At 48.1% G+C, this 66530-nt stretch overlaps 1 protein-coding gene and 1 long non-coding RNA gene across 5 annotated transcripts; one reads left to right on the top strand and one right to left on the bottom strand.

Moving 5' to 3' along the window:
- Positions 1 to 30484: 30484 nt before the first annotated feature.
- Positions 30485 to 46927, bottom strand: COMMD9 (COMM domain containing 9). Of its 4 annotated transcripts, XR_012727222.1 has the most exons (7): positions 38100 to 38519; positions 37977 to 38021; positions 37811 to 37884; positions 37653 to 37727; positions 37439 to 37570; positions 35392 to 35426; positions 34858 to 34910 (listed from the first exon to the last, which is right to left on the bottom strand). XR_012727222.1 is itself a non-coding variant. In XM_075325474.1 (6 exons), the coding sequence occupies exons 1-6, from the start codon at positions 46891 to 46893 to the stop codon at positions 30839 to 30841; spliced, it is 609 nt and encodes a 202-aa protein (XP_075181589.1). In that variant the 5' UTR covers positions 46894 to 46927; the 3' UTR covers positions 30485 to 30838. The 4 variants fall into 4 exon arrangements, 1 of the variants encoding a protein (XP_075181589.1); XM_075325474.1 differs by lacking the exons at positions 37439 to 37570; positions 37653 to 37727; positions 37811 to 37884; positions 37977 to 38021; positions 38100 to 38519 and adding exons at positions 30485 to 30979; positions 40016 to 40155; positions 42034 to 42159; positions 46831 to 46927 and having other exon boundaries at positions 34807 to 34910; XR_012727224.1 differs by lacking the exon at positions 37811 to 37884.
- On the top strand, positions 38543 to 39202 carry LOC142254429 (uncharacterized). Its single transcript, XR_012727225.1, has 2 exons — positions 38543 to 38658; positions 38741 to 39202. It is a non-coding gene; the product is annotated as an uncharacterized LOC142254429 (long non-coding RNA).
- Positions 46928 to 66530: the final 19603 nt, after the last annotated feature.

Genomic DNA, 66530 nt, shown 5'->3' on the forward strand with positions numbered 1-66530 from the left:
GAGACTGGGAAGATCAATTGTGACCCCACTGGGGTCAGGGATTGCTGTGAGCGGTGATACGAGGGCGCTATATAAATAACAGAAAATATAGAAAGGTTACAGTGTATTTATACTGTGACAGGTTACAGTCAAGGGCTCTTTAATTCCTGCCTGAACCAAATGACCCCAAAAGAGGGGAAAAGCAAACTTCATCATCTGCGCGCCTGTGCGGGGGTGGAGGATGGGGGTCGTTGTTATGCAGAGCACAGGAGAGGCTGTCACACTCTTCACAGATCTGGAGAGGAGGTACATGTACTAAGCAAATAGCTACCGAGCCTTGGGGGATCGTAGCGGTTTTATTCTGTCGTCTTTAGTGTTGTAAAGCAACAGTGCAGGAAATAAGCTGACACCGGCGCGCCGAACAGAACCGGCTGAGCGCAGAGACAATTACCGTCCCCATCCCACCGCTCATCCCGGTACTGCCACAGCCAAAACTGCACACACAATGGAAACACGCCGGGCACAGATCCGATATACACAGGCCAAGAGCGCAGATGCCATTCAGAAAATCAAAAACAGCAGGAAAGTGGAAACCATCAACAAGCAGGTTATTGTCAAGTCTCCCTCCGACAGACCACATAGATCAGTGTTAGCCAATGGACCAGACTAGTGCATGTAAATAGCAGGTAGCGCCCGCATCCTTCACAAAGTTCAGTACTTGTCTAAATTAACGGAATTTGTTGCTCCCCCATCTGAGAACAGCATGAGATAGGAACAGAGACCATGATTCCAGCAATGTGTCACTTACTGGGCTGCTTGCTGTAGTTTCGATAATATTGCTGTTTTCGCTAGTGGTTCGTGGAATGCAGAGCCCTATATAGCCCCGCCCACACCACTGATTGTCAACTGTGTACTCTGTGCATAGGCAGAAAGCTGTTGATCAGTGGTGGCGTTATACAAAGCTCAGGAATATAAAGGATGACATGGCAGCAGGTTTACTAGTTTTATCAGTAGGAAAATCTGCAGCAAGAGACATTGCTGGAACCACGTCCTCTGCATCATGCGGCTCTCAGATTAGGGGGCAAAAACCTGCTGACAAGAGTCACTTTAAAAGGGTTTTCCAGTCTTTTAGCTAAATAAAGCTTAAAAATGGTGTTAAAAAAAAAAAAATAACTCTGCATTGAGCGTCAATTTCTCACCATTTTTATGCTTACAGTTAGTGAATTGAAAATGTCCAACCAGTACAACATGCGGCTTGAAAAAAAGAGCTGTGCATAGCTACCAGGCACAAAGCCGTTCCGGACTGTAGAAAAAAACCTGACGTCTGAAGGGTTTTGTTTTGTTTTTAAATACAGGAAGAAAAATTAACCATTTTCAATCTGTGCGTTGGACGCGATTTGTATCCGTTTTATGCGTCTGCTTTTACCATCAGTCGGGCAGCTGTTTTTCTGATAAACAAAAATGTCAAGCTTCTCCTATCCATTAAAGAGTAAAAACGGGTAGCACATGGATGACACGCAGGCAGGGTAGCACTTGGATGACACGCAGGCAGGGTAGCACTTGGATGACACGCAGGCAGGGTAGCACTTGGATGGCACAGTGGCATGGTAGCACTTGGATGGCACAGTGGCAGGGTAGCACGTGGATGGCACGCAGGCAGGGTAGCACTTGGATGACACGCAGGCAGGGTAGCACTTGGATGACACGCAGGCAGGGTAGCACTCGGATGACACGCAGGCAGGGTAGCATTTGGATGACACAGTCAGGGTAGCACTTGGATGACACAGGCAGGGTAGCACTTGGATGACACACAGGCAGGGTAGCACTCGGATGACACGCAGGCAGGGTAGCACTCGGATGACACGCAGGCAGGGTAGCATTTGGATGACACAGGCAGGGTAGCACTTGGATGACACACAGGCAGGGTAGCACTTGGATGACACACAGGCAGGGTAGCACTTGGATGACACACAGGCAGGGTAGCACTTGGATGACACACAGGCAGGGTAGCACTTGGATGACACACAGGCAGGGTAGCACTTGGATGACACACAGGCAGGGTAGCACTTGGATGACACACAGGCAGGGTAGCACTTGGATGACACACAGGCAGGGTAGCACTTGGATGACACACAGGCAGGGTAGCACTTGGATGACACACAGGCAGGGTAGCACTTGGATGACACACAGGCAGGGTAGCACTTGGATGACACAGTGGTAGCATCGGACAGCTGTGGTTTTTTGACAGTGGCAAATGTATCACATGGCACATATTTATCACAATTTTTGCAGACAATGAGAGGGTGCAGATTTGAAACAAATCATTTCTCAAGCTTCATGGCCTCACCTAGTCCACCTACTTTTTCACTTCACATTCGCTTTTTAGTAAATCAAGACAAAACAAAAAAAAACCCTGATATTTTTGCACAATTTTGTCGCACGTCATGAATTGGCTCATCATTACACTGATCACTGCTTTCTATATTATAGAAAGGTGCAAATCTATTCACTAGAGATGGAATAGAAAACTGCTACTGCCTGAAGTGTCTGATAACAGAGAACAATAGATTACATTCTCCTGTTCAGCCTGTGATAGATATTAGGTTGAAGTCCTCTTGACATAATAAATCTGCCCTGAGCATCTGCAGGATGGTATAGGAGGGCGATTACACAGGTAGCACTAGCACTCCGGTAATACATATGGCTGTGCCAGTTACCGCAGCGGCGTCTGATTGGCGCACTGAACAGATGAACATAAATTACTCCTCTACTGGGAATAGAAAAAGACAGAATCTGCACGATGAAAAGAACAAAAAAAAATACAGAGTAAGATAAAAACAGAGTGGGTGCTCGTAATACAAAGCACTTACCAGCTCCGAGGACGACTCGCTCCATAACACATGAAATCTTCTCCATCGCCGTCACTTCATCTGTAATGTACGGTAATAACTCTGCAGGGATCGTACTGGAGACTTTCAGTCCTCAGATGACCCCCCCCCAAAAAAGCCACCTCCCTGGCAGCCCCCTTCCCTACAAAATCCCAAGTAAATAGAAGACTAAGGACACGTCATAATATAATTTGTATTTCAATGCCTTCCCATTTTCAAGATCTCTGCTTGCTGTAGGAAGCACTAAATGTTTCTCGCAGTGAAGTGTTTGCTACATTTGTATCACGTTTAGAAATCTGTTCTGAGGGTTTCGTACAATGTGTCAATGTACAGCTTAGGTAGAGGTAGAAATAGCACCCGGGCCGTGAAGTGGCCAAAATGTTAGGCGGCTTTCACACTACGTTTTTTTTAACATGCGTCATGAATGTTTTTTTGCTGTAAAAGTGGATCCTGTTTTTACAAAGAAAAACGCATGCAAAACGCATGTGTTATTTTGCAGGATCCTGTCACTTGAATTTTATGGGTGGGCATTGAAGTCATGTGATCGGGAGCGAGGGGAACTGAACGTGATAGACTGGGAGCCGGCATCTGACAGCTGCATACGCTGGTAACCAAGGTAAACACTGGGTAACTAAGCGAAGTGCTTTGCTTGGATACCAGATATTTACCTTGGTTACGAGCGTCCGTAGCTGCTAGGAGCCAGGCTGCCTGCTCCCTGCACACATAACCAAGGTAAACATCGGGTAACTAAGCGAAGCGCTTTACTTGGATACCCGATATTTACCTTGGTTACGAGCGTCTGCCGCTCTCAGGCAGGGGAGAAAGAGGGAGGGGGAGAGAGACTGATCATGCCAGGCTGGTTTCTGGGAATGCTCAGTAGAGCAAGCAGGATCCTGTCTATCAGCATGCCAGCGTTCACATGCGTTTGTGTGCAGTATAGTCAGGATCCAGCGAAAAACAGTATTTTGACGCAGCTCAAAAACGCTACAAGTAGCGTTTTTGAAAAAAAGTTAAAAAACTGCAAGTCGCTGGATTTTCACTATATCGCACGCAAACGCATGCGAACGCATGTTGACGCGAGTCCATTGCAAATGCATTGAAATGAAAACGCATTTGCACTGGATCCGTTTTTGCGTTAAAAAAAAAACAAAACGTTCATGACGCATGTTAAAAAAACGTAGTGTGAAAGCCGCCTTACTGTGCCACATGAGAAGTCCCTCGAAATCATACAAGACAGATCCAATATGGGAGCTGGTTATAAATACCGTATTAGCCCCAGATTTCTGGGTGCAGTTCCCAATATTTCTGTGGGTGTCTAAACCCTATCACTCCTGATAACAGCCCTGCCAGCCCCAAAATACACACTATTGGTCAGGGATTAAAATAAAGCTCCATATGGCCGAAGACTCCCAAGAAATCTGGAACACTTGGCAACTATGTGCACTAATGTATCCAGAAACTGTAGGGTCCAGACGTAGCTTTTTTTTTTTTTTTTTTTTAAAGGTCTTTTACTATCCCTTGTTTATTGTCTGAAGTAGTAAATTTTGCTCTCTCCATGTCTATTTGGTTCTTGGATTATTGGTGTCTTCTCAGCCATCAGAGTTCCCTCATCTCACTGCCCCATTACAAATGAAACTGCAGCTGCATCCCCCTCCTCCCTGTTTAGAATACAATTTTTTTTTTATTTTTTTTTTTACACTGGATTTTTTTATTTATGAGTTTTAAGATATGTTGGATTTTCTTTTCCTAAAAAATTTTTTTTTTTTAAGACTATAAGTGTCAAATTCTGTATGGATTTCAGGAGACGTCAACCTCAAACAAGGCATTCAAAAAACACCCCCCCAAAAAAAAAAATCTGTACATAACAATAGCAAAGTGGATTACCCTGGAAATGAATAGGACGACCCTTTCAAGAATTTTTAAGTAAATTTTAACTTTTTTGAGCAGCTTCGCTCCAATGTACTCCTAAAAAAACCTCAATAGTCTTAGGAGACGTCTAAACATTTATGCAGAGCTTGAAAGTAGCAAATCTGGTGAAAGGTGATGAAATTGCTTCCTCCCATAAGATAGATTAAAAAAAAATAAATAAATAAAATGTAATATAGTCATATGGATTTATGGAAAAAAATTCACTTAGGGCTAGGGTCACATGGCCATTTTCATCAGCCAAAAAAAAAACAAAAAAAAAAAAAAACACAACAGTTCGATTATGCTACCCAAACATTGATCCAAGTTTGGTTTGTTTTTCTTGCATGTGAAAAAGAATAATAAAAAAAAAAATATTTATCCACTCTTCTTTAGTCTGTGAAAATTTGACTGCACTCGGATGTCATCTGAAGTCATCAGAAGCCGCACCCTCCCCCCTCCCAGACGTTGTACGAGTAAATGACTCCCTGCAAGGACAATAAGGGAGCGGCCAAGCATTCCCCATCACTTCCACGCGGCCTCCATTCTTCCTGCTCCCGCCACATTTGTATTACATCTGTTCGATTTTTTGGGCCAGAATCAGACAGATCCTGTGAAATCAGATGATGAGAAGCGTGAGCTGTAACAAGTATCAGTCCGGCTCCCCTCCCAGGCTGCGCGATTTCTCAGGAAAGGCTCCAATGATTCTTCATATTTACCAATTTCACAGGTCAGTAACGGCAACGACTTCTCAGTCCTGCGAGATTGAAGAGAAGCCATTGAATTACACGCACCCGTATACAGGTACGAGCGAGCTAACAAATCCTGAGCACCGGATTATGGCCATGACATGTACACAAGGTATACAGCACCGCACACCCGATACACAGACACAGGGATATCTTCATCCTTCAAAGAACGTCTTATAAAAGGGACGCAATTATACCTCAGGAATGGAGAAAAGCATTCGGGTCCTAATCTTGTGCCCCTGATGAGGTTATAGACCAGTTTCTACAGATTATATGCGGCATCCGTCTGTGAGTGGCAGAGGATAACAGGGGACCGGGGCTCCTAAACTTGTGCTCAGGCTGTCCCTGATCTCAAAGATACGTGTGATGGTGACAATGTCTGGGCCACCTTCTTACCCCTGCTCCTGACCAGCCCTGATCCTGTACCTCCTTCCTTCCTACCACATAAACACCAACAGTGATAGACAAACAGAGGAAACCAAAATTCTATCACAAAGCACACTCATAAAGCGTGATCAGACAACAAGTAAGGAGGAAATAACCGGACGGAAGGGGGTAAGCCACAGCACACCAAGCAACATGCAGTAAAATCACCAGCCAGGTAAACAACAGAACAGGGACCAGTATAGCAGAAAGCTATAGTCAGCATGGGAAGACAAATTCCTCCATCTTAAAAAGGCAGGCAGTACCTGTGATCGGTCTCCCGCAACATGTGATCCAAAAGGTAACCAGCAGGCTAAAAAAAATTAACTCACTGTTCACTAATGAGCACACAACTGGTCGACACCTGAGCAACTCAGAAGCACCAGAGAAAGTATAGTCAGTGTGTGGTCTGAACAATGTCTGATGCCACCATGACACTCGGCGAGTTTAGAGCAAAACACTGTGACGGGATCCAACCACTGGGACCACCACAGTTCATAAAAACAGGGGCTATTTCTCCATCGAGTGGACAGTGCAGTACTGCACGTGTCTGTGCACCGTGGTCATGAATGCAGAAGTGCTCTCCATTAACACAGGAGACCTCATTTTTGTGCACAGTGGGGGTCTCAGAATGAATCCCCAATGATCATGCATTGATTTAGTGGGGACACAAAATGGGGGGGGGGGGGGGGAAGGGGAGGAAAAAAAATCACATGTCCCTTTGTGAATGGATTGGTGAGAGTGACCATCGCTCCTACATTGACTGGAGTGGTGATGCGCCCTGACGCTCTGCACACAAGGGACATGGGATCCCTATTCATGATTGGGGGATAATATAATAATAATGATAATTTATTCATGTATATAGCGCTATTAATTCTACAGCCCTTTACATACATTGTGAGCCCCAATGGGGACAGTGCTGCCAATCTAGAGTGCCTCTCACTATGTTTTTGGAGTATGGGCGGAAACTGGAGAACCTGGAGGAAATCCACGCAAAGACGGGGAGAACATACGAACTCCTTGCAGATGTTGTCCTTGGTGGGATTTGAACCCAGGACCCCAGCGCTGCAAGACTGCAGTGCTAACCACTGAGTCACCGTGCCGCCCCGTAGTTGCACCCCCACCAATCACATATATACCCATCGTTGCTCACCTTTCCTGGTGTCCGCACAGAGAAATGTATCCTCTTTCCATCTTGACCCTGGTTCTCTGTTCCACTGAATGTCAGCTCCAGTGGCATCATCTCCTTGGGACATTTCACCAGTTTCAGGCAGCAGAGCTCCACCGGAGTATTCAGGTAGTTGTTGTTCCTGCCACTACATTGTACCACTGCTGCATAACCCGCTACTACAGCTCTGCTCTTCTGGTCATTATTCTTAGACCACTGCTAAATCATTCACTGCTGCTTCCACAATTCTGCTCCACCAGTCACTGTCTCAGCTCTGCTACACCAATTTGACAACTCCTCGATGACTGGTTTAAACTTCAAAACCGCTTCGCCCAATCTCTTCCATCATAATACGCCGGCGCCACCTGTCCAAGTTGTTCAGAACCTGCTCATCTGGACAAGAGGCTTCAAGGATCCACCTCATAAGGTGAGACACACCACTTGTTTATGGCTGATAAATGTTGAACCCTTTTAACACCCAATATCTAGGGTTGATGTAATAAGGGGACTAACAATGATATCCATTATCTAGGCTGGATATAGGTTCAAATCTAGTCTTTTAGATGGTTTAGGGGGGTGTCACGAACCACCGGGGGGGTCACTCAGAAATCCCCCGCGCTGGCTACCAGTACGTCACAATCGGGGGGTAACAAGTGGGGGTCACCCCTCCTTTATACCTCCCGACCGACAGACAGAGCACGTGATGCGCTCTCTAGCGCCCCTCTTATAGTCAGGCCAATTATGGAATTGCCCGACAATAAGCAAGGAGGCCGCTATACTACTTATGCCGATTATTGAAGGGTCCCCGGTGAGAGTAGGGTATATATTCCCCCGACCTCCGCGGGCGGAATATATAAAACCTCCCCGAATCTCACTGGCCTCCCCACAATAATCCTTGGCACAACTCGCTGCCACCAACCGCTTCACGGTAACTATTAGCCGAACACACAGACGTGGGATTCAAGATCGAGATAACAGAACAGCCCAAGATTAATTATATAATTTAATCAGCCTAAAGCACACTAGAAACTACAATATATACAATAGGGAATCTACAGAATATACATATGTCAGAGTACAGTTACAGATAAAGCATGATTTACAAACAGGCATACACAGTTCCAGCAGTTACCTTGTGCGTCTGGCCACAGGGGGGCGCCGTGGACCAGGTTTCTAGGATCCTTCCCACAGATGTTTCCTACACGTGACCCCCAGCGAAAGAACACTGGAAAATTGCCGAAGTAGGGTTATCAACCTGGGCAAATCCAGGTCCCCTCCTACCTTAGTGACCTCAAAGGGAGCACTGCTCCACCCCTGGCTGGAGTTATGGACAATATCCACAACATGGAATATGGGCCATAACTTTGCCTGGGAGCGTCGTAGGCGGACGCCAACGCTCTCATTGTGACAGTTATGAATTTAGCTACAGAACGAGAGGACTCATGACTTGTCTACTAGTTCCCCATTGGCTGATATCACGCCTGGGGTACTTCCCAATGTCCTACTCCCATAAAAAAGGTGTGCCAGCATCGTCCGCATGCAGAGACACCATTTTTATGGTTGCCATATTTATCGGAAATATGGCTTGCGAGATATGAACCATATTTTACTGGAGTCGTTCTGTCTGGATACTTCCAAGCTTGCTAATTAGATAGCAGCCCCTACCACAGGGTCACGGCAGGGAGTCATCCTGTGTCCATTGTTCCCACATCATCTAATCTCCATATCACAGGAGATGGCCATGGGATGTGTTGCTAGGATGTGACACCTTCCAAGATGTTGGACATTGAGAACAAGAAGGGAGGGGGCACGGCCATGGAGTGATGAGAGCGATTATGACTGGAAATCATAATTCCTCTTCATATCCCAGGATTTGCCTCACACCTCCCCCCTTTTGAGGGCGCTAGGGGGCAGCACACTCCGGTGTTCCCCCGTGCGCCCGTCTGCGACCTCTCCTTGTCGGGACAGCCCGTCTGCGTTACCGTGGTCCCGGCCCCTTTTGTGGCGAATGGTGAAGTTGTATTGCTGGAGCGCAAGGCTCCATCGCAACAATCGCCCATTCGTCCCAGAGACGGTGTGCAACCAGCTGAGGGGATTGTGGTCCGTCTCCACGATGAAGTGGCGCCCGTATAGATAGGGTTGCAGACGCTGCAGGGCCCACACTATGGCCAGGCACTCCTTTTCCATCGTGGAATAGGCCACTTCCCTTGGTAACAGCTTCCTGCTCAGGTACAAGACTGGGTGCTCTTGGCTCGCAGAGTCCACCTGGCTGAGCACCGCACCGAGGCCGAAGTCACTGGCGTCGGTCTGTACTACAAACGGCCGCGTGAAGTCGGCTGCCTGTAGCACGGGCGGGCTGGACAGGGCGTCCTTTAGGGCCCGGAAGGCTGTCTCGCAGTCCATTGTCCAATCGACTGCAGAGGGCAGCTTCTTCTTGGTGAGGTCCGTCAAGGGCTTTGCCAGGCTACTATAGCATGGAACAAACCTCCTATAGTACCCAGCGGTCCCCAAGAAGGACATCACCTGCTTCTTGGTCCTGGGGGTGGGCCAGGACGCGATGGCCTCCACTTTCTCAGGCTCGGGCTTCAGTGTTCTCCCGCCTACCCGGTGACCGAGGTACTGGACCTCGCTCATGGCCAGCTGACACTTTCCCGGCTTGATGGTCAAACCTGCCTGGTGGATCCGCCTGAGCACCTGTGCTAGATGCTCTAGGTGGTCCTCCCAGGTGGGACTGAAGACGGCAATGTCATCCAGGTACGCGGCCGCGTACCCTTCAAGTCCCTTGAGCAGGGTGTTGACCATCCGCTGGAAAGTGGCAGGGGCATTCCTCATCCCGAATGGCATCACCGTGGACTCGTACAGTCCAAATGGGGTAATAAAGGCAGAGCGTTCCCTGGCCTTGCGAGTCAGGGGGATCTGCCAATATCCCCGGCTCAGGTCCATGATGGTCAGGTACTGAGCCCCGGCCAACTGATCGAGCAGGTCATCGATGCGTGGCATTGGGTACGCATCGGCGACCGTGACAGCATTGAGCCCCCTGTAGTCCACGCAGAACCAAGTGGTTCGGTCCTTCTTAGGGACGAGGACTACAGGCGAGGCCCAAGCGCTGTTGGATGCCTGGATCACCCCCAGCTTCAGCATCTCGTCAATCTCCTGGCGCATGTGTTGCTGCACCTCCAGGGAAACCCGATATGCTGAACGCCGGATCGGGGGATGATCCCCAGTGTCCACGTGATGGACAGCCAAGTCAGTCCTTCCGGGCTGGTTGGTAAACAACCCCCGGAAGGGGTGTAGGGTGGCCCACAGCTGGGACCGTTGGTCCTCCAAGAGCTGGTGGCCAACCTCCACATCCTCAATGGATCCGCCTGCCCTAACCTGGGCTAGCATATCCAAGAGGGTTTCCGCTTCTCCCTCCTCGGGCAGGTTGCACACGGGGAGCGCACATGCCTCCCGCTCATGATGTGCCTTCATCATGTTCACATGGAAGGGCTTCCGCCTTCCACGGGCAGGGTCCAGGGTGACCAGGTACGTCACAGGGTTGAGCTGCTGGTACACGAGGTATGGGCCTTCCCAGGCTGCCTGAAGCTTGTCCTGTGGTACGGGGACCAGTACCCACACCTTTTGACCCACTTGGTAGGTCCTCTCACAAGCGTTCTGGTCGTACCAACGCTTCTGATCGGCCTGGGCTTGAGCCATATTGTCGTGTACCAGTTGCGTCAAGGCCTGCATTTTGTCCCGGAAGCGCATGACATACTCGATAACCGACACTCCAGGGGTGGCCAAATCCCCTTCCCAAGCCTCTTTCACCAGAGCCAGGGGGCCCCGCACACGTCGCCCGTACAGGAGCTCAAACGGTGAGAATCCTGTTGAGGCCTGTGGAACCTCCCGGTAAGCAAATAACAGGTGTGGGAGATACCGCTCCCAGTCACGCCCATGGGAGTCGACCAACATCTTAAGCATCTGCTTTAAGGTGCCATTAAACCGCTCGCACAGGCCATTAGTCTGTGGATGGTACGGGCTGGCCACCAGATGTCGCACCTGGACTTGCTTACAGAGGGCCTCCATCAGCTGGGACATGAATTGGGTCCCCCGGTCAGTGAGCATTTCCTGGGGAAAACCCACTCGGGAGAAAATCTCCAGCAATGCGGTGGCCACCTTGTCAGCCCGAATGGACGACAAGGCCACTGCTTCTGGGTACCGGGTGGCATAGTCCACTACCGTCAGTATGAAGCGTTTCCCGGAGCTGCTGGGGATGGCCAGCGGGCCGACCAGATCCACAGCCACCCTCCTGAAAGGCTCATCGATGATGGGCAGAGATACCAGTGGGGCTTTGGGGTGTGGCCCCGCCTTCCCCACTCTCTGACAGGTTTCACACGAACGGCAGTAGGCAGCCACATCGGCCCCCATTTTTGGCCAGTAGAAATGCTGGTTTAACCTGGCCTTGGTCTTAGCGATCCCTAGGTGTCCGGCCATCGGAATCTCATGTGCGATCCGCAACAACTCCGTCCGGAACGGATAGGGTACCACTAACTGTCGGTCCCTGGGCCACGCCTCCGGTGAACCCTGCTGGACCGTGACCCGGTACAGCCGTCCTTGGTCCCAGACCACTCGCTCCGGGTCCGAGGGAGGCTGTGCCGCCTGCACCTTTAGAGCTTTCAGGCTGTCGTCAGCTTCTAACGCTGCCTGAAACCCCTGACTAGATGTGGCCAGAATCGACGAGACTGTCACATCTTCGGTCAGTACCCCGGGACCTGTGTCCTGGCCTCCACCTGACTCGGCTGCCACTTGGTCAGAAGGGGAAGAGCTATCGGACCTCCGGGAGGCCCCTTGGCTTCCAGCACTCCCACTGCGGGTGACAGCGGCCACAGCCGCTGCGACCGTGGGTCGTGCCTGCTCCTCCTCCGTTCCTGACCAAGTCGCCGGTTCAGGCAGACCTACCTGGCTTCCTGACACCCCGGTTGTGGGGGAACCATGTACCGAGATCTTACCTGGGAGCACTTCCGCTCCGGGACCGGCCCCAATCTCACCTGCCTGTTCCCCTCCTGCAGCAACAGAACCCCGCTGTGAAATCTCTGGGGACCCCACATTTGCTGTGGTAGCCCCCACCCCACACACTGGTCCTCCCCCTGCAGCACCCTGCTCTCTGCTTATCCCTGCAGAGGGCAACAGATCCCAGCTCACTGGCTGATCACTTGTAGAGGCATGGTCACACCTTTCTCTGACCCCCTCCCCTGTCACAGCTGCAGCTGTGTGTGTGTCTATGGTGTCTATGCAAGCAGAAGTATCAGAGTTCACTCCCTCCTCCCTTACATCATTCATAGATAACACATTAACATTGTCCGGAGGCCTGTCAGTACTGGCTGAAGGTTCAGCCCTTGGGGGGGGCCCAAACTGGGAGGTTATCTGCCCCAAATCTGTCCCAAGTAGCACGTTTGCAGGGATCCGATCAGTTACCCCCACCTCTCTCACCCCTCGCCCTGCGCCCCAGTCCACATAAATGCCAGCAACAGGCAGCGCCGGGTCAATGCCTCCAATCCCGGAGACAGCGAGGGTTTTTCCAGGTATCAAGTCTTGGGGGGACACCATCTCAGGCCGCACCAGAGTCACCTCCGAGGCGCTGTCTCGCAGTCCTATGGTCACAGACCGGCCGACTGTGACAGGTTGGAAGCTGTCCAGGGACCTACCACCACCCCCACCCACACAATACACCTTGGGCGGCCCTTGGGACGGGGACGGAGCCGGGGCCTTGGGACGCTGAGGGCACATGGCCTTGAAGTGTCCAGGTAGGTTGCACTGGTGGCACCGTCTTGGCTCTGCCACGGGCCTGGAGAGGGGAGTTGAGGGGGACACCCCCTGCAGTCTAGGGGCAGGTGGGGCAGTCGTAGAATTCATCTTACCCCCTCTCCAGGTGCTGCTGGTGGCTGCTCTCCTGGCCTCAGGAGCCCGATTGTTGGTGTAGTCATCGGCCAGGGCAGCTGTAGCCGTGGACCCCTTTGGCTTCTGGTCTCGGATGAACTGGCGGAGATCCTCAGGGCAGTTCCACAAGAGTTGCTCCGTGATGAACAAGTCCAGGATCTCCGGTCCGGTGGAAAGCTGCAGGCCTTGGGTCCAGTGGTCGGCAGCTCGGGCAAGTGCCCGCCGGTGGTCAGCCCAGGAGTCCTTTGGTCCCTTTTGCAGGGTCCGGAACTTCTTGCGGTAGGACTCCGGAGTGAGGTTGTACTGTTGGATCAGGGCCCGCTTGATTGTGTCGTAGCCCTGATCTGCCTCAGCAGGCAAGTCCCCAAGGATATCCAGGGCCTTACCCCTTAGACGGGGGGTCAGGTATTTGGCCCACTGATCCTTGTCCAGATGGTGCTGCAGGCAAGTCCGTTCAAAAGCAGTCAGGAAAGAGTCCAAGTCTCCATCCTTCTCCAGCACTGGGAAGTCCTCAACACGGACCTTTGGAAGTTTGGTGTCTTGAAGGTCACGTGTGGCTGATGAGGGCTGGAGCTTGGCTAGATGCAGCTGGTGGTCACGGTCTGCCTGTCGCTCTCGCTCTTCACGCGCTGCCTGCCGCTCCGCAGCCTCACGCGCTGCTTGCCGCTCCGCAGCCTCAGCGTCACGCGCTGCCTGTCGCTCACGCTCGGCCATGAGTATCTCGTAGGTATCCCGGTCTCCAGCCATAAGCCTGGCCAAGGCAGCTTGAAGGAGGGCCTCTGCACCTCTCAGGCCGGAGGGATTGGCAAGTGGTGATCTGCGGCACGCTGCAGAGCCAGGTGATTCACTGTCCATTTCAGAGCGGAGGACTGGCATCTGGCTCGTTGAGGACCCTTGGGCGAGCTCCTCCTCATTTTGTCCAGCAGTGCCAGGTTGTGCGATGTCCTCTGCAGAGCTGTTCTCTGGCGTCGGGCTCCTGGAGGACTCGTGGACAACCTCCTCATCGTCTCTGGCCTGAGCATCGGCCATTCCTGTGGCTTTGCTCCTGGTGCTCTCAGCCATTGTTGCAGACTTTGGTCACTGACACAGAACTGACACCTGATGTGCCCACACACCTTACAGTATCTGCACTCTGACACTCTAGTGTTGAGCTAGTCTGAAGACCCCAGCAGCCACAGCTGCTGCAGGCAGTCTTTAGTGTCTGGGAGTATGGGTCTTACACTCACACACACTATTATCTCGATCCCACCGCTTGCCACCAATATGTCACGAACCACCGGGGATGGTCACTCAGAAATCCCCCGCGCTGGCTACCAGTACGTCACAATCGGGGGGTAACAAGTGGGGGTCACCCCTCCTTTATACCTCCCGACCGACAGACAGAGCACGTGATGCGCTCTCTAGCGCCCCTCTTATAGTCAGGCCAATTATGGAATTGCCCGACAATAAGCAAGGAGGCCGCTATACTACTTATGCCGATTATTGAAGGGTCCCCGGTGAGAGTAGGGTATATATTCCCCCGACCTCCGCGGGCGGAATATATAAAACCTCCCCGAATCTCACTGGCCTCCCCACAATAATCCTTGGCACAACTCGCTGCCACCAACCGCTTCACGGTAACTATTAGCCGAACACACAGACGTGGGATTCAAGATCGAGATAACAGAACAGCCCAAGATTAATTATATAATTTAATCAGCCTAAAGCACACTAGAAACTACAATATATACAATAGGGAATCTACAGAATATACATATGTCAGAGTACAGTTACAGATAAAGCATGGTTTACAAACAGGCATACACAGTTCCAGCAGTTACCTTGTGCGTCTGGCCACAGGGGGGCGCCGTGGACCAGGTTTCTAGGATCCTTCCCACAGATGTTTCCTACACGTGACCCCCAGCGAAAGAACACTGGAAAATGGCCGAAGTAGGGTTATCAACCTGGGCAAATCCAGGTCCCCTCCTACCTTAGTGACCTCAGAGGGAGCACTGCTCCACCCCTGGCTGGAGTTATGGACAATATCCACAACATGGAATATGGGCCATAACTTTGCCTGGGAGCGTCATAGGCAGACGCCAACGCTCTCATTGTGACAGTTATGAATTTAGCTACAGAACGAGAGGACTCATGACTTGTCTACTAGTTCCCCATTGGCTGATATCACGCCTGGGGTACTTCCCAATGTCCTACTTCCATAAAAAAGGTGTGCCAGCATCGTCCGCATGCAGAGACACCATTTTTATGGTTGCCATATTTATCGGAAGTATGGCTTGCGAGATATGAACCATATTTTACTGGAGTCGTTCTGTCTGGATACTTCCAAGCTTGCTAATTAGATAGCAGCCCCTACCACAGGGTCACGGCAGGGAGTCATCCTGTGTCCATTGTTCCCACATCATCTAATCTCCATATCACAGGAGATGGCCATGGGATGTGTTGCTAGGATGTGACACCTTCCAAGATGTTGGACATTGAGAACAAGAAGGGAGGGGGCACGGCCATGGAGTGATGAGAGCGATTATGACTGGAAATCATAATTCCTCTTCATATCCCAGGATTTGCCTCACAGGGGGTATAAATGATATTTATTTTTTCTGGTGGTTAGGGGGTGATGGGGAAAGTTTAGTGTATTAAACATAAATCCTTCCTAATTTTCTGACGTTTCAGAATCCTTTATTTCTCTTCACATAAACATCAAGATAAATGATACAATTCTGTCCGCCTGAAGTCACCACTAGGGGGAGCTCACCTCACTGCACAGGGATTTATACAACTCCGGTCGAACACAGTAAACCAATCCTTAGATCTCAGCACTTTCTATAGTGGCAGGAAAGAAAATATATATAAACTGTTTCTACAGAATGGGGTAGAGAGGGTTAATAACATATACCATAACTGGCCTTCTTTGTAAAATCCCTTTAAAAACCTTGGAAATGTCTATGTCTATAAAATCCAGAAATGGGTCACTGCCTTCCACATCCAATCTGCTTCCAAGACTAAATGTTCCCAAATGAGAAAAACATGACGCTTTACATGTTACATTATGGAATTACCTTATAAGCAATTGCCCCATTTACGTTATTATATCAAGTTCTCACTTGATTGGTGTCGATCTAACCAGATTGTAAATGGTAAGTATCGGGCAATTTCTTATAATACAATTTCTAAGTCTAAATTTCACAGCATCTTCTCGTGGGAATTTTGCTTTTGGAGCCGATTACTGCCACATAATTAGGGGCACAATACAATACAGGTTGTAGCCCGCCGGGTCAGGACCTTTCTGGGTATAAAAGGTCTCCAGCGTTCCTTTAAAAATAAGAAGCTGGCGCCGAGGACTGGAGAAAATGGCCATTAAGCAAGAAGCTGAGAGCAGACCCGACACCCGAGGTTGGATACATGAAAGGGATCCTGATAATCCTCCGTAACGTGTTTAGACACTGGATGCTGCCGACATCCCAATGATCTAATCTCATGAAGGCCACCGGTGACCCCGCAAGGTCAAAGACATCAATCTGCCGGCTGTCACCAGGGAAGATCCACCATCAAAAGGCCCCATTTCCTGCTCAGGATGTGAGCACATTTTAAGCCAAGGCCTTGGCTTGGCGCAGACGGCGGCCATTGTGTCGGTGTCTGCAGGTTAACGCTCCGCGTGCAGGTCAGTGCTTTGAATAAGTTCCCTGCACAAAACTAATGTATTTACTGCCAATTATTTTGAGTTTCCTGCAGAATCTCCAGCGACCAAGAATAATGTCCGAGATCTACATTTTTCTTTTGAGACAAAACTGTAAGTTCTTGATTTCAGCCTCAAAGACCTAAGGCCAAAAATTGTGACCGGCGCTAAACCAGGTGCCAATGGCGGTAACTCAGGAGCCCAGATTCCTCCCCTCCTCCCTCTCCTAGTTCTTCCTGGCAGTCGATCTCTCCAAGAAACCCCACCCGATCTGTATCATTGTAGAGCTGCGATTCTCCAACTTATTCCTGTGGGGGACCCCTGAACAACTGATCCATTTCCGGGCAACCCCTACTCCTAGAACCACCAGGTGCCGGCTGTGCAGATGACACCAACCTTCACCTGCCAATGGCAACTAGCGGCAATCACCATCCAACCTCGGATGCCGTGGTCTGTACTGCCTGAAGCAACTTCCCTCCGGCCCCCCAATAAGTAAAGCTCCACTACTGGATCTGACCACGGCATCTTCCCTCCGGCCCCCCCATTAGGTAAGGCTCCACTACTGGACCCGACCATGGCATCTTCCCTCCGGGCCCCCATTAAGTAAAGCTCCACTACTAGATCCGACCGTGGCATCTTCCCTCCGGCCCCTCGGTAAGTAAAGCTCCACTACTGGTCACGACCCTGGCATCTTCCCTCCGGCCCCCCAGTAAGTAAAGCTCCATTACTGTATCCGACCACAGCATTTTCCCTCCGGCCCCCCAGTAAGTAAAGCTCCACTACTAGATCCGATCGTGGCATCTTCCCTCCGGCCCCTCGAGTAAAGCTCCACTACTGGACCCGACCATGGCATCTTCCCTCCGGCCCCTCGGTAAGTAAAGCTCCACTACTGGTCACGACCTCGGCATCTTCCCTCCGGCCCCCCATTAAGTAAAGCTCCACTACTAGATCCGACCGTGGCATCTTCCCTCCGGCCCCTCGGTAAGTAAAGCTCCACTACTGGTCACGACCTCGGCATCTTCCCTCCGGCCCCCCATTAAGTAAAGCTCCACTACTGGACCTGACCTCGGCATCTTCCCTCCGGCCCCCCATTAAGTAAAGCTCCACTACTGAATCCGACCGTGGCATCTTCCCTCCGGCCCCTCGGTAAGTAAAGCTCCACTACTGGTCACGACCTCGGCATCTTCCCTCCGGCCCCCCATTAAAGTAAAGCTCCACTACTGGACCCGACCGCGGCGTCTGTTTCCTGTTTGTGGCCAACACTGGAAAGTTTCTGACAGAACATTATTTCTGTTGGACAGAGGGGGCCGGTGTATTTGTTGTAATGCGTAGACAGTCTCGTTCACATCCGACATTGGTCAAGGGCAACTTTCTCCTCTGTGACCTCAGACCGGAGCTGTCAGGACCCCGACCCGGGGGTGAGACTACAGACCTCAGCTCTGCGAATATGAGCGGATCAGTGAGTGTAGATGTTATATCAGAGAGTGGACGCCCCCTTTAAGCATTCTGCACCAGAGCCTATATACTGCTCATTACTGGAGACATCAACAGAACCGCTGTATGTTTCTGTGAATGATCCTCGGTCTCCACCATCACAAGCCGCCATATTGTACTCACAAAGAACACAACTGCAGGAGGGAGACGACGGCCGCAGTCACTCCTCTCACTGCTGAGGTAAAGTGAAAGACAAGCTGTGGTCCATTCCTGAGGTAAAAAGAAAGCTGAGCTGCAATTGGTTGCTGTGGTAAAATGAAATCTAAGCTCTGATTGGTTGCTATCGTAAAGAAAGCTGAGCTGCAATTGGTTGCTGTGGTAAAATGAAGCAGAGCTCTGATTGGATACTGTGGTAAAAAGAAAGGAGAGCTGTAATTGGTTGCTGCAGTAAGATGAAAGCTGAGGTCTGATTGGTTGCCAAGGTAAAAAGAATTCTGAGCTATCATTAGTTGCAGTGGTAAAATTAAAGCTGAGCTCTGATTGGTTACTGCAGTAAAATGAAAGCTTAGATCTGATTGGTTGCTATGACAAAATGAATGCTGATCTCTGATTGGTTGCTATGGTAAAATGAAAGCTGATGGGCCACCACAACAGTTTCACTGTGGGACAATTTTGATCAATAAAGCCCGATAAGCTTTGTCCGGCAGAAGCCACACACATGTACTGGGGGCCGGTGTTTGGTCCCCGCCCGGTAATAGGCAAACAGCAAAAGCCTCCTAAGGGGTGACAACCTCTCAGGACAGTTGTCACCTCCCTTCCTCCACTCTTCACAGCAGCCCATAGACATTGTGGTACTGATCATAGAAAAAACTCCCCCAAACTGGAGTGTGAAATCTGAGGCACGCGGACGGCATGGTGTCATCAGCGCCATCTACTGCACCGCTGATGTAAGGCCCTGTGCGCACTAGAAAGGAATTTTCTTAAGAAAATTCCGGAGGCTCAGTAAGATTTCCGCACCTGCGGGAAAATACTGCACCGAAATCCGCATCCAAATCCGCATAAAGTTTGTTGCGTTTTGCTGCGGATTTGGTTCGGTTATGCTGCAGCCAGCGTCGGACTGGCTACTGGAGGATTCTCCAGTAATACCAGGCCTGGCCACGGTTACCTGCACTGAACTCCGGAGCTGTCACCTGAGCTCCGGAGTGCAGCCTGGACTGAACAGCGAGCCCCGAGTGATTGATTCCCCGGCGATTGCAGTTTAGTTCAGGCCGGACTGATCTCCGGAGCTCAGGTGAAAGCTCCGGAGTGCAGCCCGGCCTCTCTACAGCTGTCACCTGAGCTCCGGAGATCAGCCCAGCCTGAACTAAACTGCAATCGCCGGGGAATCAATCACTCGGCGCTCGCAGTTTAGTCTACGCTGCACTTCGTAGCTCAGGTGGCAGCTCCGGAGTTCAGTGCAGGTAACCGCGGCCAGGCCTGGTATTACTGGAGATTCCTCCAGTAGCCAGTCCCGCAGCTACCTGCGAAAAACAACTGACATGCAACGGTTTTTGAGGCGTGAATCCCGCAGCAAAACATGCAGCTGTCAAAATCCACATAGTGCGCACAGCTTTTTTTTCCCCCATAGGATTTGCTGGTGAATCACTGCAGAGATGTTATGAACATTTTCTGCAGCAAAACATGCCGCAAATCCGCAGGTAATCCGAAAGAAAATACAGCTAGTGCGCACAGGGCCTAAAGGTCTCATGTAACAGAAGCAGCCATTTAAAAGAGGTTATCAATTCTATAAAATCGGAGAACCCATCAGCAGGCTGGCTCTTTGACACATAACCAATCAGCTGTGAGGGGCTGCAGCGCTCCTGTAAACGCCCTCTACTCCATGTCTTCACAATGAAAGGGGCATGACTCTCACAGAAGCCCCCCGCCCCCGGCCCCTTAGAACCGCTGATCTGTAGAGATGTGCAAAGTCAGACCAGCATTGATATACTGATGTTGTCCTCTTACATGCACACCAGTAGATTTCTAGAACTGGACAATTCCTTTAAATCCAGCTCATTGCAGTCGTGCAGCAGTGCCGGATCACCCTGCATTCCTCTGCTATATTTGATCCGGTCACAGATGCCACCTGTGTCCCCCCGCGCAGATCACATACACAAAAACACAGACAAGGAATTAGGAAAGGATCAGTGAGCAGCTGACAGCCTCCGCCCTGCACCCCCCCACCTCTAGGAGGGTAACACTATCCAGCCGGGGCTTGTTCTGCAGCTGGATCCAGCGCGCACCCCTTCCCCCTCCTCACATTGTTTGTGACACCTTTTATAAAGCAGACCATCAATGCCCGGATATAATCTGCCGCAGCCGCACACTACAAAGCTGCTCCTTTTCCGGATTTGCATTTTTAACACTGAAATATAAATCAGAGAGAAGAAAGAAAAGACAATAAGGAAACAAAGCGCCTATTTATAGCACGGCTTTGAAGTTCGGAAATTATTCTGCAGTAACTCCGATGGCGTCAGAGCTTCGGTATAAACACGGGGAGCCGGAGATCTCCTTTATAATGGAGCGGCGCGGGCAGGAGTCCACACCGGCAGGGTCAAATATCAAGAGGCACGGGAGCGCGACACCGGCAGGGTCAAATATCAAGAGGCACGGGAAAGCGACACCGGCAGGGTCAAATATCAAGAGGCACGGGAAAGCGACACCGGCAGGGTCAAATATCAAGAGGCACGGGAACGCGACACCGGCAGGATCAAATATCAAGAGGGACGGGAAATCATCATCGGCAGGGTCAAATATCAAGAGGGACGGGAAATCATCATCGGCAGGGTCAAATATCAAGAGGGACGGGAAATCGAAATGTATCAATATTTAGTACATCAGTCAGAAATGTGTCTGTGAATGATGGGGTCTGGCTGCAGGGAACACACCCTTAGACTTAGAATGAGGAGTCCTAGCCCTCCTTTAAATGGAAAGCTGACCCGGATCAGTGACAAAAAGGGAGCATGTATTGTGATCCGCTAGCACAGGGGTCTCCAAACTGTGGATGCTGCAAAATGCTGGGATTTGTAGTTCTGCATCAGCTGGGGACCACAGAGAGACGGTACCAGAAGTTCTACCCCAACGATCACAAATTTGTGGCCTAGCAAAGGGGTTCTCCACCGGTATTTCCCAAACTCCAGTCCTCATGGCTCCCAACAAGTCATGTTTTCAGGATTTCCTTAGCATTGAACAGGTGATGGAATTATGCTCAAGGCATCACCTGTGCAATATTAAGGAAATCCTGACAACATGACCTGCTGGGGTCCGTGAGGACCGGAGTTTGGGAACCACTGGTCCACACTGTTAGAGGGCTACTGCGAACAGCCACCTATCAGCAGAGGAGAAAGCTGCTGAAAACAGTAACTCTTAAAAGGGCCAGATAACCTTTTATTATGGCTTCAATCCTGGACTGCTGATTTCAACGACAGTCCTGTTGCACTCCCCCCCCCATACTTTCTGTAGTAATGTGTATGAATACGGCTAGGTTGTTTAGTGCAATAGCTAAGTAAGCCCCCCATCAGTCAAGGCTTATGCATTAGGCAAAAGGGGGCTGGCTTAGCCAATGGTCCAAGCCATTCAGCCTTTATACACATCACCTGTGACTTGCTGGCTCTAGTTTTCATGGGGTGGGTAAATTAGTTTTTCACAACTTGTAAAATTGTGTGCACAGCACCACCCCTGTGCACAGGTTGTGTCTGGTATTGCAGCTCTGCAGTAGTCACTTCACCAGAGCTGAGCAGCAATATAATTAATAATAATAATTGTATTCATTTATATAGCGCTATTAATTCCACAGCACTTTACATACATACGCAACACTGTCCCCATTGGGGCTCACAATCTAGAGTCCCTATCTGTATGTCTTTCGAGTGTGGGAAGAAACCGGAGAACCCGGAGGAAACCCACGCAAACACGGTGGGGGAACATACAAAGTCCTTGCAGATGGTGTCTTTGGTGGGATTTGAACCCAGGACCCCAGCGCTGCAAGCCTGCAGTGCTAACCACTAAGCCACCGTGCAGTGCTAACCACTGAGCCACCACAAGACTGCAGTGCTAACCACTGAACCACCATAAGACTGCAGTGCTAACCGCTGAGCCACCACAAGACTGCAGTGCTAACCGCTGAGCCACCACAAGACTGCAGCGCTAACCACTGAGCCACCGTGCCGCCATCAGACAACCTGTGGCAACGTGTATTGTAGCTTAATTAATGATCATTTATTTTCATGGGATCCCTACGCCACTGTAGGATGTCATCCACCCAACGCTTTTGCAGATAGACTCCCTGCCACAATACTGAGAGGGTACAATATAGCAATATGGCTCCAGCATTAAAATATGGAGGGATCGGAGAGCTTCTAATCGTTACCCTAGTCCAAATCTTCTGTCGGTCACCTTGCAGGTAATGATCCATCACTTCATAGCTGCCAGGGAGTCAGATCGCAGCCAAGATCCGATGCTACACGCTGCGCCCCGCAGACAGGCTCTCTACAAGTGAAATCTGCTCTCGTTAGGAGCGTCTTGTTAGAAGTCCGAGCTCGGCTCTTAAGTTTCACAAGTGCGAAAATGATGTGGACGACGTGTCGACAAGAAGCAGCGACACTCCACCAGCAGCTATAACCAGGGCTCTGAAGCTCAGAACTCTGGAGCTGGGATACATGGCATTAAAGAAGCGTTCACAGCTGGACGGATCGGTAACGCTGCACAAAGCACTTCCCCCGACCCCATTGTCCCCGGAGACTGAACTCTTCCATTGAGAGAATGACACCAGCTGTCACCGCCGCGGCACTGGAAGACTAACAGCACCACCTGCTGGAGAAGCCCAGAACTGCACATCCTGCACAATGATACAGTGTAACGGGGAGTCCTTATACATCTGGAATCATTTTTAGACTATCAAAGTCAGAAAATGAAACCTATATCTCCTACAATCTATTGCAGATTTGCTTAAGAAATTGGGTAAAAAAAAAAAAAAATTGTCTAAGGCTATGTGCGCACTAGACCGTTTTTCCCGCGGATTTACCCGCGGATTTGCCCCGGAAATTTCTTGAGAAATGTCTGCAATCTTTGTGCAGACATTTCCCATGAAATTCAATGAGAAAAAAAAATAGCTGTGCGCACTGTGCGGATTTTTCTCAAGAAAATTTCTTGAGAAAATTTTCTCGAGAAACTTTCTTGAGAAAATGTGCATGTCCATTAATTTCCGCAGGTACCGGGGGTATTCCGGGGGTATTCCGCAGGTAGCAATGATGTGCGGTATACCACCGGAATAGCCGCGATTTACCTGCGGTAATGCCCATCGCTGCCTGCGGTTTTGCAGGAAGCGATGTCATTATGCCAGGAAGAGGAGCAGAGGAAACACACGTCGCACTCCCTGGACGCCGCACAGAAGCGCTTCCGTGCGACCTCCAGGTGTCTGTGCAGTGTGTGTCCTGCTCCGGCCTCGCGGCTGCCTGCACTGCAGGGTGTCAGTGTCTGCCCGCAGTGTCAGCAGCCTGTCACGCTGCAGCGCAGGCAGACACGGACATCCTGCAGTGCTGGGAGCCGCGGGAATGACGATCGCTGCTGTCAGGAGGTGAGATCATTACCTGCTGTGACGATCTCCTGCCTCCTGACGTCAGCGCGGTCACTGCTGTCTAGGGCCGACTCGCGAGCGGCCCGAGACTGTCACTAGCGGTGACGTCACGGGCTCTCGCGATAAGTCAGTGACAGCGCTGACGTCAGCAGTACAGGAGATGATCACAGAAGGTAATGATCTCATCTATGCTCCTGATGGCAGCGCTCGTCATCCCCTGCAGTGACCTGAGCTGACCTATTGATGTTAGCTCAGGTCACTGCATTGCTCTCCCAGCCAATGGGGAACATTCTGTTTTTCATTGACTGGGACAGCGACTATGGTATGGATCGCCGTGCCCCCCCCCCCTTATTGGATTACGCCGGACGTGGAATTGATTGTGCTCTTTTCAATAAATTGGTTAAAGAGGGAATGTTTTGGGGAGTGTTTTTTCAAATAAAACTTTTTTTGTTGTCTATTTTTTAATTATTACTGACTGGGTTGGTGATGTCGGGTATCTGATAGACGCCTGACCTCACCAACCCCAGGGCTTGATGCCAGGTGACATTACACATCTGGCATCAACCCCATATATTACCCCGTTTGCCAACGCACCAGGGCGCGGGATGAGCTGGGGCAAAGCGCCAGGATTGGCGCGTCTAATGGATGCGCCACTTCTGGGGCGGCTGCGGCCTGCTATTTTTAGGCTGGGGAGTGTCCAATAACAGTGGACCTCCCTAGTCTGAGAATATCAGACCCCAGCTGTCCGCTTTACCTTGGCTGGTGATCCAATATGGGGGGGACCCCACGTTTTTTGTTTTAAATTATTTATATAATTTAAAATAACAGCGTGGGGTGCCCACTGTTTTGGATTATCAGCCAAGGTGAAGCTGCCAGCGGTGGTCTGCAGGCTGCAGCCGTCTGCTTTACCCTAGCTGGCTACAAAAAATGGGGGGACCTCACGTCATTTTTTTTTAATTATTTATTTATTTTATGGCTAAATACAAGGCTAAGCACCCTTTAGGCTACTTTCACACATCCGGCTTGAGCTCTGCGGCTCAATCCGGCTGTGCAAGCTATGCAACGGATTCGGTGAAAACACCGCATCCTTTGCATAGGTTTTTCCTTTGCGGCCAGTCCGTTTTTTGCCGCTTGCGGCATGCTACTGAGCATGCGCAGTGGCAAAAACCGCATGCGGCGGCCGGATGCGGTTATTGCCGCATCGCGCCGCATCCGGCCGCCATAGGCATGTATTGAAAAATGTGCCGCATCGGCCGAATGCGGCGCGATGCGGTTTTTTTTGCCGCACGAAAAAACGTGCCAGGCAACGTTCCATCCGGCCGCCGCATCGGCTACATCTGCCGCATGCGGCAAAAAACGGACGGAACGCAAGGCCATGCGGCACAATGCGGCACTAATTAAAGTCTATGCAGGAAAATCGCAACCGGCAGCAAAAAAAAACCGGTTGCGATTTTCATGCAAAGTGCCGGATTGTGCCGCATAGCAAAAACCGGAGGTGTGAAAGTAGCCTAAGTGCCACATGAAAGTCACTAAAGGGTGCCAGCTTAGAAAATGCAGGGAGGTGGAACATTATATAGGTTTTTCTCATCTATCTATCCATCTATCCATCTATCTATCCATCTATCTATCTATCCCTCTATCCATCTATCTATCCCTCTATCCATCTATCTATCCCTCTATCTATCTATCTATCCATCTATCCCTCTATCTATCTATTCATCTATCTATCTATCCCTCTATCTATCCCTCTATCTATCGATCTATCTATCCCTCTATCTATCTATCTATCTATCCATCTATCCCTCTATCTATCCCTCTATCTATCCCTCTATCTATCTATCTATCTATCTATCTATCCCTCTATCCATCTATCTATCCCTCTATCCATCTATCTATCCCTCTATCTATCTATCTATCCATCTATCCCTCTATCTATCTATTCATCTATCTATCTATCCCTCTATCTATCCCTCTATCTATCGATCTATCTATCCCTCTATCTATCTATCTATCTATCCATCTATCCCTCTATCTATCCCTCTATCTATCCCTCTATCTATCTATCTATCTATCTATCTATCCCTCTATCTATCTATTCATCTATCTATCTATCCCTCTATCTATCTATCTATTCATCTATCTATCCCTCTATCTATCTATCTATTCATCTATCCATCTTTCCCTCTATCCATTATCTGTCTATCGATTATCTTTATTATTTATTGCAGGGACAAACCTGCGGTAAATCCGCGGTAAATCCGCGGCAAATTCGCGGCAAATCCGCGGCAAATCCGCGGCAAATCCGCGGCAAATCCGCATGCGGATTTGGTGCGGATTTTTTCCGCAGGTCCGGAAATCTTTCACTGGCAGAAGTTTCTCAAGAAATTTTCTTGAGAAACTTCACATTTCTAGTGCGCACATAGCCTAAAAGTGATTAGTTCACCACATCAACTTACTGGGAGAGACACACAGATCTCACATCCAGCCTATATTACTGGAGAGACACACAGACCTCACATCCAGCCTATATTACTGGGAGAGACACACAGACCTCACATCCAGCCTATATTACTGGGAGACACAGACCTCACATCCAGTCTATATTACTGGGAGACACACAGACCTCCCATCCAGCCTATATTACTGGGAGACACACAGACCTCCCATCCAGCCTATATTACTGGGAGACACACAGACCTCCCATCCAGCCTATATTACTGGGAGACACACAGACCTCCCATCCAGCCTATATTACTGGGAGACACACAGACCTCCCATCCAGCCTATATTACTGGGAGAGACACACAGACCTCCCATCCAGCCTATATTACTGGGAGACACACAGACCTCCCATCCAGCCTATATTACTGGGAGAGACACACAGAGCTCACCTCCAGCCTATATTACTGGGAGAGACACACAGACCTCACATCCAGCCTATATTACTGGGAGAGACACACAGACCTCACATCCAGCCTATATTACTGGGAGAGACACACAGAGCTCACATCCAGCCTATATTACTGGGAGAGACACACAGACCTCACATCCAGCCTATATTACTGGGAGAGACACACAGACCTCACATCCAGCCTATATTACTGGGAGACACAGACCTCACATCCAGTCTATATTACTGGGAGACACACAGACCTCCCATCCAGCCTATATTACTGGGAGACACACAGACCTCCCATCCAGCCTATATTACTGGGAGACACACAGACCTCCCATCCAGCCTATATTACTGGGAGACACACAGACCTCCCATCCAGCCTATATTACTGGGAGACACACAGACCTCCCATCCAGCCTATATTACTGGGAGAGACACACAGACCTCCCATCCAGCCTATATTACTGGGAGACACACAGACCTCCCATCCAGCCTATATTACTGGGAGAGACACACAGAGCTCACCTCCAGCCTATATTACTGGGAGAGACACACAGACCTCACATCCAGCCTATATTACTGGGAGAGACACACAGACCTCACATCCAGCCTATATTACTGGGAGAGACACACAGAGCTCACATCCAGCCTATATTACTGGGAGAGAGACACACAGAACTCACATCCAGCCTATATTACTGGGAGACACAGACCTCACATCCAGTCTATATTACTGGGAGACACACAGACCTCCCATCCAGCCTATATTACTGGGAGACACACAGACCTCCCATCCAGCCTATATTACTGGGAGACACACAGACCTCCCATCCAGCCTATATTACTGGGAGACACACAGACCTCCCATCCAGCCTATATTACTGGGAGAGGCACACAGAGCTCACATCCAGCCTATATTACTGGGAGAGACACACAGACCTCACATCCAGCCTATATTACTGGGAGAGACACACAGACTTCACATCCAGCCTATATTACTGGGAGAGAGACACACAGACCTCACATCCAGCCTATATTACTGGGAGAGAGACACACAGAACTCACATCCAGCCTATATTACTGGGAGAGAGACACACAGAACTCACATCCAGCCTATATTACTAGGAGAGAGACACACAGAACTCACATCCAGCCTATATTACTGGGAGAGACACACAGATCTCACATCCAGCCTATATTACTGGGAGACACACAGACCTCACATCCAGCCTATATTAATGGGAGAGAGACACACAGAACTCACATCCAGCCTATATTACTGGGAGAGAGACACACAGAACTCACATCCAGCCTATATTACTGGGAGAGAGACACACAGAACTCACATCCAGCCTATATTACTAGGAGAGAGACACACAGAACTCACATCCAGCCTATATTACTGGGAGAGAGACACACAGAACTCACATCCAGCCTATATTACTAGGAGAGAGACACACAGAACTCACATCCAGCCTATATTACTGGGAGAGACACACAGATCTCACATCCAGCCTATATTACTGGGAGACACACAGACCTCACATCCAGCCTATATTAATGGGAGAGAGACACACAGAACTCACATCCAGCCTATATTACTGGGAGAGAGACACACAGAACTCACATCCAGCCTATATTACTGGGAGAGACACACAGAACTCACATCCAGCCTATATTACTGGGAGAGACACACAGAGCTCACATCCAGCCTATATTACTGGGAGAGAGACACACAGAACTCACATCCAGCCTATATTACTGGGAGAGAGACACACAGAGCTCACATGCAACCTATATTACTGGGGGAGACACACACCTCATATCCAGCCTATATTACTGTGAGACACACAAAGACCTCACATCCTGCCTATATTACTGGGAGAGACACAGACCTCATATCCAGCCTATATTACTGGGAGAGACGCACAGAGCTCACATCCAGCCTATATTACTGGGAGAGACACAGACCTCATATCCAGCCTATATTACTGGGAGAGACGCACAGAGCTCACATCCAGCCTATATTACTGGGAGACACACAGACCTCACATCCAGCCTGTATTACTGGGAGAAACACACAGACCTCACATCCAGCCTATATTACTGGCAGAGAGACACACAGCTCACATCTAGCCTATATTACTGGGAGAGAGACACACAGCTCACATCCAGCCTATATTACTGGGAGAGATGCACAGAGCTCACATCCAGCCTATATTACTGGGGGAGACACACAGACCTCACATCCAGCCTAAATTACTGGGAGAGACACACAGACCTCACATCCAGCCTAAATTACTGGGGGAGACACACAGACCTCACATCCAGCCTAAATTACTGGGGGAGACACACAGACCTCACATCCAGCCTATATTACTGGGAGAGAGACACACAGCTCACATCCAGCCTATATTACTGGGAGAGATGCACAGAGCTCACATCCAGCCTATATTACTGGGGGAGACACACAGACCTCACATCCAGCCTAAATTACTGGGAGAGACACACAGACCTCACATCCAGCCTAAATTACTGGGGGAGACACAGAGACCTCACATCCAGCCTAAATTACTGGGGGAGACACAGAGACCTCACATCCAGCCTAAATTACTGGGGGAGACACAGAGCTCACATCCAGCCTATATTACTGGGAGAGACACACAGAGCTCACATCCAGCCTATATTACTGGGAGAGACACACAGACCTCACATCCAAACTATATTACTGGGAGAGACACAGACCTCACATCCAGCTTATATTACTGGGAGAGAGACACAGACCTCACATCCAGCCTATATTACTGGGAGAGAGACACAGACCTCACATCCAGCCTATATTACTGGGAGAGACACACAGAGCTCACATCCAGCCTATATTACTGGGAGAGACACACAGAGCTCACATCCAGCCTATATTACTGGGAGAGACACACAGACCTCACATCCAAACTATATTACTGGGAGAGACACAGACCTCACATCCAGCTTATATTACTGGGAGAGAGACACAGACCTCACATCCAGCCTATATTACTGGGAGAAACACAAAGAGCTCACATCCAGCCTATATTACTGGGAGAGACACACAGAGCTCACATCCAGCCTATATTACTGGGAGAGACACACAGAGCTCACATCCAGCCTATATTACTGGGAGAGACACACAGACCTCACATCCAAACTATATTACTGGGAGAGACACAGACCTCACATCCAGCCTATATTACTGGGAGAAACACAAAGAGCTCACATCCAGCCTATATTACTGGGAGAGACACACAGAGCTCACATCCAGCCTATATTACTGGGAGAGACACACAGAGCTCACATCCAGCCTATATTACTGGGAGAGACACACAGAGCTCACATCCAGCCTATATTACTGGGAGAGACACACAGCGCTCACATCCAGCCTATATTACTAGGAGACACACAGACCTCACATCCAGCCTATATTACTGGGAGAGACACACAGAGCTCACATCCGGTCTATATTTCTGGTAAATGCTCTTTCACTTAAGTGGCTGGAACTACTGATCTTCCCTCCACCATGCTTTACACTACAGGAGTAACTGGAATTCTGCAATAAAAAAAGTCAAAAGGCATGCTATAAAAGCCATTGATATGAAAATTGCACCTCTTGAACCTATCCCAAGAACATGAGTCCATCAACCTGTCAGTGAAGACATGTCTGCATATGCGCATCTGTCACCATTGACTTCTATGGGAGTTCTGAAATTAGCCATGCACTATTTTCTGAGTCACAAAACATGGGACTCCTGCTCAGGTTGTAAATGTGTGAACCGCATCAATAATGGTATATACTACTGATATAAATCTCTTGGGGTTAAAATACCCCTTTAATCCAAAAACAATCCCCAGAATATAAAAGTCTTTGAGATGTATATTAGTCATATCCGTTTCTGGGAAAGCTGGGTAGCAATTAATATGGCCAATATCTCCGATCCCACTATTTTGGGGGGGTCCAGTTGGACTCAACAGATAAGGAGGACATTAACCTTGTATTTCCATGGGATACAGGGTAATGATGAGCACAATACGTTTTTATAAGTATAATACTAGAAAAAAAATATTTACAGGAAATGTATCATCATTGCTTATTACGTGACGCACGCAGCGACCGTGTCATTAGGGCAGAAAGCTATGGACGATCCTCCTGACATCCACTACTTGTTGGCCACCGCAGACAGCTGGTCCCTTATCCGACCCAGTCCATCCAACATGGTGTCCAAGGTTTCTTTGCTGAGCTCCATGGTCAGTGTGGATGTCGCTGGTTCCAGTCCGCACAGTCCTGCGTCCTCCTGGATCTGGGGAAATAAAACCGCACAGATACAATGTCAGCCCCTATTCTCTTGGTTCCATATTTCTGTCCACAGGGGGTGACATTATAGAAATTATTAATCTATTTAAATAACCATTTCACCAAAATAAAAATAAATTTAATTCTATTTACCTACTTAAAAATTATTATCAGCTAATAATGGTAACAATCCACAATTTAGGATATATATATTTCAAGGGGTTGCACAATGTACCTTTTGCATATAAAATTTCTTATTAGAATTAAAGGGAACCTGTCATCAGAAATTTAGCTTGAAACCTAAAAGTTTCCCCCTCTGCAGCTCCTGGGCTGATTCTAGCAGGTTTCTATACTTTTTGTGGCCCCTTTTAAACCAAATTAAATACTTTATAAACTTGTACCTTTTACTATGTAAATTTTGTAAATCGTCCATGGGGGCGGGCTCTCTGGTGACCGTTGCTGTCCCTCCTGCACATTGACGCCGTCCCCCCACGCTCCATTTCATCCATCAGGACGCCGCCCACTGCGCCCGAGGTGCCGCCCACGCCAGGACTGCTGGTGACGTGTGTCACAAGCACGAGATTATGGGTGGTGCTGTGATTGCATCGCAAGTGCCCGCCCATAATCTCGTGGACGCGCTTTCCCCCACTGCCTCCAGCGTTTTGCGCAAGCGCTCGCCGGCCAAATGACCTGACGTCACCTCCTTCCCATCTTACCCTGCAGCAGGGCAAGATGGGAAAGAGGTGACGTCGGGTCATCTGGCCAGCAAGCGCTTGCGCAGAACGCTGGATGCAGAGGGGAAAGTGCGGTCACGAGGTTATGGGCGGCACTTGCTGATGACACTCAGCGCCGCCCATAACCTCATGCCTGCGCAAAACGTCACCAGCGGTCACACGTGCACACAGTCCCGCTACAGTCGCACAGCGCATGTGTGGGACCAGGGGCGGCGTCCTGAGATATGAAATTCAGCGTTGGAGGGCGGCGTAAATCTGCTGGAGGAACAGCAACGGTCAGCAGAGAGCCCGCCCCCATGGACAATTTACAAAATTTACATAGCAAAAGGTACAAGTTTTTAAAGTATTTAATTTGGTTTAACCCCTTCAGCCCCCGGGCACTTTCCGTTTTTGCGTTTTTGTTTTTTGCTCCCCTTCTTCCGAGAGGCGTAAGTTTTTTATTTTTCTGTCACTCTTGCCATATGAGGGCTTGTTTTTTGCGGGGCGATTTGTACTTTTAAATGAAACCATAAGTTTTACCATATAGTGTACTGGAAAACGGCAAAAAAATTCCAAGTGCGGAAAAATTGCAAAAAAAGTGGGATTGTACAATAGTTTTTGGGATATTTTATTCACCGTGTTCACTATATGGTAAAACTGATGTGTGGGTATGATGCCTCAGGTCGGTGCGAGTTTGTAGACACCAAACATGTATAGGTTTACTTGTATCTAAGGGGTTAAAAAAAATTCACAAGCTTGTCCAAAAAACGTGGCGCACGTTTTGCGCCATTTTCCAAAACCCGTAGCGTTCTCATTTTTCAGGATCTATGGCTCAGTGATGGCTTATTTTTTGCGTCTCGACCTGACGTTCTTAACGGTACCATTTTTGCGCAGATGCTACGTTTTGATCGCCTGTTATTGCATTTTGCGCAAAATTTGCGGCGACCAAAAAACGTAATTTTGGCGTTTGGAATTTTTTTGCCACTACGCCGTTTACTGATCAGATTCATTGATTTTATATTTTGATAGATCGGGCATTTCTGAACGTGGCGATACCAAATATGTGTGTATTTTTTATTTTTTTAACCCTTTAATTTTCAATGGGGTGAAAGGGGGGTGATTTGAACTTTTAGGTTTTTTTATTTTTTTTTAATTTTTTAAAACTTTTTTTTTACTTTTTTTTTTTATTTTACTAGTCCCCCTAGGGGGCTATTGCGATCAGCAATCCGATCGCTTTGCACTATCTGCAGATCTCAGCTACAGAGCTGAGAACTGCAGATTTGCTGCTTCACTTTCAATGCCGGCTGTATTCCGGCATTGAGAGGAAGTGACTCATGTTAGCTACAGGCGTCATCACATGACCCTGTGCTACCATGGCAACCGACGAAAGTCACGTGATCATGTCACGTGACTTCCGGTGGGGGCGGGGTAAGTCACTGTCATGGCGGCGCCCATATACATATCGCTGCCAAGACTTTGGCAGCGAAATGTAAGGGGTTAATGGCCGCGGGTGGAAGCGATTCCACCCGCGGCTAGCAGGCACACATATCAGCTGTTGATAACAGCTGATATGTGCGCCGATCGCCGCCGTCTGCCGGCGGCAGGGGGCGGGGCTTACAGGCACACGATCCATGACGTATCTAGTACGTCATGGGTCGTTAAGGGGTTAAAAGGGGCCACAAAAAGTACAGGAACCTGCTAGAATCAGCCCAGGAGCTGCAGAAGGAGAAACTTTTAGGTTTCAAGCTAAATTTCTGATGACAGGTTCCCTTTAAATTAAACCAGAATTAATCTCCTTATTATCGCCACATTAATGTCAAAATTATTATAATATCAAAGTAGAAGGCCCCTGTCCCTCTTTCTAAATACGTAGTGAAGATTGCCATTATATCTGCGATATGATGAATTATGATGGATGAAGAATCAGGGAATGAGAAAAAATACGTGATAATTGATAATATATATCGTTCTGTGGCTAATGTAATTGAGCTTGATATAACCTCATAGAAGCAAAAATTCAGATTTAGTAATACAAAATTATTAATTATTTTCATTAAATAACATCTATAACAATGACTGATTTAAATGAAAGTACATGTCATCTAGAATCAAATATTTGTTACATATGTCCTTCTCTGGTATCACTATTTACAAATTAATATTTTACAACAAATTTTGCATGATATTTAATCTTCTATTGATATTTATCTGTATACAATTAACATGTGAACATGGATCAGAATTGCGGATGTACATATTACAGATATATAATTTATATCTGTAATAATAATAATATTGATATGACAACAATTTCTTAGAAATACTTATTGATATAATATAATATATTTACTAGGATACAATACTTGTGCATCCGCAGGTTTTAAGAATATACGTTTGTTACCATGTAATTCTATTTTCATCTATTTTAATTCATGTATTCATTTATATTACCGCCCCCCCCCTCCCCCCCTTTCTTTTCCCCTCTCTGTCCCTCCCCCCCCCTTCTCCTCCCGTCCTTTTCTGTTTCTCCCCCCCCCTCCCCATCTTTTCTCCCCATCCTCCATCTCTTTATATACCCGTATTGCAACTATTTACCATCTTACTATTTACTGGGAATTCATGTAAAAAAAAAATAATTAAATTGACGTGTATGCAATTAGGGTGGGTGTGTGCCACACCATTTAGGAAACCGACACGCTTTCCTCATTTGAACATGACTAAGACTATGTGTCGAAACGCGTATTTCGATGGGGTCCCTGTAAACCTCTCTATATCCTGCTGACCGCTTTGTATTCTACAATTTTTAATGGATTTATATGAATAAATGTCTACTATTTTTTAACCTACACTCTGAGGACTGCGCTGGACTTCTTTTTCCTTCAGTTATTAATCTATATTCTAATATATTTAGGAGACCAATGGATCGATCCTTTGAGTGAAATAGTCAACAGAGTTGATTGGCGGGTGGTGTCGGGTGTTGTACCCCGCGGGTGGTGCCGAGTGTCGTTCCCCACCGATCAGACATTGACGACCTATCCTGAGGATAGCCCATCCTTGTTAAAGTCACGGACAATCCCTTTAATAGGAGAAGCTGAAAGGCCAATACAACTATTAAAGTCACCTTCATCTTCAGCAGGCAGGTGGGCACCGCCATCCTTGTGACAGAGTCTGACGAGGTCTTGATGTCCACCCTCCAGTCCATATCGACCAGACGTGGTAACGAGACTAGAGGGGAAAAGTGGTCATCGATGGAATAATAACACAAGTGATGAGACGTGGAAACGGTCTTACAAATAAAGATAAGCCACCGATGGACGCAGATCGGGCTCCTGCAGCCGGATGCACATTTATTCTATAGCGGCCACTACAGGGGAAACATGGCGGCTACCAATAATGGCTGCGCCGAGAGGACGGCCACACAAAGACCACGACGTTGAACTTCTTTACATTTTGGTGAAAGTGATGAGATACATTTTATAATTGCCTGGTTGCAGATGGATTATAATACTGTGATTTTAACCGTTTAGAAGTGAAGGTCAAAAGCAACTTCAGCATCTAAGCGGTTAGGAATCCTATTGACCGGTCTACTTTTGAGATAATCCCAGGGTGGGGGATGGGTTTGCAATGACAGCTGGGAACCATAATAAATGTCCCCCCCATCTCACATGTTACGCAACAATATCTCAATCGACAGCGGTGTACTTACTGCTCGTGTCCTGGGCGTCACTTCTCCACGCAGATCTAAAGGAAGATGAATAGTATCATGAATGAGCAGGCGTGTGTGTCCTGCATACAACACGGCTACAAATGAAAGATCATAAATCTTACCGCGCAGAGGCGTCAGCCATATTTAGGGACTCTATTTCAAACAAGACTAATAGTTTGAGTGGCACATTGGCTCAGTGGTTAGCACCGCAGTCTTGTGGTGGCTCAGTGGTTAGCACCGCAGTCTTGTGGTGGCTCAGTGGTTAGCACCGCAGTCTTGTGGTGGCTCAGTGGTTAGCACCGCAGTCTTGTGGTGGCTCAGTGGTTAGCACCGCAGTCTTGTGGTGGCTCAGTGGTTAGCACCGCAGTCTTGCAGCGCTGGGGTCCTGGGTTCAAATCCCACCAAGGACACCATCTGCAAGGAGTTTGTATGTTCTCCCCGTGTTTGCGTGGGTTTCCTCCGGGTTCTCCGGTTTCCTCCCACACTCCAAAAACATACAGATAGGGACTCTAGATTGTGAGCCCCAATGGTGACAGTGTTACCAATGTATGTAAAGCGCTGTGGAATCAATAGCGCTATATAAATGAATATTATTATTATTATTTTGTTGCAGCCTCAGTTCCTGTATTAACCCCTCCAATGGAGTTGTTAATCTAAAGATTTTATCTGTAATTTTTTAACATGGTGCCCTCTACAAGAAGTAAATCAACTGCGGGATTACTCCAGCTTAACCAAGTGGAAGAAGGACCTAGGACTGCGGCAAACTTCTCAAACATTAATACATTTATGGCCCAAGTCCTTATTCAATTTATGCCTTTTTTGTCTAGGTTTTGGGGTTGATTTTTTTCTTTATATTTTTTTTCCTAATTTTTCATTTGCTAATTTCAGTATTCTTCTTTATTTGTTTTCTTTTTAAAGCACATTTTATGTTTCTGCCTGCATTTTTTTTTTTGGGGGGGGGGGGGTGGGGATTACGCCATTTTGGGTGGGGTTTAGGGGTTTCCAAATGTTGCTTAGCTGATTCCTTAATTGCAACTTTTTATAAAGTCATAACATTTGGTGGAAATGTAATATAGCTATCCTCCCTGCACTGAAGTGATTTCATGTTTGTCTAATATTTTGTATCCTTTATTAAAAAGTTGTAAGAAAAGATAAAAAGACAAAAATAAAGAGCATTTCTGATTTTGCACAAAATTCAGGAACCACTTGCAATATACTGAAGAACTTAAAAAAAAAAAAAAAAAAAAAAAACAAATTATAAAAGGACAAAAAAAAAAACAAAAAAAAAAAAACATGTTTCGGGCACTGTGTGTTTCAATTTCTCATGACTTCCAAGATCTCTGCTTGCTGACAGTGAATAGGAGCAGGAGAAGGAATTGCTTGTCAAAGCAATGAGGTTACTAACATTGTATCCAGCCTAAGGCCATGTGTGCACGCAAGTGCGTTCTGCACCGCAGCGTCTAGTCATTGCTTGTGCGATTCAGAGCGCAGCTGAAAAGCTGCATTCTGAAAGTTTGGTGTGTGTAGAATTCATGCAGATTTCGTGTGTTCTGGATGATGCCTCTCCCATAGACAGAGTGGAGAAAGCCTCCAGAACGCACAAAACAATTGACATGTTACTTCTTTGAATGCAGCGTTTTGACAGCAAGCAATGTAAATTCAAAACACTGCACTCTCTTCAGCATGAGGTAATAGTAAAAGAAAGTCAACAGATTCGTTTTTATCGTGCAAACCAAGTGTCTTTATTTATGAACAAAGTTAGTGGGAGGGACTAAGGGACGTTTCGGCCCAAGCTGGGCCTTCTTCATACCAAGTCACACTGGGGAAGGGTAAAGAAAAAGAAATAACTATTTACATATATCACAAGAATATCAACAGATCATATACATATATACATAATTACATGGAAAATCATGTCCTAGTTGGTGTAAAAGGCACAGTAATAGCATATCAGCAGTTGAAGTAACTCTCCAGTTGTCACAGCCAATATGTGCAATGACAATAAGATGAAAGGCAAGATTTGACAATACATGAAAAATTTGCATACCTCCAATCATAGATGAACTAATATCACAGAGGGAATTTTTTTCTCTCTCCTTTTTAGGGGGTTTTTTGGTATAGAAATGGTGAGGCACTCCACCCAGGATAGAAGGATTGTGGTAGTAGCAAAACGCAAGCCCTGCAGATAAAGGCATGATTATGAAAGGGTAGTATTTCTATAAGGGGAGTAGCACTATGGGGGAGGGGGGATAACTGATTACCTTGCTCGTGCTAGCAAATGAATAACTATTGGAATTTGTCCTTTTAAGTTGGGAGAGTTCAATAACTCGTGGTCCCTGAAGGATGAGAACGTATGTGGTCAGCAGGTAACACATGATATATAGCACCCCCATGTAGTGGATCCCCTGTATACCATTACCTTAGGTTTACAGTAAGTGGATAAGGTCACGTATAATGCACTTTTGTCTAGAAGCATAGGGGGCTTACTTGCATCTGTAATCACGAGGGATAAGTCTTAGTAACAACATTACATGTGAGAGGAAAATACAGCCGTACTTGGAAGTTAATGAAGTGACACATATTACCTGCAGGCTTTAGGATAGGAATGTAGCAGTGGGTAATGGAGTCCTCTGAAAAGCAGAAGGGGGAGTATGGAGTTAACAGATTGGAGGTTGAAAGGATTAGGGACAGATAAGATTATCGCATACCTTTGCAGCCGTCTTCCCAGACTGTGGCTTAGAGCAGTGAGTTAACAGGTTTGGGAGCTATTTAACTCCTGAACCCGGAAGTGCACGGAGACGCCGGCACCTGCGTATTGGTGACCTGCGCTGCTATTAGTGTATTGGTGGTACCGTTAAGTCTTGAATAGAGGTGCCCGCACATGTGCAGTAGGGCTAAACTCGTACATAGACGTGGGAGGATGTTTATCCTCAGTGTGTCGTTCGAGATCAATGCAGGGATAGGGGGCGGACACTGCACATGTCAGTCTATTGGTAGTGAACGACTGATGATACCAGAGGGGGTATTATCTATCTAGTCAATGTATAAGGCAGTAGTGTATGAAGCATTTGGAAGTATGGGGACATAAAGGCAACTGCAATGTAATACACAGGCATATACATAATAAATTCCTCATATATATTCCTATATATCATGTGTTACCTGCTGACCACATACGTTCTCATCCTTCAGGGACCACGAGTTATTGAACTCTCCCAACTTAAAAGGACAAATTCCAATAGTTATTCATTTGCTAGCACGAGCAAGGTAATCAGTTATCCCCCCTCCCCCATAGTGCTACTCCCCTTATAGAAATACTACCCTTTCATAATCATGCCTTTATCTGCAGGGCTTGCGTTTTGCTACTACCACAATCCTTCTATCCTGGGTGGAGTGCCTCACCATTTCTATACCAAAAAACCCCCTAAAAAGGAGAGAGAAAAAAATTCCCTCTGTGATATTAGTTCATCTATGATTGGAGGTATGCAAATTTTTCATGTATTGTCAAATCTTGCCTTTCATCTTATTGTCATTGCACATATTGGCTGTGACGACTGGAGAGTTACTTCAACTGCTGATATGCTATTACTGTGCCTTTTACACCAACTAGGACATGATTTTCCATGTAATTATGTATATATGTATATGATCTGTTGATATTCTTGTGATATATGTAAATAGTTATTTCTTTTTCTTTACCCTTCCCCAGTGTGACTTGGTATGAAGAAGGCCCAGCTTGGGCCGAAACGTCCCTTAGTCCCTCCCACTAACTTTGTTCATAAATAAAGACACTTGGTTTGCACGATAAAAACGAATCTGTTGACTTTCTTTTACTATTACCTCATGCTGAAGAGAGTGCAGTGTTTTGAATTTACATTCTATAGTCCGGACCTTGGTCCTCTCACTAGCACCTCTATACCACCCTTAATAGAGCAGTGTTCACACCATATATACCTTTACTATTGACAGCAAGCAAAACGCTGCGTTCTAAAAAGCAACGTGTGGATGGAATTTGCACAATCTACAGTTTGTGCAGGGGACGCGGGACGCATGCTTTGACGCTGCGGTGCAGAACGCAGTGTAAATGCATGTAATTACGCTACGTGCTCACATGGCCTTAGGGTATGATCAGGACTCGCTGCGTCCTGGATGCGGTGGGTCCTGAGCTGCGAGTCTCCTCTGCAGGAGAATGCAGCTACTTATTCCCACGATCCGGGTTTGGGCAGTTGCGGTCCCTCTCTTCTGTTCTCCCTGCGGAGGACACTTGTGACTCTGCAGCAAACAACTGACATGCTGTGGCCTCGGAAAGCCGCACCGCAGGTCAGTTTACGCTTTGGCCCGCACACAGATTTCTAGTACTGTGCTTGTACTGTACAATGCAGCGTTTTGGACGCAGATGAAGCATGCTACATCCAAAACGCTGTGAGCGCAGCCTTAGAAATCCTCCGTGAGGTTCACAGACTCGACTCCGCATGAACACATCTCATCTGTCCTGATACAAAGTAGCAAGACATTATTAGGTTTCGATCATGTGGATGTAAATAAGAATATTCCCATTAACTGGCAGCAAGAAGTAAAAATACTGAAGATTCACGACACGAGACCAAGACGGTCCCGGACTCACACATTCTCCAGGATTATTTTGGTCAGGAGATTCTTCAGGTTCTGGTGAAAGTCGTCTGGGAACACGGAGAGTATCTGCTCCGCCGAGGTCAGGCCTCTGTACACCACGTGCCGGGTGAGGGAGTGAAGCGCCTGTATCACCTGATACACAGGAAGGGACAAGGAACAGATCAGGAAAAGCTGCATTATTCTATCACTCTGGTTTAAAGGCTGTAACTATCGGAATGCATCACTCTGCATGGGAGCTGTATACACATTGTAACTATCGGAACGCATCACTCTGCATGGGAGCTGTATACATATTGTAACTATCAGAATACATCACTCTGCATGGGAGCTGTATACATATTGTAACTATCAGAATACATCACTCTGCATGGGAGCTGTATACATATTGTAACTATCGGAATGCATCACTCTGCATGGGAGCTGTATACACATTGTAACTATCAGAACGCATCACTCTGCATGGGAGCTGTATACATATTGTAACTATCAGAATACATCACTCTGCATGGGAGCTGTATACATATTGTAACTATCGGAACGCATCACTCTGCATGAGAGCTGTATACATATTGTAACTATCGGAATGCATCACTCTGCATGAGAGCTGTATACATATTGTAACTAACGGAATGCATCACTCTGCATGACAGCTGTATACATATTGTAACTATCGGAACGCATCACTCTGCATGGGAGCTGTATACATATTGTAACTATCAGAACGCATCACTCTGCAAGGGAGCTGTATACATATTGTAACTATCGGAATGCATCACTCTGCATGGGAGCTGTATACATATTGTAACTATCGGAACGCATCACTCTGCATGGGAGCTGTATACATATTGTAACTATCAGAACGCATCACTCTGCATGGGAGCTGTATACATATTGTAACTATCAGAATACATCACTCTGCATGGGAGCTGTATACATATTGTAACTATCGGAACGCATCACTCTGCATGAGAGCTGTATACATATTGTAACTATCGGAATGCATCACTCTGCATGAGAGCTGTATACATATTGTAACTAACGGAATGCATCACTCTGCATGACAGCTGTATACATATTGTAACTATCGGAACGCATCACTCTGCATGGGAGCTGTATACATATTGTAACTATCAGAACGCATCACTCTGCATGGGAGCTGTATACATATTGTAACTATCGGAATGCATCACTCTGCATGGGAGCTGTATACATATTGTAACTATCGGAATGCATCACTCTGCATGGGAGCTGTATACATATTGTAACTATCGGAACGCATCACTCTGCATGGGAGCTGTATACATATTGTAACTATCAGAACGCATCACTCTGCATGGGAGCTGTATACATATTGTAACTATCGGAATGCATCACTCTGCATGGGAGCTGTATACATATTGTAACTATCGGAATGCATCACTCTGCATGGGAGCTGTATACACATTGTAACTATCAGAACGCATCACTCTGCATGGGAGCTGTATACATATAATTGTTCTCTCTTTTTTTTTTTTAAATATTTAAATGATCTTATCTTTTCCCAGATACTGTAGAACAGAAAATAATAAGCATACATTCTAAGTGCAATATTTGTCTGAAGTCACAAAGGAGCTTTTCTTCATGTTATCACCCCTCTCACCTATCAGGAGTATAATGCTTAATAAAGGACCCGATTTTGGCGGATGGGGGGGGGGGGTATTTACTGGGACCCTCACAAACCAGTCCAGTATAATGTGGTGGTGATTTTTTAAATAGAATACCCCTGTAAGTGACTGGTCTGTGGCAGTGAGACCACCTGGGAGGGGTCACAGGACATCAGATAACTGGGGTGGGCCCAGTTTTGACTCTGAAGGTGACATGTGCACGGTGCACTGTAGGTGGAATCATGACCATCGGATATGTTGGATTTTACCCTGCTCAAGAATGTCTTCAATCTACATCCCGCCTGAATTATACAGCTCCCATTAGTTTTTCCTTACGGTCTCTTTGCGGGTCCATGTGAGCACCCACCTGAGAAGCCTCCTCCGCAGGCACAGACAGGCCGGACGACACGCTGTCAATCAGCTGGATGGAGCCAACGGCCGAACGGGGGAAGGAGTCTCTACAAAGTTTCTGCACCACATCCTTGGAGGAGGCCTAAAACAGCGAAGGCAAGAGAGGAGGTCAGAGGACGGCGGGGAAACCAGGAGGTCAGAGGACGGCGGGGAAACCAGGAGGTCAGAGGGCGAGGGGGGAAACCAGGAGGTCAGAGGGCGAGGGGGGAAACCAGGAGGGCGAGGGGGGGGGAAACCAGGAGGGCGAGGGGGGGGGGAAACCAGGAGGGCGAGGGGGGGGGAAACCAGGAGGGCGAGGGGGGGGAAACCAGGAGGGCGAGGGGGGGGGAAACCAGGAGGGCGAGGGGGGGGGAAACCAGGAGGGCGAGGGGGGGGAAACCAGGAGGGCATGCCGCTGCTTGTATGTGGGGGATCTACACAGGATGCAACCAGGGCTGTGGAGTCGGTAAGCCAAACCTTCGACTCCGACTCCTCAAATTCTCTTGCACCGACTCCGACTCCGGCTCCGACTCCGACTCCGGCTCCGACTCCGGCTCCGACTCCTACATATATTGCTTATAGTTAGGTGAAAAATTTATTGTAGTACATGAATATGTGTATGTGAACATCAGACATTTAATAATTTTTATGATACAATAATCAAGATATTTGGATAGAACATAAAATATATTTATTGGAATACAACTTTAGAACACAAAAAACTGTAATAAATTGTAAATATGTAATACACTATGTAATATACAGTAGATTACATATATATCTTGTGTGTGTATATACACTGTATATATATATATATATATATATATATATATATATATATATATATATTACATATTTACAATTTATTAGTTTTTTGTGTTCTAAAGTTGTATTCCAATAAATATTTTATGTTCTATCCAAATATCTTGATTATTGTATCATAAAAACAATTAAATGTCTGATGTTCACATTGTACTACAATAAATTTTTCACTTAAATATAAGCATTATACTAAATGTTATTATTTAGTAAAATATTCAGCACATTCTGCATTGCACTCCTGTCCCCAATTTATTATATATTTTAGGAGTCGGAGTCGGTGCATTTTATACCGACTCCGACTCCGACTCCACCAAAATGAGCTCCGACTCCGACTCCGACTCCACGACTCCGACTCCGACTCCACAGCCCTGGATGCAACTGTAACAAACCCCCAGCTGTGAGGATTACGTCTGTACAGGTTTATAGCCTGTAATGATAGAAACACCCCCATAGTCCCCCCATATAACACACAGGCTTTCCTGTATTCTGATACTTGTAGTCCCCCCATATAACACACAGGCTTTCCCTGCATTCTGATACTTGTAGTCCCCCCATATAACACACAGGCTTTCCCTGCATTCTGGTACTTCTAGTCCCCCCATATAACACACAGGCTTTCCCTACATGCTGGTACTTCTAGTCCCCCCATATAACACACAGGCTTTCCTGCATTCTGGTACTTGTAGTCCCCCCATATAACACACAGGCTTTCCTGCATGCTGGTACTTGTAGTCCCTCCATATAACACACAGGCTTTCCTGTATTCTGGTACTTGTAGTCCCCCCATATAACACACAGGCTTTCCTGCATTCTGGTACTTGTAGTCCCCCCATATAACACACAGGCTTTCCTGCATTCTGGTACTTGTAGTCCCCCCATATCACACACAGGCTTTCCTGCATTCTGGTACTTGTCGTCCCCCCCATATAACACACAGGCTTTCCTGCATTCTGGTACTTGTAGTCCCCCCATATAACACACAGGCTTTCCTGCATTCTGGTATTTGTAGTCCCCCCATATAACACACAGGCTTTCCTGTATTCTGGTACTTGTAGTCCCCCCCATATCACACACAGGCTTTCCCTACATGCTGGTATTTGTAGTCCCCCTATATCACACACAGGCTTTCCTGCATTCTGGTACTTGTCGTCCCCCCATATAACACACAGGCTTTCCTGCATTCTGGTACTTGTAGTCCCCCCATATAACACACAGGCTTTCCTGCATTCTGGTATTTGTAGTCCCCCCATATAACACACAGGCTTTCCTGTATTCTGGTACTTGTAGTCCCCCCATATAACACACAGGCTTTCCTGTATTCTGGTACTTGTAGTCCCTTCCATATAACACACAGGCTTTCCTGTATTCTGGTACTTGTAGTCCCCCCCATATCACACACAGGCTTTCCCTACATGCTGGTATTTGTAGTCCCCCTATATCACACACAGGCTTTCCTGTATTCTGGTACTTGTAGTCCCCCCCATATCACACACAGGCTTTCCCTGCATTCTGGTACTTGTAGTCCCCCCATATAACACACAGGCTTTCCCTGCATTCTGGTACTTGTAGTCCCCCCATATAACACACAGGCTTTCCCTGCATTCTGGTACTTGTAGTCCCCCCATATAACACACAGGCTTTCCCTGCATTCTGGTACTTGTAGTCCCCCCATATAACACACAGGCTTTCCCTGCATTGTGGTACTTGTAGTCCCCCCATATAACACACAGGCTTTCCCTGCATTCTGGTACTTGTAGTCCCCCCATATAACACACAGGCTTTCCCTGCATTCTGGTACTTGTAGTCCCCCCATATAACACACAGGCTTTCCCTGCATTCTGGTACTTGTAGTCCCCCATATAACACACAGGCTTTCCCTGCATTCTGGTACTTGTAGTCCCCCCATATAACACACAGGCTTTCCCTGCATTCTGGTACTTGTAGTCCCCCCATATAACACACAGGCTTTCCTGCATTCTGGTACTTGTAGTCCCCCCATACAACACACAGGCTTTCCCTGCATTCTGGTACTTGTAGTCCCCCCATATAACACACAGGCTTTCCCTGCATTCTGGTACTTGTAGTCCCCCCATATAACACACAGGCTTTCCTGCATTCTGGTACTTGTAGTCCCCCCATATAACACACAGGCTTTCCCTGCATTCTGGTACTTGTAGTCCCCCCATATAACACACAGGCTTTCCCTGCATTCTGGTACTTGTAGTCCCCCCATATAACACACAGGCTTTCCTGCATTCTTGTACTTGTAGTCCCCCCATATCACACACAGGCTTTCCTGCATTCTGGTAATTGTAGTCCCCCCATATAACACACAGGCTTTCCTGCATTCTGGTACTTGTAGTCCCCCCCATATAACACACAGGCTTTCCTGCATTCTGGTACTTGTAGTCCCTCCATATAACACACAGGCTTTCCTGCATTCTGGTACTTGTAGTCCCCCCATATCACACACAGGCTTTCCTGCATTCTGGTACTTGTAGTCCCCCCATATCACACACAGGCTTTCCTGCATTCTGGTACTTGTAGTCCCCCCATATCACACACAGGCTTTCCTGCATTCTGGTACTTGTAGTCCCCCCATATCACACACAGGCTTTCCTGCATTCTGGTAATTGTAGTCCCCCCATATAACACACAGGCTTTCCTGCATTCTGGTACTTGTAGTCCCCCCATATCACACACAGGCTTTCCTGCATTCTGGTACTTGTAGTCCCCCCATATCACACACAGGCTTTCCTGCATTCTGGTACTTGTAGTCCCCCCATATCACACACAGGCTTTCCTGCATTCTGGTACTTGTAGTCCCCCCATATCACACACAGGCTTTCCTGCATTCTGGTAATTGTAGTCCCCCCATATAACACACAGGCTTTCCTGCATTCTGGTAATTGTAGTCCCCCCATATAACACACAGGCTTTCCTGCATTCTGGTAATTGTAGTCCCCCCATATCACACACAGGCTTTCCTGCATTCTGGTACTTGTAGTCCCCCCATATCACACACAGGCTTTCCTGCATTCTGGTACTTGTAGTCCCTCCATATAACACACAGGCTTTCCTGCATTCTGGTACTTGTAGTCCCCCCATATAACACACAGGCTTTCCTGCATTCTGGTAATTGTAGTCCCCCCATATCACACACAGGCTTTCCTGCATTCTGGTACTTGTAGTCCCCCCATATCACACACAGGCTTTCCTGCATTCTGGTACTTGTAGTCCCCCCATATCACACACAGGCTTTCCTGCATTCTGGTACTTGTAGTCCCCCCATATAACACACAGGCTTTCCTGCATTCTGGTACTTGTAGTCCCCCCATATCACACACAGGCTTTCCTGCATTCTGGTAATTGTAGTCCCCCCATATAACACACAGGCTTTCCTGCATTCTGGTAATTGTAGTCCCCCCATATCACACACAGGCTTTCCTGCATTCTGGTACTTGTAGTCCCCCCATATCACACACAGGCTTTCCTGCATTCTGGTACTTGTAGTCCCCCCATATCACACACAGGCTTTCCTGCATTCTGGTACTTGTAGTCCCCCCATATCACACACAGGCTTTCCTGCATTCTGGTACTTGTAGTCCCCCCATATCACACACAGGCTTTCCTGCATTCTGGTACTTGTAGTCCCCCCATATCACACACAGGCTTTCCTGCATTCTGGTACTTGTAGTCCCCCCATATCACACACAGGCTTTCCTGCATTCTGGTACTTGTAGTCCCCCCATATAACACACAGGCTTTCCTGCATTCTGGTACTTGTAGTCCCCCCCATATAACACACAGGCTTTCCCTGCATTCTGGTACTTGTAGTCCCCCCATATAACACACAGGCTTTCCCTGTCACACTGCTCTGTACAGGCCGCACTCGCTAGCTATACCGTGACACTACATTATCGCAATGCTCGGGCCTCCTGGTGTCTCTCACCTTTAACAAGAGCTGCAGGCTAGAGAACACATCATCCGGCAGCCCCGCCATTACTCCAGTCATGTGACTCTAATCACGTGTCTCTTGACAGAGCGGGTCCGCGCCGTAAAGCATTCTGGTAAGTGTAGTTTTCTCATTCAGCGCATGTATGTGGGAGGAGCGCAGTGCGCAGCTGCAGCCTGTGGTCTGGGGCTGGGCGGATGGCGGGTCACTGTATAGCTGCACCGAAAACAAGCAGTGTCCACATGAACCAATCACATCACGGTTTACTGCTGCAGAGATATAAGCTGTGATTTGATTGGTGGAATCTATTTGTTGCTTCTAGAAACCCCTCTTTTTTTTGTTTACGACAACCAATCAGGTTCCATCCAATCTACACCAGAGAAAGGAGGCTGGTTGCTATGGGCAAGTGACTGGTTGTTGTGGGCAAGGGACTGGTTGTTATGGGCACGTGACTGGTTGCTATGGGCAAGTGACTGGTTGTTATGGGCAAGGGACTGCTTGTTATGGGCACGTGACTGCTTGTTATGGGCACGTGACTGGTTGTTATGGGCACGTGACTGGTTGCTATGGGCAAGTGACTGGTTGTTATGGGCACGTGACTGCTTGTTATGGGCAAGTGACTGGTTGTTATGGGCACGTGACTGGTTGCTATGGGCAAGTGACTGGTTGCTCTTATTTTATTCTCCCCTGAGTTGTCCAGTTTTGTTGTTTAAATCTCCCATACAGTTTCAGAGATATGCGCCTTTTTATTTACTGCACATTTTTATTATCTTCACAAGGGGGCATGGCTCACAGGATCCTCAGGGGCGTGTCTCACAGGATCCTCAGAGGCGTGGCTCACAGGATCCTCAGAGGCGTGGCTCATAGGATCCCCAGGGGCATGGCTTACAGGATCCTCATGGACGTAGCTCACAGGATCCTCAGGGGCGTGGCTCACAGGATCCTCAGGGGCGTGGCTCACAGGATCCTCAGAGGCGTGGCTCACAGGATCCTCAGGGGTGTGGCTCACAGGATCCTCAGGGTGGGGCTCAGATGATCCTTGGGGGTGTGGTCACAGGACCCTCAGGGGTGTATCGTTAGGTTGCTGAGCATTATTACCCTGTGAGCTATGCCCCATTAGTAAAACGCATAAAAATGTGCTCTAAACAAAAAGGCCCATATCCATGGACCTGTATGACGGATTTTAAAGAAACAAAGGAGCAGAGAAAATAAAAGAGCAAATTGTCACACGGGTTTTTACAATAATCGCCGATTGTCATGGCAGCGTGCTCGCTTCAGATTACAGATTCTGGCAGTGTGCCTGAAAACTTCTCTGAGGTCTGTGATCAGCGCAGGCAAATTCAGGCATTGATCAACAGATTGATAGTTCATAGGTAGGCTAGCAAGAGTTACTCTATCCTAGTCTGCTTGTTAGTCTCCTTTGATCACATGTTGTGGGGGAGCCAATCACATCTGCTCCACTCCTAAATATGCTGGTGTTACGTCACCGCCGCTCCAGCGACGTCTGCTCCGATCGCCAGGCGACGCCGTGTTCCTGCCGTGGATGGTGCTGGTGATGGGAGAGGAGTCGATGCCAGCGACACCAGTGGGCGCAGGCTCCGATCATCCACTGGGCTGGGTTATCTTGGGATCTGCAGTACCGCTGGCTGACTGTGGGTGGCATGTGTCTTCCAGCTGAAGTTGCCAGTGTTCAGCTACAGCCAATGGGAAGACACCGCACCCTTCTTATTTCCCCTCCTGTCTGCTGACCACTGCCAGAGATAGTTCTGATATCCTGGCTCCTGTTATGTCCTATTCTGTTTTGTGATTCCTGTGTGCTGACTTCTGCGTGTTTTCTGACTACCCTTCTGCCTGCTGTTTTTGTACCTCGCTGCCCGATCCGGATTTGACCTCTGCTACGTTTGCTGACTACGTCCTTGTCTGCCGATTCTGTCCCTGTTCTGCTATTCCTGGTTTGACCCTGCCTGACGACTACTCTCATCGGACTGCAGCCTTCCACAGGTAGTGATCTCCGGGGCCCTGTGTAATTCCAAATCCCTGTAGAGGGGTTAAAGGGTTTCAGGGTTCTGGGGGTCCTGCTTGGTGAGTGGCTTCCCTCTAGCCTCTCCATTACAGCCCATCTGAGTCTGTGGATCCAGGCAGGCGTTACAGCTGGCTAGACCCTTTCTTCTATTCCAGCTATAGTTTATCTTAGCTGGTCTGGAGAGGGGTTGTGATCTAGACTAACTGGTGTTTGTAGTACTTGTTGCTCTTTGTTTGTGGAGTTAACCTTTGTTGTCTTTTTGTTGCTACTTTCCTGCTCTTGATTTTCCCCTGAGTCTTTTATTGTTTGATCCTGTGAGTTTGCAGTGTCTCAGAGTTTTGGTTTTCCCTTGTCTGTTTTAATATGTGTTTCCATCTCTCCAGCCCCTTCCTTCCCTGGTGGGAGGGGGGAATCAGATTAGTTCTGGTCAGGACCATAGCCAAGCACATGACTCAAGCATCTCCACCATTAGGGGTAACCCTGAGTTTAGGGATAGCATAGGGACCACTAGCGTGAGGGACAGTATAGGAGCCACTGTCCCTCGCTATCCACAGTCACATTGTGACACAAATCTGGCCACTTTTCACCTGGTGATGGATCATCCTTCAAACGCCTGGCAAGTTATCACCTATTGATAGAACACAGCGATTCCCGAGCATACCCGCCACCACTCCATATGTTATCTACGAGATTGTTGGAGTCCACCGAACGCTGTATACGGCTACCACTGACAGTCCCATACAAGTCCCTGAATGAGGGCATTTGAAAGCCTCATTCTCGAGTTAAGTTAACCCCTTACATACCAGCCAGCTCTGCCTATTTTTCAGAAACAGTTCCCGGAAAATTTGCGGTGTGTCGGTCGTTAGCGTTTACAGATGGTATCCGGTGATCCTTTGGGGTGGTGGGGCGCAAGACTAAAATATCCCTAAATTGTCAGCGCCAATGTGTGTCTGTATATATATATATATATATATATATATATATATATATATATATATATATATATATAATCCCCATTAATCAAACATGTGGGAAATACTACAGAGGTGAAAGCTTCGGATTTGTGAAAATAGTGGTTAAAAAAAGCGGGCTCTGAATTAGTATCTGAAAGGTGGCACAGAGCGTAGCGGTATGTTGTACACGATGTGATCGAGGCCGTGTGTTCTCCATCAGATTAGTGCAGGACGCGTTTTGTTCTTTCCCCGGAGAGCCGGCACTATACACCATTAATCCGGCTAACGCTCATGTCCCTCATTACGGCAGCCGTTTTGTAAGTGATATTGCACCGTTATTAATCAGCGCTGGCTCATCGGGATCCAGCCTGGCACGCCCGGCCTGCGGGTAACAGCTGTAACCAGGGCTGACAACCTCATTATCTCTTCTCTACAACCGATCAAAACATCGCAAACAGACAATATACTTCTAGGGACCGGATGAGAAAAGTGTAATAAATCAAAAGTGATCTGTAAATGATAAGAGATTTAGGATCCACAACGCAGAATACAGATGTGCAAAGTGACACAAATGGTGGAAATACACCGAGTAATCGCACGAGCCTCGCACACTCCGCCGTTATTGTCACGTGGGCGACACATTCTGGACTGGATCAGTGTCATCAGACTACGGAGGGCCAGGGTCATCAGACTACGGAGGGCCAGGGTCATCAGACTACGGAGGGCCAGGGTCATCAGAGTATGGAGTACGGAGGGCCAGTGTCTGCAGAGTACGGAGTGCCAGGGTCTGCAGAGTACGGAGGGCCAGGGCCAGTAGAGTACGGAGGACCAGGACCAGTGTCAGCAGAGTACGGAGGGCCAGTGTCTGCAGAGTACAGAGGGCCAGTGTCTGCAGAGTACAGAGGGCCAGTGTCATCAGAGTACGGAGGGCCAGTGTCATCAGAGTACGGAGGGCCAGTGTCTGCAGAGTACAGAGGGCCAGTGTCATCAGAGTACGGAGGGCCAGTGTCATCAGAGTACGGAGGGCCAGTGTCATCAGAGTACGGAGGGCCAGTGTCATCAGAGTACGGAGGGCCAGTGTCATCAGAGTACGGAGGGCCAGTGTCTGCAGAGTACAGAGGGCCAGTGTCTGCAGAGTACGGAGGGCCAGTGTCTGCAGAGTACAGAGGGCCAGTGTCATCAGAGTACAGAGGGCCAGTGTCATCAGAGTACGGAGGGCCAGTGTCATCAGAGTACAGAGGGCCAGTGTCATCAGAGTACAGAGGGCCAGTGTCATCAGAGTACGGAGGGCCAGTGTCATCAGAGTACGGAGGGCCAGTGTCATCAGAGTACGGAGGGCCAGTGTCATCAGAGTACGGAGGGCCAGTGTCATCAGAGTACGGAGGGCCAGTGTCTGCAGAGTACAGAGGGCCAGGGTCTGCAGAGTACGGAGGGCCAGTGTCTGTAGAGTACGGAGGGTCAGTGTCAGCAGAGTACGGAGGGTCAGTGTCAGCAGAGTACGGAGGGCCAGGGTCTGCAGAGTACGGAGGGTCAGTGTCAGCAGAGTACGGAGGGCCAGTGTCTGCAGAGTACGGAGGGCCAGTGTCTGCAGAGTACGGAGGGCCAGTGTCTGCAGAGTACGGAGGGCCAGTGTCTGCAGAGTACGGAGGGCCAGTGTCTGCAGAGTACGGAGGGGCAGGGCCAGTGTCAGCAGAGTTCGGAGGGCCAGTGTCTGCAGAGTACAGAGGGCCAGTGTCTGCAGAGTATGGAGGGCCAGTGTCTGCAGAGTACGGAGGGCCAGTGTCTGCAGAGTACGGAGGGCCAGTGTCTGCAGAGTACGGAGGGCCAGTGTCTGCAGAGTACGGAGGGGCAGTGTCTGTAGAGTACGGAGGGCCAGTGTCTGCAGATTATGGAGGGCCAGTGTCTGCAGAGTACGGAGGGCCAGTGTCTGTAGAGTACGGAGGGCCAGTGTCTGTAGAGTACGGAGGGCCAGTGTCTGTAGAGTACGGAGGGCCAGTGTCTGTAGAGTACGGAGGGCCAGTGTCTGTAGAGTACGGAGGGCCAGTGTCTGTAGAGTACGGAGGGCCAGTGTCTGTAGAGTACGGAGGGCCAGTGTCTGTAGAGTACGGAGGGCCAGTGTCTGTAGAGTACGGAGGGCCAGTGTCTGTAGAGTACGGAGGGCCAGTGTCAGTGTCAGCAGCAGAGTACGGAGGGCCAGTGTCTGCAGAGTACGGAGGGCCAGTGTCAGTGTCAGCAGCAGAGTACGGAGGGCCAGTGTCTGTAGAGTACGGAGGGCCAGTGTCTGTAGAGTACGGAGGGCCAGTGTCTGTAGAGTACGGAGGGCCAGTGTCTGTAGAGTACGGAGGTCCAGTGTCTGCAGAGTACGGAGGTCCAGTGTCTGCAGAGTACGGAGGGCCAGTGTCTGCAGAGTACGGAGGGCCAGTGTCATCAGAGTACGGAGGGCCAGTGTCTGCAGAGTACGGAGGGCCAGTGTCATCAGAGTACGGAGGGCCAGTGTCTGCAGAGTACGGAGGGCCAGTGTCAGTGTCAGCAGCAGAGTACGGAGGGCCAGTGTCTGTAGAGTACGGAGGGCCAGTGTCTGTAGAGTACGGAGGGCCAGTGTCTGTAGAGTACGGAGGGCCAGTGTCTGCAGAGTACGGAGGGCCAGTGTCTGCAGAGTACGGAGGGCCAGTGTCTGCAGAGTACGGAGGGCCAGTGTCTGCAGAGTACGGAGGGCCAGTGTCTGCAGAGTACGGAGGGCCAGTGTCATCAGAGTACGGAGGGCCAGTGTCTGTAGAGTACGGAGGGCCAGTGTCTGCAGAGTACGGAGGGCCAGTGTCTGCAGAGTACGGAGGGCCAGTGTCTGCAGAGTACGGAGGGCCAGTGTCTGCAGAGTACGGAGGGCCAGTGTCTGCAGAGTACGGAGGGCCAGTGTCTGTAGAGTACGGAGGGCCAGTGTCTGTAGAGTACGGAGGGCCAGTGTCTGCAGAGTACGGAGGGCCAGTGTCTGTAGAGTACGGAGGGCCAGTGTCTGCAGAGTACGGAGGGCCAGTGTCTGCAGAGTACGGAGGGCCAGTGTCTGTAGAGTACGGAGGGCCAGTGTCATCAGAGTACGGAGGGCCAGTGTCATCAGAGTACGGAGGGCCAGTGTCTGTAGAGTACGGAGGGCCAGTGTCTGTAGAGTACGGAAGGCCAGTGTCTGTAGAGTACGGAGGGCCAGTGTCATCAGAGTACGGAGGGCCAGTGTCTGCATTGTACGGAGGGCCAGTGTCATCAGAGTACGGAGGGCCAGTGTCATCAGAGTACGGAGGGCCAGTGTCATCAGAGTACGGAGGGCCAGTGTCATCAGAGTACGGAGGGCCAGTGTCATCAGAGTACGGAGGGCCAGTGTCTGCAGAGTACGGAGGGCCAGTGTCTGCAGAGTACGGAGGGCCAGTGTCTGCAGAGTACGGAGGGCCAGTGTCTGCAGAGTACGGAGGGCCAGTGTCTGTAGAGTACGGAGGGCCAGTGTCTGCAGAGTACGGAGGGCCAGTGTCTGTAGAGTACGGAGGGCCAGTGTCTGCAGAGTACGGAGGGCCAGTGTCTGTAGAGTACGGAGGGCCAGTGTCTGTAGAGTATGGAGGGCCAGTGTCTGTAGAGTACGGAGGGCCAGTGTCTGTAGAGTACGGAGGGCCAGTGTCTGTAGAGTACGGAGGGCCAGTGTCTGCAGAGTACGGAGGGCCAGTGTCTGTAGAGTACGGAGGGCCAGTGTCTGCAGAGTACGGAGGGCCAGTGTCTGCATTGTACGGAGGGCCAGTGTCTGTAGAGTACGGAGGGCCAGTGTCTGTAGAGTACGGAGGGCCAGTGTCTGCAGAGTACGGAGGGCCAGTGTCTGTAGAGTACGGAGGGCCAGTGTCTGCAGAGTACGGAGGGCCAGTGTCTGTAGAGTACGGAGGGCCAGTGTCTGTAGAGTACGGAGGGCCAGTGTCTGCAGATTATGGAGGGCCAGTGTCTGCAGAGTACGGAGGGCCAGTGTCTGCATTGTACGGAGGGCCAGTGTCTGTAGAGTACGGAGGGCCAGTGTCTGTAGAGTACGGAGGGCCAGTGTCTGCAGAGTACGGAGGGCCAGTGTCTGTAGAGTACGGAGGGCCAGTGTCTGCAGAGTACGGAGGGCCAGTGTCTGTAGAGTACGGAGGGCCAGTGTCTGCAGAGTACGGAGGGCCAGGGCCAGTGTCCTCATACTTTTTTAAGAGGGTCACAGTTTGTGCATGTTATGCTTATGGCGCACAGGTCAGGTCTGTAAGGGACTGTGTGGACATTTCCTATTAGGGGGCACAATGTAGATGTAATAATGTAGATATTTGTATTATTTTGGGGGCACAGTGTCGGTATTCTTTGTAATTTCCATTTTTCAGGGATCAGTGTGGACATTTAATTCATAAAAAAATAAAGCTAATTTTCATACCGGCCACATTGTGCTGAGCACTTGCCACAGATTACTAACGGCGGTGATTTACCGGGTCCTGCACAGCGGATTCATGCCATCTCTGGTAAATTTACTATACATTTCAATTTTTGTGGAAGAAAAAGCAAAAGAAGTCCAAGTGTCACACTAAAAATATAACATTCGTGGGTTAATAGATTAATAAGAATTGTATGTTCCTTTGTTAATTAAGAAATAAATTAATACATACATATAATTCTGTGCTTATATAGCATAGTATAAGAATAAAACCAAGAGCTAAATACAAATGGCTAATTGTGCATTTGCATAAACTTACCCATAATTCCCAAGCACATTAAAAAAAAAAGGTCTGCCAAAAAAGTTTAAGTGCAAAGAGCAAATCTATCCACTGGGTGGCAGCAAAACACACTAAAAAGTTCAATGCAAGTTGTCTACCACCTACATCTGGTTTAAATGCCTTTTTTTTAAACGGTAGATGCTTGAGTTTCCCATTGACTTCCATTATACTCAGGTCTAGCCTGTCCGAGCATCAAAATGCACCTTACGAGTACTGAGCACCCGAGCATGGTAGTGCCCGCTCATCACTAGTTACCAGTACTGAGCACCCGAGCATGGTAGTGCCCGCCCATCACTAGTTATGAGTACAGAGCACCCGAGCATGGTAGTGCCCGCTCATCACTAGTTACGAGTACTGAGCACCCGAGCATGGTAGTGCCCGCCCATCACTAGTTATGAGTACAGAGCACCCGAGCATGGTAGTGCTCGCTCATCACTAGTTATGAGTACAGAGCACCCGAGCATGGTAGTGCCCGCTCATCACTAGTTACGAGTACTGAGCACCCGAGCATGGTAGTGCTCGCTCATCACTAGTTACGAGTACAGAGCACCCGAGCATGGTAGTGCCCGCTCATCACTAGTTACAAGTACAGAGCACCCGAGCATGGTAGTGCCCGCTCATCACTAGTTATGAGTACAGAGCACCCGAGCATGGTAGTGCCCGCTCATCACTAGTTACCAGTACTGAGCACCCGAGCATGGTAGTGCCCGCTCATCACTAGTTATGAATACAGAGCACCCGAGCATGGTAGTGCCCGCTCATCACTAGTTACGAGTACAGAGCACCCGAGCATGATAGTGCCCGCTCATCACTAGTTACCAGTACTGAGCACCCGAGCATGGTAGTGCCCGCTCATCACTAGTTACGAGTACAGAGCACCCGAGCATGGTAGTGCCCGCTCATCACTAGTTACCAGTACTGAGCACCCGAGCATGGTAGTGCCCACTCATCACTAGTTACCAGTACTGAGCACCCAAGCATGGTACTACCCGCTCATCACTAGTTACAATACTGAGCACCCAAGCATGGTAGTGCCCGCTCATCACTAGTTACGAGTACTGACCACCCGAGCATGGTAGTGTTCACTCATCACTAGTTACCAGTACTGAGCACCCAAGCATGGTACTGCCCGCTCATCACTAGTTACCAGTACTGAGCACCTGAGCATGGTAGTGCCCGCTCATCACTAGTTACCAGTACTGAGCACCTGAGCATGGTAGTGCCCGCTCATCACTAGTTACCAGTACTGAGCACCCGAGCATGGTAGTGCCCGCTCATCACTAGTTACAAGTACTGAGCACCTGAGCATGGTAGTGCCCGCTCCTCACTAGTTACCAGTACTGAGCACCCGAGCATGGTAGTGCCCGCTCATCACTAGGTACAAGTACTGAGCACCCGAGCATGGTAGTGCCCGCTCATCACTAGTTACCAGTACCGAGCATGGTAGTGCCCGCTCATCACTAGTTACCAGTACCGAGCATGGTAGTGCCCGCTCATCACTAGTTACCAGTACCGAGCATGGTAGTGCCCGCTCATCACTAGTTACCAGTACCGAGCATGGTAGTGCCCGCTCATCACTAGTTACCAGTACCGAGCATGGTAGTGCCCGCTCATCACTAGTTACCAGTACCGAGCATGGTAGTGCCTTCTCATCACTAGTTACCAGTACCGAGCATGGTAGTGCCCGCTCATCACTAGTTACGATAGAAATCTTCAGGACTTTGCATTACAAAGCCATTGAGGTTACTGGAAATCCTATAGAAAGGATGGTGAAGAGGTTGTGCCATCAAATATATGAGATGACCCCCGTAGGAAGAACATGTCAGAGTGAAGAGGCGAATGTGACAGGAGACGAGGAAACATCTGCCTCTCCTGGAGAAATCACGGATTCATCTCCTTCCAGGCGTCCATTTCCCCTCCATGCCCCTGGCACGTACGAGGTAGCGGCCCCTGGACTCAGGAGGGAAGACAACACTTCCTTCCTGAGGGGAAACAAACACTGAGAAGGCTCCAAAAATTCCCTGCTCCCCCCAAAAAATATCTAGTCAGTTTAACCCTTTCCCTGCCTGAAAATGTTTTTGTTTTTGCTACAGGGTGTAGCATCATATATATGCACAATATGGCGGCATTTAGACTTTAGGCCGCAAAGTTGCACAACAGTCACTCTCGGTGCTGCGATCTCTACCGAGGTGTGGGGCGCAATCAGCCCAGATCTCCGTTGCCAACATACACTATGGTATCCATCTTTTTTTTTTTTTTTTTAATTAGGGCTGTAATTATGGAAAATAATTTCATAAAAATAGAGGAAAAATATATAAAGGTTCACAACACCCTGTGTATTATTGTGTAAAAAAAGTCAATGCTATTGGATTTTTGGTTGCAAGTCACTTGCAACTTGAGGTCAGTTTCGCAGATTTTTCAGGAGCCGTCCGCTCTCTTGCCTGGCAGGTGGTGGCGGTGCGCTCCTGAATGCTCTACTGTGCCCTCTCCTATGCTGCAGGCAAAAGAGCCCCGCTGCATGGCCATCAGAGCAACACTGACAAGTTCTTTGGTAAAGATCTTGTAAGCGCTGCAGTCTTTACCTAGGAGACTGGCCACCACTGATAGACTGCAGTGGTTGTGGCAGAGCAGCACTAACAAGCTCTTTGGGAAAGATCTTGAAAGCTCTACAGTCTTTTCCAAGGAGACCGGCCACCGCTGATAAACTGTAGTGGTTGTGGCAGAGCAGCACTAACAAGCTCTTTGGGAAAGATCTTGTAAGCGCTGCAGTCTTTTCCTAGGAGACCGGCCACCGCTGATAGACTGCAGTGGTTGTGGCAGAGCAGCACTAACAAGCTGTTTGGGAAAGATCTTGTAAGCGCTGCAGTCTTTTCCTAGGAGACTGGCCACCGCTGATAGACTGCAGTGGTTGTGGCAGAGCAGCACTAACAAGCTCTTTGGGAAAGATCTTGTAAGCGCTACAGTCTTTGCCAAGGAGACTGGCCACCGCTGATAGACTGTAGTGGTTGTGGCAGAGCAGCACTAACAAGTTCTTTGGGAAAGATCTTGTAAGCGCTGCAGTCTTTTCCTAGGAGACTGGCCACCGCTGATAGACTGCAGTGGTTGTGGCAGAGCAGCACTAACAAGCTCTTTGGGAAAGATCTTGTAAGTGCTGCAGTCTTTTCCTAGGAGACCGGCCACCGCTGATAGACTGCAGTGGTTGTGGCAGAGCAGCACTAACAAGCTGTTTGGGAAAGATCTTGTAAGCGCTGCAGTCTTTTCCTAGGAGACTGGCCACCGCTGATAGACTGCAGTGGTTGTGGCAGAGCAGCACTAACAAGCTCTTTGGGAAAGATCTTGTAAGCGCTGCAGTCTTTTCCTAGGAGACTGGCCACCACTGATAGACTGCAGTGGTTGTGGCAGAGCAGCACTAACAAGCTCTTTGGGAAAGATCTTGTAAGCGCTACAGTCTTTGCCAAGGAGACTGGCCACCGCTGATAGACTGCAGTGGTTGTGGCAGAGCAGCACTAGCAAGCTCTTTGGGAAAGATCTTGGAAGCGCTGCAGTCTTTTCCTAGGAGACTGGCCACCACTGATAGACTGTAGTGGTGGTGGCAGAGCAACACTAACAAGCTCTTTGGGAAAGATCTTGGAAGCGCTGCAGTCTTTTCCTAGGAGACCGGCCACCGCTGATAGACTGTAGTGGTTGTGGCAGAGCAGCACTAACAAGCTCTTTGGGAAAGATCTTGTAAGCGCTGCAGTCTTTTCCTAGGAGACTGGCCACCACTGATAGACTGTAGTGGTGGTAGCAGAGCAGCACTAACAAGCTCTTTGGGAAAGATTTTGTAAGCGCTACAGTCTTTTCCTAGGAGACCAGCCACTGCTGATAGACTGCAGTGGTGGTGGCCATTAATGCATTTAACAGTAACATTAAAATTCCCTCTGTTCTTGAGAAATCTTGTAAATTGCAAGATTTTAACTTGAGAATAACACTTTACAAAACTAGCCAAAAACTATAAACTTGCATTCTTGAGAACGGAGAGATTTTTTTTTAATATTGCAAAGTTGATTGATTTAATAAGCACTTTGCAATTTTACCCCTTTCTGTCATGGCGATTGTAGACTCTGTTCACATTGCAGAGTCTGGCAGGCAACCTGATGCTTCTTAGTTGCTCAGCCAGGGTCGGGCATCTACTGTTAGTGATCTCTGGTTTTCGGTTTAGCAGGAGTTAATTCCTGCTGGCTAGTGAATTGCTGCTGGGGTCACAGGTTGCCTTTTAAAAAATGGTGGAACCTAGCCTCATATGCCGAAGATAGCTCTAGCTTTGCTCCAGCGATACCGGTCTTTGTGTGCGGTGATCTAATTTCTGCTGAACAGTTGTATACTATTTGGTGCTCTGTAGAAATATCCTTGTTGTTTGTTTATTTCCTCCCTGTTCTCTATTTCTCCCTGAGCATGTATTGTTTTTTTCCCCTGTGTGTGCTTGCAGTGAGTTTGAGCTTTGATTTTCCCCCGTCTGTCAGTATTTGTGGGATTCTTTACCCCTGTCCCAGCTCTCCCCGGTGGTGGGGTAGAGGGAATGTTAGATCAGGGCTGCTCAAGAGTTAGGGCTACGCTGGCGGTCCAGACCTGGCTACCATCAAGCCTACTTCAGGGACAATTTAGGGCCCCTAGTTTGAGGGCCAGTCTAGTTGCCCTTACTCCAAGTTGCCATGTCATACCCATGAAAATTTCCCTGGATTCTGCACTTACAACCCTAGAAAGAAACCAGGTTGGGATCTAATTAATAAATCTGTCCAGTTTTGCAATAATGTATCTCTCGCTGCAGATTATTCATTAGTTGGGGAACACTTACAGGATTTGTAATGTCAGCTTTGTCAGCTTTCCCCAATACATATAATAATAATTAATAGTAACATGATTTTGCAGTGTAGCATGAGGATACTCTGCGCAGTTGTGCAAAGATCAGGCTGCCGTATTCCCATCTAAATAAATATGTTGATATGAATTCCAGTTCTGGCTGCGATCAGCTGTCATTGCCAGGGGCAGCCGTGTCTGTGTCATCCTTTTAGACGTCTATGTACCAAAATACGACATATGGACAGAGACTGCTGCGGAGAGACAACCTGGGGTCTTATTTTACAGCTGCAATTCCAGATTTCCCCTCTAGGTGGTGATGTTACCATAGGGGTCCAATGACTTCATATTTCTGCAAGATTTCCATCAGAATCAAAAGAATGAAGGGAAAGTTTATTGCAGACATTCCTACTGCTGGAAATGATTGCATTATTGAGGGAACTAACAATGTCGCTTATTGAGAAGGCGCTCAAGGGGCATTATTATTTTAAGGGGGTGCTAAAGGGGCATTATTGCTGTATAAGGGGCTCTCTGACCATTACTACTTTCTTAGGAGAGGAGCCAACACACTTGACATAGAGTATTGTGTTCGAGGAAAGGACCAAGTCCCCGTTTGTTGAGAGAAGACCTCAGCACCAATAAAACAAAAAAAGAGATTGAGCTGCTGCAATGTGAAAGTTTTATTCCAGACCAAGGCATTATTGCTTTATAAGGGGCTCGCAGACCATTACATCTTTCTTAGGAGAGAAGATGGCACTCTTGACATAGAGTATTGTGCTCGAGGAAAGAACCAAGTCCCCGTTTATAGAAGACCCTAGCACCAATAAGACATAAAAGAGATTGAGCTGCTGCAATGTGAAAGTTTTATTCCATACCAAGGCATTATTGCTTTATAAGGGGCTCGCAGACCATTACATCTTTCTTAGGAGAGAAGATGGCACTCTTGACATAGAGTATTGTGCTCGAGGAAAGAACCAAGTCCCGGTTTGTTTGGAGAAGACCCTAGCACCAATAAGACATAAAAGAGATTGAGCTGCTGCAATGTAAAAGTTTTATTCCAGACCGGCATCACAGTAAAAAAACAAACAATCCAACGTTTCGATCTCAGCTGTGTGGATGGTGCCAAAGGGATAAGTGATGAAGATAGAGGCACCAGAATGGGGATGGCAGCTTGTACTGGCAGGGGACCACCGCATGTGTGAGAACAGCGCTGGCAGTACAAGCTGCCGTCCCCCACCTGGCACCTCCACCTCCATCACTTCCACCTTTGGCACCATCCACACAGCTAAGATCGAAACGTTGGATTGTTTGGATTTTACTGTGGTGCCGGTCTGGAATAAAACTTACACATTGCAGCAGCTCGATCTCTTATTTTACAGCTGCAATCCCCCATTTCCCCTCTAGGTGGTGATGTTGCCATTGGGGTCCAATGACTTTTGATTTTTGCAAAATTTCCATCAGAACTAAAAGAATGAAGGGAAAGTTTATTGCAGACATTCCTACCTCTAGAAATGATTGTGTTATTGTGGGAACGGATACTCAGGACAATGTCGCTTATTAAGAAGGCACTTAAGGGGCATTATTATTTTAAGGGGGTGCTAAAGGGGCATTATTATTTTAAGGGGGTGCTAAAGGGGCATTATTGCTTTATAAGGGGCTCTCTTTCTTAGGAGAGAAGCCGGCAGTCTTGACATAGAGTATTGTGCTCGAGGAAAGGATCAAGTCCCGTTTGTTTAGAGAAGACCTTAGCACCAATAAGACAGAAAGAGATTGAGCTGCTGCAAATGTGAAAGTTTTATTCCAGACCAAGGCATTATTGCTTTATAAGGGGCTCGCAGACCATTACATCTTTCTTAGGAGAGAAGATGGCACTCTTGACATAGAGTATTGTGCTCGAGGAAAGAACCAAGTCCCGGTTTGTTTGGAGAAGACCCTAGCACCAATAAGACATAAAAGAGATTGAGCTGCTGCAATGTAAAAGTTTTATTCCAGACCGGCATCACAGTAAAAAAACAAACAATCCAACGTTTCGATCTCAGCTGTGTGGATGGTGCCAAAGGGATAAGTGATGAAGATAGAGGCACCAGAATGGGGATGGCAGCTTGTACTGCCAGGGGACCACAGCATGTGTGAGAACAGCGCTGGCAGTACAAGCTGCCATCCCCCATCTGGCACCTCCACCTCCATCACTTACACCTTTGGCACCATCCACACAGCTGAGATCGAAACGTTGGATAGTTTGGATTTTACTGTGGTGCCGGTCTGGAATAAAACTTACACATTGCAGCAGCTCAATCTCTTATTTTACAGTTGCAATCCCCCATTTCCCCTCTAGGTGGTGATGTTACCATAGGGGTCCAATTTTCTGATTTCTGCAAGATTTCCATCAGAACCAAAAGAATGAAGGGAAAGTTTATTGCAGACATTCCTACTGCTGGAAATGATTGCATTATTGAGGGAACTGACAATGTCGCTTATTAAGAAGGCGCTTAAGGGGCATTATTATTTTAAGGGGGCGCTAAAGGGGCATTATTGCTTTATAAGGGGCTCTCAGACCATTACTACTTTCTTAGGAGAGAAGATGGCACTCTTGACATAGAGTATTGTGCTCGAGGAAAGGACCAAGTCCCCGTTTGTTTGGAGAAGACCTCAGCACTAATAAGACAGAAAAGAAATCGAGCTGCTGCAACGTGAAAGTTTTATTCCAGACCGGCACCACAGTAAAATCCAAACAATCCAACGTTTTGACCTCAGCTTTGTGGATGGTGCCAATGGTATAAGTGATGGAGGTGGAGGTGCCAGGTGGGGGACAGCAGCTTGTACTGCCAGGGGAAAACTGTGTGAGTACAGTCTGCCATCCCCCACCTGCCGCCTCCACTTCCATCACTTATACCTTTGGCACCATTCACACAGCTGTGGTCGAAACGTTGGATTGTTTGGATTTTACTGTGGTGCCGGTCTGGAATGAAACATTCATATTACAGCAGCTCGATCTCTGTTCTGTCTTATTGGTGCTAAGGCCTTCTCTCCACAAACGGGGAGTTTGTACAAGCTGCTGTCCCCCACCTAGTGCCTCCACCTCCATCACTTATATCTTTGGCACCATCCACATAGCTGAGGTCGAACCATTGGATTGTTTGGATTTTACTGTGGTGCCGGTCTGGAATAAATCTTTCACATTGCAGCAGCTCGATCTCTCTTCTGTCTTATTGGTGCTGGGGTCTTCTCTCCACAAACGGGGACTTGGTCCTTTCCTCGAGCACAATACTGTAAGTCAAGAGTGCCAGCTTCTCTCCTAAGAAAGTAGTAATGGTCTGAGAGCCCCTTATAAAGCAATAACGCCTCGGTCTGGAATAAAACTTTCACAATGCAGCAGCTCGATCTCTCTTCTGTCTTATTGGTCCTGCCATCTTCTCTCCACATTACTACTTTCTATCAGGGCACTCGGTAATTCATACTTTTAAGGGGGGTGTTATTTATTTTTTAAAGGGGCACTCACTGTGTCACTACTTCATAAGGGGACACTTGGGATATTATTACTTTATCATGGGGCACTATGACAATTATTACTGTATAAGGGGGCACTTTTATATTTAATAATTTTTGGACCACCATTTAAGCTTTTGATTACTTGGCCTACATGAGAGATCTCCGGAGAGCTTCGTGCTCACTATTTATGTCACATGAGATTTACGATGCCGTCCCTGCACCTAATAAGATCAGAGTCTGGGCCGGCGGTGCAACATCCTCAGGTATGCTATATATAACCACCGCGGTGGCATTAATCCCACAAGTAGCTTTCCCAGGTGCCGGGGACGAGTCTTGTAGAAGATTGCAACCTCTCACAATTCCGGACGCCATGGCACATAGTGTGCGGAGACTTTACATATTCCCGTGTTAAGTGCCTGTCATTACCGTAACAGAGGAAAACATATTTCACACATGTTCTGCCAAGATGAAAACCACCTGACGAAATCCTGGCTCGGCTTGTGAGAACTGGAATCTGATGATGCCACCCGTCTGCCCGCCTGTGCTCCAAACATATAGTTAGGTTGATTATACTTGGCAGAAAAAAAAACACAACTCAGAGTCAATGGCGGCACCTTGTAAAGTCCATGGGCCTCCTACTGTTTATACTGTATATACAACTGTGAAAGACAAGAAAAAGGTGCACATCTTCTGTACGTATGGCGGCACTATTCTGTGAACCAGACCCGAAACCTGCACAGTCCTACCACACAAAAATAATGCCCCTAATGGAGCTTCACAATGTTCCCACACACTCTTATACTCATTTTATGCTTCTACGTGGTGTGAAGCTTCCCACATACTGTAATTCCCACACAGTGTATTCCCCCACATATAATACATTCCCCCCACACACACTGTATGATGGCCATATATATATATATATATATATATATATATATATATATATATATATATATACAGTATATATATAAAACCCCCACATTGCCCCCCACACAGTATGATGCTCCCACAGTACATTACTCCCACACACAGTATGATGTCCTCACAGTACATTCCCACCGCACACAGTATGATGTCCTCACATTATATTACCCGCACACACAGTATGATGTCCTCACAGTACATTCCCCCACACAGTATGATGTCCCCCACAGTACATTGCCTCACACACAGTATGATGTCCCCACAGTACATTCCCACACACAGTATGATGTCCCCCACAGTACATTGCCTCACACACAGTATGATGTCCCCACAGTACATTCCCCCTCACACAATATAATGTCCCCACAGTACATTCCCCCACACACAGTATGATGTCCCCACAGTACATTCCCCCTCACACAATATAATGTCCCCACAGTACATTCCCCACACACAGTATGATGTCCCCACAGTACATTCCACCACACACAGTATGATGTCCACACAGTACATTCTACCACACATAGTATGATGTCCCCACAGTACATTCCCCCCCCACACAGTATAATGTCCTCACAGTACATTCCCACACACAGTATGATGTCCTCACAGTACATTCCCTCACACACAGTATGACGTCCCCACAGTACATTCCCCCACACACAGTATGATGTCCCCACAGTACATTCCCCCACACACAGTATGATGTCCTCACAGTACATTCCCCACACACACAGTATGATGTCCTCACAGTACATTCCCCACACACACAGTATGATGTCCTCACAGTACATTCCCCCACACACAGTATGATGTCCTCACAGTACATTCCCCCCACACACAGTATAATGTCCCCACAGTACATTCCCCCCACACACAGTATAATGTCCCCACAGTACATTCCCCCCACACACAGTATGATGTCCTCACAGTACATTCCCCCACACACAGTATGATGTCCTCACAGTACATTCCCCCACACACAGTATGATGTCCTCACAGTACATTCCCCCCACACACAGTATAATGTCCTCACAGTACATTCCACCACACACAGTATGATGTTCCCAAAGTACATTCCCCCCACACACAGTATGATGTCCTCACAGTACATTCCCCCACACACATTATGATGTCCTCGCAGTACATTCCCCACACACAGTATGATGTCCTCACAGAACATTCACCCACACACAGTATGATGTCCTCACAGTACATTCCCCCACACACAGTATGATATCCTCACAGAACATTCCCACCACACACAGTATGATGTTCTCACAGTACATTCCCCCACACACAATATAATGTCCCCACAGTACATTGCCCACACACACAGTATAATGTACCCACAGTACATTCCCCCCACACACAGTATGATGTCCCCACAGTACATTCCCCTCACACACAGTATGATGTCTCCTCAGTACATTCCCACCACACACAGTATAATGTCCCCACAGTACATTCCCCTCACACAGTATGATGTCCCCACAGTACATTCCCCCCACACACAGTATAATGTCCCCACAGTACAGTCCCTCCACACACAGTATGATGTCCCCACAGTACATTGCCCCACACACAGTATGATGTCCCCACAGTACATTGCCCCACACACAGTATGATGTCCCCACAGTACATTGCCCCACACACAGTATGATGTTCCCACAGTACAGTTCCCCCACACACAGTATAATGTCCTCACAGTACATTCCTCCTACACACAGTATGATGTACCCACAGTACATTCCCCCCACACACAGTATGATGTGCCCACAGTACATTTCCCTCACACACACAGTATAATGTTCCCACAGTACATTCCCCCACACACAGTATGATGTCCCACAGTACAGTCCCCCCACACACAGTATGATGTCCCCCACAGTACAGTCCCCCCACACACAGTATGATGTCCCCACAGTACATTTCCCCCACACACACAGTATAATGTTCCCACAGTACATTCCCCCACACACAGTATGATTTCCCCCACACACAGTATGATTTCCCCCACACACAGTATGATGTCCTCACAGTACAAAGGAAACAATTGACTAAACTACACTTCCTGTTGTCACTTTTGCAACAATGGCCGCCACAACAATACAGAAAAATTGCAATAACTTTTAAATTGAAAAACACATAAATACCAAACTTTCACTGCCGCTCTAACTTCTCATGTACTGATATATGGCGTGTTTAAAGTTTGGGGTCAGGAGACACTTTAAGGGAGTGGAATTTTACAACCTCCAGGAACTGAAACATATTTCCCATGTCATGGGGTTGGTCGGCGTTAATCATTGGGCCACCTTGAGATTCCCTTTCTAAGAAAAAGTCTTCAAAGCTCTAAACTTGTAAAACATCAAACATGCAAACTATTTTAGTGAGTCTGCAGAGCATTTACAATGGCTGCACATAGAGGAGCATAAAACGGAGGCCATGTTCAGGGTGACACGGGTGCTGGAGAGTAACCTGCGCGGCTGCCCAGTCACACAGAACACTCTGCTATATTTGGCAATGTCACAGAGGTCAATCGAAATTTTGGTTTCCCAATAATTGCACAATGTCCGATTCTGGTAAATTTCTAAATTAGTCATTTGGAATTTTATGCTTCAGTTGAAGGAGTTGTGCTAATATCACATAATAGGGCATGAGATCTCAAGTGCAGAGGGTCCCAGTGATTACGGCAGGGTGTTGTGCTCG

This window comes from Anomaloglossus baeobatrachus, chromosome 10, assembly GCF_048569485.1.
Source record: "Anomaloglossus baeobatrachus isolate aAnoBae1 chromosome 10, aAnoBae1.hap1, whole genome shotgun sequence".
NCBI classification, from domain to species: domain Eukaryota; kingdom Metazoa; phylum Chordata; class Amphibia; order Anura; family Aromobatidae; genus Anomaloglossus; species Anomaloglossus baeobatrachus.

What these genes read in the sequence shown, in the direction of transcription:
- COMMD9 (XM_075325474.1), bottom strand. Translation starts at nt 46,893, where the DNA reads ATGACTGGAGTAATGGCGGGGCTGCCGGATGATGTGTTCTCTAGCCTG. An exon ending in AAAATAATCCTGGAGAATGT is followed by an intron (nt 35,427 to 40,015) that starts GTGAGTCCGGGA and finishes ATCTTCCTTTAG; the next exon opens with ATCTGCGTGGAGAAGTGACG. An exon ending in CCTGCCTGCTGAAGATGAAG is followed by an intron (nt 30,980 to 34,806) that starts GTGACTTTAATA and finishes TTATTTCCCCAG; the next exon opens with ATCCAGGAGGACGCAGGACT.